Below are 68,636 nucleotides of genomic sequence, written 5' to 3' on the forward strand. Positions count from 1 at the left end.
TTTGACATGTTCTGATAGACATTTGCTGTTAGTCCATTTAATATAATATATAATAATATATGATAATTGAGTGTAATGAGTTGTCAGTGTGATCTGATCACATGTCTGTGCTCCTGCTGTCACTGACTGTTACCAAAGGAAACAGAAATTAAATGAATCACTTGACAATATTAGAGATGTACATATTTAAATGTTAGTTAATATGTGGATGTGAATGATGGATGAAGGATGCTTTGGCTTCTCTGAGCATCTGAACATTTATTGTGCACACAAACACAATTAACAAACCAATAAAGTTTCAATATGTTCAACTTGATACCATCAGATGTTCCCAGTATATCAGCATTAACACATAACTCTGTTATTGGTGGGAAATGATATAGATCTGATTTTAAACTCCAACACATTGTGATAAAAACATGTTTAATGATAAAGAAACTACTAGAAAGTAATAATAACATGTTTCTGTGATAACTGTAAGTCCTGCTGTGTGGTGTGATCACATGCTGAGAAACCTCTAAAGTCCTTCATGTGTTTGACATGTCGCCTCCATCACTCAATATGAAGAGAGAAACGCTTCAGTTTAACTATTATTATAAATAAATAGAAGAACAGTGTTGGTTTTATTTTGCTCTCCCAGTATTTAAACAGCAGAAATGTTATAGTGTTTATTTGAATAATTAAACTCCTGATCCACATTAGTTTATAAAGTTAATCACATCTGGACTTACTTGAACTTCCTGCAGTTCCTCACAGCTGGAATCAGTCTATGTCGTCCCTCATGTAATGTGTTGTACTGATCCAGGTCCAACTCATCCAAAACCTCCTCTGACATCTGCAGCATGTAGGACAGAGCAGAGCAGTGGATCACAGAGAGTTCCTTCTCTGATCTGTTCTCTGACTTCAGGAACTCTGTGACCTCCTGATGTACTGAGTGGTCCTTCATCTCTGTCAGACAGTGGAAGATGTTGATCTTCCTGTCAGGAGAGGAATAACTTCTCATCTCCTTCAGGTTGCTGATGGCTCTCTGGATGGTTTCTGGTCTGTTGTCTGTGCGACCCAGCAGGCCTCCTAACAGTCTCTGGTTAGACTCCAGAGAGAGGCCGTGGAGGAAGCGGACAAACAGGTCCAGGTGGCCATTTTCACTTCTGAGGGATTTCTCCATGGCTCCGTTCAGGAAGACAGGCAGGGATGGGTAATCCTGATCTCTGCTGTTGTTAAAGTCTCTCTGCAGGAAGTCCTTCAGTACCTCTGTGTTCCTGTTGGTGTAACAGTGCAACATGTAGACTGCAGCCAGAAACTCCTGAATGCTCAGATGAACAAAGCAGTAGACTGTTTTCCTGAAGATCACTCTCTCTCTTTTGAAGATCTGTGTACAAACTCCTGAGTGCACCAAGGCCTCGGTGACATCAAGACCACAGCGCTGCAGGTCTTCTTGGTAGAACATGATGTCTCCTTTCTCCAGATGTTCAAACGCCAGCCTCCCCAGCTTCAGAAGAACCTCCCTGTCAGCCTCCGTCAGCTGCTGTGGACTCGTCTCATGTCCCTCTTCATACTTCTGCTTCTTCCTCTTGGTCTGGACCAGCAGGAAGTGTGAGTACATGTCAGTGAGGGTCTGGGGCAGCTCTCCTCTCTGGTCTGTAGTCAACATGTGGTCCAGAACTGCAGCAGTGATCCAGCAGAAGACTGGGATCAGACACATGATGTGGAGGCTCCTGGAGCTCTTGATGTGAGAGATGATTCTGCTGGACAGGTCTTCATCACTCCATCTCCTCCTGAAGTACTCCTCCTTCTGGGCGTCAGTGAAGCCTCGTACTTCTGTTACCCTGTTCACACACTCAGGAGGGATCTGATTGGCCGCTGCAGGTCTGGAAGTTATCCAGACGAGAGCCGAGGGAAGCAGCTTCCCCCTGATGAGGTTTGTCAGCAGCACGTTGACTGAGGACTTCTGTGAGACATCAGACACAACCTCATTGTTTCTGAAGTCCAGAGAAAGTCTGCTTTCATCCAGGCCGTCAAAGATGAGCAGCACTTTGCAGACAGCCAGCTGCTCTGCTGTGACCTTCTGTAAGGTTGGATGGAAAACATGGAGCAGCCTGAGAAGACTGTACTGCTCACCTTTGATCAGGTTCAGCTCCCTGAAGGACAGCGGGATCACCAGACTGACATCTTGGTTTCCCAAACCCTCGGCCCAGTCCAGAGTGAACTTCTGCACTGAGAAGGTTTTTCCAACTCCAGCGACTCCATTGGTCAGGACCGCTCTGATGAGAGTCTGTTGGTCAGGTAAGGCTTTAAAGATGTCCTGGCACTTGATTGGAGTGTCATGGAAGGACTTCTTCTTGGAAGCTGTCTCCAGCTGCCTCACCTCATGTTGGGTATTAACCTCTTCACTCTGGCCTTGTGTGATGTAGAGCTCAGTGAAGATCCTGTTGAGGAGGGTTTCACTTTGATCAGTTCCTTCAGTCACACGTTCACATCTCCTCCTCAGACTGAGCCTATGTTCATCTAAAACCTCCTGCAGACCACTATCTGCTGGAAGAGAAGGAAACATGAGAGAATGAGGGAAATGCTCTGAGAATCTAATTATAACAATAAAACAACAAAAACAGACTGAGTTTAAATGTTTTATAAACAGCTTACTGTCTATGCTCTACAACAGTATACCTGTTCAAAAACAAATGAACCAGGAAGAGGAATAAGACGCTGCGTGTGTTCGGCCTCTTACCTCGTACAGAGCTGGTCTGACTGGCTGTCTGCAGTCCAGCTCTGGTTCTGGATCTTTTCCCACACTGGGGACAGGAGGGGTCTCCTGATGGAGGTCTCTGCTCCCAGTATGAGGTGATGCACTGTCTGCAGAACCAGTGTCCACAGCTGGTAGAGACTGGATCCTTCAGGACGTCCTGACACAGAGCACAGCTGGACAGCTGCTCCTCCACAGGAACACCACTCTTCCTCTTCCCTCTGTGGAGATGAACACATCCTTTACAGCACTTCACATTAGTGGAGCTGATTCTCACCAATGGGCAGAGCGTCACAAACGTCACTCTCAAGATGAAATGTGTCACGCTGCACGAATACGCAGGTGACATGAATTTCACCTCTTCACTTTCTTGGTGTCTCCAGGCACGGATCTGGGTCTTTGCATTGACTCTACATGTAATCACACAAAGCTCTGTTATATCTGCTGATGCTAAACACAACCAGCTCACCAGGTCATCACTATTATTAATAAACATCTTTAAAATACATATCATAAACATGCCCAAGTAGTAAATCATGTTTTGGACGATATATTTAGTTTTTAGTGAGTATTTATCAATATTGCCTTATATAGGTATGGCCCTTACTTACTGTACTGTTACTAAGTTTCTTTACTGCGATCATTAAAGAACAGGTTAGATGATCAGATAACATAAAAACTGAATCCTCTTCAGGGGCCTCATTTATAAAGGGATATACGCTCAAAAAATGGCGTACGCCAGTTTCTACGCAATGTTTGCAATTTATAAAATACTAACTTGACGGGAAAATGTGCGGTCCTCCACGCAAACTCTAACCCATGCGTACGCACTAAGCACACACACGGGAGAGACGAGAAACTGCGACACCGTTGGCAGAAGGAAGAATGGAGAGAAATATGTGGAAATAATACCATAAATAAAATGTTACCTCTCATTTATCAAATATGAAGAATTCATTTTCAAACATTGATTAAAGCCAATCTTAAAATGATTAAACAAACGCCTGTTTGAGACTCCTCAGTGCACACAAAAACATAACTTGGAGAAATAAATAAATACGGATATGTTATTTAAAACCACCTCGAATATGTTGTGTTAATGTTATGAAATGTTTTCTCATAAATGATGCGCAAAGCAGGAGGACAGAATTACGTCTAAACTGACGCCGTTTTGCATTTCTATAGGTTGTAGATACGAGCATGGTTTTATATACTATCACGTTTAATCGTGTTTTATGCCGTTTGCCAAGACTTGATAAGTCGCTCGTAAAACACAGGAGGTATGGAAACTAAGAACACCATATGTTTGGATAATTGTACAGCTGATTTAACACAACACATTTGTTTTATTTCAGTTAAGTGGTGGGTAGAGTTGTTGAGGTGGCATTGAGACACACATGGACACTGCCTCAAGTTGAAGAAACAGTACTCAAGACTGGCTATCCGCCGCAACTTTTTCAGCCTGCGTGTGGTCGACTTGTGGAATGATCTGCCAGAAAGCGTTGTCACATCCAAGACGGTTAACTGTCTCAAGTCCCACCTCGACTATTACTGGTCAAACATCACCTTCACTTTGGACTATGTGACTGTTGCCAGCATCCATAGTATATAAGAACAGTGATCTACTTATTTATGAGCGACTAAAAGGCCTTAGGCCTACTACAGCCGTATCCTATTGATTGATTGATTGATGGTTTCTTTACTGCGATCATTAAAGAACAGGTTAGATTATCAGATAACATAAAAACTGCATCCTCTTCAGGTCAGGTTACAGCAGAAACTCTTACTTTGTGTCTGAAGGTCCAGGTTGATCTCTAGACCAGTCACTCTTCAGAGACAGACAGCTGGAGACTGAAGATGTGTCCTCTTCCTCATCTTTAAAACCACTCATCTTCTCCAGTCTGAGAGATAAACCAGTAACCACACACACACACACACACACACACACACACACACACACACACACACACAATAATAACACACTTCCATCATAATAATAAACTTGCATTATGATATGAGGGTCATGCAGAGTCAGACAGCTATCCCTGTAAGAGAGAGAGAGAGGGGGGGGGGGGGGGGGGGGGGGGTTGGCGCGTGCATGTGTGTGTGCATGGTAGAGCGAGCGAGAGTGAGCGAGCGGTGGTATGTGCTTTTGAAGTGAACGAAGCAGCAGCAAAGGGCTGTCGAGTGTCTTCAAAGTTAGACCTGTAACAAAGACCTTAATAAATGCAACGGCCTCCCAAAGAAGAGCTCGCCTGTCTGCCTTATTGAAAAGTGGGTTATTGAACCCAAAGTTTGTTGCTTCGGCCAGGGGCGTTTCCTGGACCTGGAAACATTAGGGGCTTAGCCCACAGTGGTGGCGCCAGAGATTTTCTTTTGGGGGTGCTGTGGGGTAGCTTGACGTTTCATAGAGGGTGCTCAAACATGTAGGGTTTCCCCAGTGGCGGAGCCAGGACATTTTCAGTGGGGTGGCCAGGATGGAACCAGTGATCATTTTGGGGTGGCATTGAAATCACTATTATATGAACATAAAAATACATCTCACTAGAAAATAAGGGGTTATTTAAGGCACCTACAACAGACCTCTACATTATTTGGGATCAAGCTAGTGGTGGAATAGATCAAATATTATTCAGTATATCTAACTATTTTTTTCGTATTCCCGCAGGCAAAGTAACAAAGAAGCTTACATTATACAAATGTAGTGCAATATACAGACTGTTTAGCTTATGGTGATCAGCAGCACTATGAGCTCATTCTCTCAGTGTATCACCAGGAATACAGAGACACAGACATGTCATTTAAATAAGAGTTTTTTAATTAAATGATTGGTTAAGATCTACTGCAACATTCTGTTGCAGTAGAATTCACTATTTGATACAAGACTAACATTCCTGACAATAGATCTCAATAGTCATCTTTTATGCTGTAAATGCCTTTTTAATAATAACATTTTTGAATGGAACATTCTCAACATGAATGCATGAATCCAAATAAATATAACTTAAATATGTGGAAAAATACTGTGTTTGAAATGTGTAATTGAAATGAGATGTTAGCTTTTTGTTTTGATATATATATATATATATATATATATATGTTGTATTCCAGTCTCCCTTCAGAAATGTTAAGTGGCATGGCATTCAACACAATGCTGCTCACCTCCTTCAGTTGGGAGAACAGCTGGTTCAGGTTCAGCATTATGGGGGGACAGGGCTGCTGAGCCTAGAGATGGATCTGTTGGTCCTGGCACCAGGGGGAGGGACAACTGATTTACTATGAATAGCTGCTAAAAATGTACCTGCATTTATTAAATGTCAGGAACATTCCACTCCGCCACTGGATGCACCTCCCTTTCTCTTTTTAAGCCTCCGATTTGCTTTCTCCAAAACGTGTTGCCAAAACTGTGTCCTTGCATTTCCTGAGGCCAAGTTGAAGGATCAAATACTAAGAAATGATCACATGACTTGAAGTCATATCTGATTTCAGATGTGGGAAGTTACTAAGTACACTTATTCAAGTCCTACTGTACTTAAAGGTAGGGTAGGTAAGTTTGAGAAACCGGTTCGAGATACACTTTGTGTTATATTCCATGGAATGCTCTTAACATCCCGATAGCAATGAATATATTAAGTGCTTTGACAAAAAATCCATAAAAAATGTTCATCTGTGGAAGCCGTAATACTGTAAAAAGTACGACCAATCATTTTAGCCGGCCCGGCTAAAATAACTGGATGGCCTACCTGCCTGTCAGCCTTCCATCTGTGCACAAACTTATCTCGTGCCCTCATTGGTCATGTGCGCGTTCGTGTGTGTTGGAGGAGGGGCTCTATAAGGAAGTGGCAGATTTTCTCCGGTTGTGTATTTTCAAATTCTAGCGATCTCGAGCCGGTTTCTCAAACTTACGTACCCCACCTTTAAGTACAATTTTTAGATATTTGTACTTTACTTGACTTTGATGCTACTTTGTTCTTCTACTCCTCTACAGTTCAGAGGTAGATGGTGTACTTCTACTCCACTACATGTATTGAATACCTTTAGTTACTTTACAGATCTGGATGAATGATGTGAAATATAATCAAGTGTTAAATCAGACTTTAGTTCCACCTGGAGTAAATTCACAAGCTACCCTGCAGTATACAAGTCATTCAAACTAGCTGCACCTTTACCAGCTTTGAGAACACTTTAATGATCAATCATTATAAAACATATCATATCATATATATTATTCTGAAATGGACCAATCTGCACAATGACTACTTTTACTGTCGCTACTTTAACTATATTTTTGATGATAATACTTTTATACTTTTACTTGAGGAACATTTTGAATGCAGGACTTTTACCGTAACAGAGTATTCCTACACAATATCTGAGTACTTCTTCCACCTCTGTCTGATTTCAAACTCTTCCATTAACACCCTGAGTAAGTTTGCAACTGTGTGTTTTACTCCACTTTGTTGTAAATAAAACTGCAGCAGCTTGACCACAGAGCGTGAACGTTGTGATCAGCTGATTTTGCGCAGTTCTCCAGTGTGTGCGCGGGGCACAGAAAGTGCACAGGGGAGTCTCCGATTTTGCGCAGTTCTCCAGTGTGTGCGCGGGGCACAGAAAGTGCACAGGGGAGTCTCCCTATGGAAAGCCGAATGTGCCATATAACGCATACATAGTCTCGCGCGAAAAAACGGGGAGGTCCGTTTTTTCGCGCGAAAAAACGCGCGAATATACGGACCTCCCCGTTTTTTCGCGCGAAAATACGCGCGAAACTTCGCGCGTATTTTCGCGCGGTTTTTAATATGATAATGAGCCCCTCCTTCTGATTTCATTAGCCAATGAGTTCAAAGTGTCTTCAACCAATCAGTGAGGGGTAAAGCCAGACCAAAGCAATCTGTAGATGAAAAGTTCCTGACATTGTGAGGCTGTGCTGTAAATTGTACATTATTCCAGATGCAGGGGACTAAGTATTCATTTGTATATAATAAATATATCACCTTACACCTTATCACCTTGTCAAAATGTTCAGTACAGTCTCTGGTCTTGCTAGAAATGCAAAGTCACTCACCTTAGAGCACTGTTTTATGAGATACTTAGCTTAGAAATCCGATTTTTGGAAAACTTCAAAACTGTTGTGAAACACAGATTTACTCATGTCCTCCTTTTATTTTGGTGTTTCAGATTTGGTTCACCAAAGTCTTTGGTTCACAAAAGTAGTGAAATATATGAATTACACTATAGGCCTACATAAATGTGTTATTCATGTCTAAAATGAAAATGTGTAAATTAGAATTTGGAGTAAGTAAAATTGTTCTATCACTCTACTTTCACCACAGAAAAGTTACATCAGGACTGATTCATGACTTCATATTCCATACTGAGGTTCATGTGATGTGTACAAATACAAATTGAGCATTACAACTTTTTTTTTCAACCAACTATTTATGTTAACATAAGAAACTGTAAAATTTCAATATTTACAATATCAGAACTTTCTCAACCAACTATTCATTATACATGTAAAGACAGGGGGAGCAGTGTCATGGTCTTTGTCCGTCTTCCAAGACAGTGGGGCTGGCTGCTGTGTAGGTGGGGGTGATGGTGCATGGGCTGCTGGTGGCTGTGTCGGAGGGAGGTAGGTGGGATTGTCCCGGGTTGATCGTGATGGCTGTGGTGGAGGCCTTTGTACCGAGGTGTATCTTAATCTTATGGCAGGCACAGATGGAGGTGGAGGCTGCTGTAGTGATGCTGGTCCTCTGGTCCTTGGTGGTGATGGCTGTGGTGGAGGTCTTTGAGCCACGGTAGATCTTGACCTGGGGGCCGGCACAGATGAAGGTTCTGGCTGCTGGATAAACACCGCCTGTGGGCCACTGCCCAGGCAGCTGTGAAATCTGAAAAAAACATACCTTTACATTTAGCAAATCAAAATAACTGTATGACGTATTTGTCTCTAATAAAAAATGGAAATAAATTCACATGCCATATTATGACTTTTATGAAGGATTAAAGCCTTCTTAATTTACAGTATATAATATAGTGATAACACACACAACCCGATTGACTACTCCCTTTAACCTGGCTCTGTTATACACTGATAGGCACAATATTAGCATAGAATTAGCGCTATTAGCATTTCAATACTATGAACAATTATGAACTCAGACCAGCATTTCACATATTTATACAAGCAGAATACACTTGACATGTAAGCCAAACTAGTGCACGGGAGTCATACACCTAGTAACATAGTGGTTTTAGCCCTACATTATTCAGGGAGCGATAGCCTGTGCTAAAGAAGCTAGCGGACGCCATTAGCTACTGTAGTGGAGCTCACTAGCTCACAGAATGACATTAAACTACACATAAAGAACAGTTTCAAACACACTTCTTAGATCGAAATATGACATCATCTTTGTACACACTACTAACCTGTTGAACAGGAGATATGAATGAAGTAGAGGGAACGTTGCTGCCTTTCTAGCCAGAATGCCAAGTCTGCGGCAGACACATAATAACAACACTTACTTTACGGCGCACTGAGGCCTTTCCGTGTCCTATACTGCCCTCTGCTGTTTGTAATGATATACACTATTTAACATAAACATGCCTTGGAGAGTATAACTTAATTTATACAAGACAATATACATTGAAAATGTAACCACATATTTATGCGGTTATCTGAATCATATTTCTAGCCCTTATATTCGAAAATATATGATTAAATACGTAAAATATGCGCACTTCGACACTGCACTGCGTGGGTGTAGGCTACTCCAGAGTTATATCTTTCAAACTAAAATGACTACAATCTGCTTGTAGAGTAATGTTCGTGTGGGTCAGACATCCGAGTTGGCCGGGTTCGAGTCTCGGAGTGGAATTTTTTTCTCTCCAGCTTTTTTTATTATCTGTTTTCGGTCACTTATAATCTTTGTATTTAATGGGAGGCTGTGGCTCAGTGGATAGTGTGTGCTGGACTTCGAATCAGGTGATAGCCAGTTAGAATCCCACTGCAGTCAGCATGTCGTTGTGTCCCTGGGCAAGACACTTCACCCCAAATTGCTCCTGTGGGGATTGTCCACTGTACTGAATGTATGTAAGTCGCTTTGGATAAAAGCGTCCAACAAATGACATGGAATGTAATGCAAGTTATTGCAAGGTCTGCTTCACCTTAATTGTCCCCACTGCTTGGTGGCAACAGCTGTCTGTTCTCCAGTTTTTTAAGGTGGTAGCCTGTCTTCTGTGTTCATGTTTCACAGGAAAGAAATGGGAATGTATCAGCCTCAGATGTTGCTCCAGCTGAAAACTATATCCAACCATATCAAATTAATAGTACCACAAAGTGGTTCTGAGACTTATTCAGAAATGTATCCAAAGGGTCATCGCAAACACTGCAGCATTTTCTGCTTCTATTTCATTGCATGCTTCAGAATAGTATTATATATTGATATATAGTGCTTGTGAAGGAAGAGGGGACACATATATATATGAAAACAAGAGGGACATAATATCACAAAACAATTAATGATGATGATTATGTCAGCCATATGTATAATAGTGTTAATATCTATGAGATTTAAAGTAATAATAATAATAATAATTCCCTTTAAAAGCACTAATAACAATAAAATAATGGCAAAAATAGCAATTCGATATATAGTACAAATCAATCATTGTCATGTGAAGCAAGGAGTGGTTGGACCCAAATGCAGAGACTGGAGACAGCAGAAAACTTAACAAAAATGTATATTTAACAGGCAGAACAGGAACTCAAGTAACATCAATCAACACGGAAAAAACAGAACTTCATGACATAGACAAACAAGGAACCGACAAGAACAGGACAGAAAACCAGGACTTATATACAAACAGGGTGACGAGGGGATGAAGTACAAGTGGAGCTAGGAACAGGTTAAACTAATCAGGGCGGGGGAGACAATTAAAACTGGAGGGAAAACAGACAGAGCAGGAAGTGAACACAGAGAAGACAGAAGGAGAATACTTTAAAACAGGAAACAGAAAACAAAAAAAGCATAATACTCATTTTGTAGCTAAGCTACACCAAATTGCCCACCCCAGCTTATGCCATTTTCCATCCGATCTTTAAAAAGTTGGAATGTTGTGCAAATTGGCAGCCTCAGGTTCAGTCCACAGGTGTTGGCCGTGGGGAAACCTGCTGGCCCGTCCTCCGGGTGGAGGAAATTGAGTTTGGGCTGGGTTGGAAACCCTACAGCAGGGATTTTCCGGAGGCCGGTGGCAAAGGCCAACACATCTCCGACATTCAGTATGCTTTCTCCATCTGTGGAGAAAGTTTGAGATCATTTTTAAGTCTACATAATGTTAAGAGCATTAAAGGTATTTTTTGTGTTTAAGAGATGAGTATGATAATATTGCAGATTTGACTAGACAGTATATCAGTGGTTCTGAAATGGGGGTACGCTTATGTCTAGGGAAACTGGAAATCATGAAATGTGATTTTGTAAAAGTGGTATTTTTCATTGATCCCCCAAACGGATTACATTTTCATCCAGCAGCTCCTGAAAGTGCTCTAATCCCTACAAATAATTGGAATACTTCAGGAAAATAACAGAAAGGGTGTCTTTGGGCCAAAAATGTTTATGATACACTGGACAAGATAACTGAAGTGTGTTTTGGTATTGGTCCAACTCATGGGAAAATAAGATACTGAAAGCTGGTCATGTCTTGCAATATTGTATGTATTTCATTACTTTACCATATGTACAGTACATTAAAAAAAAAAAAAAAAAGTAAGTAAGTGGCCTGGATAGTAAATCACCTTGAAATAATAATGAAATATCAGAATGCTAGAACGTCCATGACACAGAGTTCTGCTCCATTTTATTGTTTATCTTTCCTGTGGTTGGCGTCCTGGTTGCTGAGCAACTATCTTTGTCTCTATCAAAGAAACTGCGCTAGCTGTTTGTATATGCTTATTTGTTTACCAATGTAGCACTTTTGGAGATAATAAGGAGCCTTTAGAATTTCTGAAATGAATGAACGGATGAAAAGAAACACAATGTGTGTCCTTGGAGATGCTTCAGAGTCCATACCGAGTAAAAAGAGGTGGTCAATTTCATCGGAGACTACGGATCCAGATGTTCAAGGTGCCCTGCTCTATAGCGTGGTCTATAAATATATGGTGTAATATAATATGTAATATAATATAATATGTAATATATGGTGGTTAAAGTCCGTAGGTTTTGGTGTGCAACACTCCATGTCATTTTCACTTTACATTCAGAAAACGTATTATTATTAGCCACATGCTAACTGGATATGAAGGATTTTCAGAATAAAAGCTTGGCATTGAGATTTCCTGAGAACTTCCGGGTTTTTTCCACAATAAAACGGCTTTTAAACTGACGATATGTTTTAGACTAAATTATGCTATTAAACATTGATTTTAATTTCTAACACAACCCTTTCAATGTCCTCATTCACACGTTTGATGATACGTGGTGTGTACTACAGATGGCCAGACTGCCCTCGATGGGGGAGGGGGAATAGCGTCTCTTCTACTGTGGCAGGATATAAAGTTGGAATTTGGAGTACAGTTTTAAGAGGACAACTCGAGACTCAGAGCGTCTCACCAGAATGTTCTAATTAATAGCTGGCAACTACAGATTAAAAAGGTTTTTATATTGGCATTACCAATATTTCAAACAAATAATTACTTTGAAATGTATTGGCCACTTAGTACTCAACAATACTATCACTGGTTTATCAACGAAAGCCTATGCTAAAGTGAACAATTATCACATCGACCGACCTTGTTGTGCGGGTGTGGTAGGCCAAGATCTCCGGACTTCAAGTATATATTCCCGAAGGTCCTGAAGTAAAATATCAGCTGTAGGGACGTTAATTAGCCTGCCCCGTGACCACTCGAGGCTCCTTTCCATGGTTTCTAACCTGCCAGTAAACGGTTTGGTGAAATAGGGGAGAAGACAGAATTTGTAAGTGTGAAAGATCTCACACAACCTCAGTTTAGGTTACATGCAAAAACAAACTACATTCCTTTGTGTTGGTACTGGTAGTAGCGATAGGTAGTGATGACGAGATGAAGCCGAGGCTTCGGAGCGTGTGTCGAGTAATCGCCGAAGCTTTCTGTGAAGCCTGTGTCGAGGCTTGTATCATTTGGGGGCCAGTGACGTCATCGATGACAAACGAAGCCTCGTTTGTCGATACCACGTGACTGCTTCAGGAAGCGATTCAGATCTTGGCGCGAGCTTCTGACAGATAAAAAGCCATGGGATTCGATTCAAGATGTGTGATCCTTGTGAGAGGAAAACACTTGTCGTTTTCCAGTTTTCGAACATATATTGCTTCTTTTGTCTTTATAGAAGGCAGCAGACATTTACATTTATTTATGTATAGATGTAACAACAAGATACTATATTGACACATTGTTTTTATTATTATATACAGTCATTTTAAAACACTTACTGGTGTAAAATTCTGTTCATACAGGATGACAAATACATTTGACATCTTTTACCTTTTTGTATCATTATTTCCAGTATTTTTAGTATGTCAAAGATTACAAATAATATGTGGCTGTTTTACACCTGTTCACCAACAGGGGGTCTTGTGAGCACATGAAGCCCATGATGAAGCTTCATGAGATGAACCTTTTAGCGAACCGATTTGCTGGAAAGCTTCAAAGCTTCATGAGGCTTCATCTCGTCATCACTAGCGATAGGCTTGGCCCCAGTGGCGGCCGGTCCATAGGGGCGCTAGGGGCGCCGCCCCACCTCTTCCCATATTGAAAAAAAAAAATAATAATAATAATTAAAATTAAAATTAAAAAAAAAAATATGTTTAAAAAAATATATGTTTTTATTTTTATTTTTAATGAACAAGGTAAATATTATATAATTGGTATCAGTAAAATGTATAATCTACAATAAAATCTCGTTTAAAATTGTGTTACGATGTCTAAAGTTACTGATAAGTCACATGTTTCCTGCCTGGCCTTGCCCATGCACCTTCTCTCGTCTGGGCGCTAAGAGAGGAGCCTTCAACCAGTGCAGCAGCAGCCACCAGCAGCTGACTGTTGCTATCTGTAACGTGTAAACTATGCCGCGAAAATATAATTTCAGCCAATCAGCGTCGTCAAAGATGACGGTCACCGGGCGCCAATGTCAGCGCCCAGTGCAGTCTGGGAGTAGTTTGGACAGTGACTCGTATCCGGTTGACGCAGTAGTTGATGAGGATGGCTTCGTGTGCAGGTGGAGTCTCCGGACCTCGGTCCTCGCCTAATTCTGTTCAAGAGCTAATCTCCAATCCTTTCGAAAGGAGAAGTTTGGCAGATAAATTGTTGCTTAAAGACCTTGGACCGGATCAACCCGATTTGAATATATCGCAGCAATCTCGTGAAAAAGACAAAATTTATACACGAGGCTTCACAAGTAGCTGGTACACAAGAAAGGCTTGGCTAGCTGGATGCAAACAGGTAAATGCTGTCTTTTGTTTCCCATGCTTGCTCTTCAAACAGCCGGGGACAGATACAATGTGCCCGTGGACTGTGATAGGAGTAAACGATATGAAGCATTTGTCCAACAAAATTAAAAAGCACGAGTGCACTAAGGCACACATGACAAACACCTTTAAGCTAGCCATGCTAGGCAAAGCTAACATAGCCGCACAGCTAGATCAAGGGTACAAGATCTCAGTGAAAAAGCACAATGAAGAAGTGGACAAGAATAGGCACGTCTTGTCTAAAATAATTGATTGTGTGAAATTTTGTGGGGGCTTTGACCTGGCTTTGCGTGGCCACGACGAGGCTGACACATCCGACAACCCCGGCGTTTTTCTGGGTTTAGTTAATCTACTGGCCTCGTTAGATAGCGTGTTGGAGGATCACCTTAAAACGGCTACGGTTTTCAAAGGCACCTCAAAGACGGTGCAAAATGAACTTTTGGACTGCATGTTATCAGTTTGTAAAGACTACATTCTGGAGGAAGTAAAAAATGCCAGTTATTTAGCTATTCAGGCGGATGAGACAACTGACATTTCCACCCACTGCCAGTTAGTGCTTGTGCTACGCTACATCGACCCGCATAACAACGTCCAGGAGCGTTTTTTTTGAGTTCATTCCTCTTCAGAATGCGAATGCTGACACAGTTGCCACCGCGCTGATGGAGAGGCTGGGCACTATCCTCCCCGATGGACAACAGGGCAAACTAATCGCCCAAGCCTATGACGGTGCAGCGGTGATGAGGGGAGCTAAAGGTGGAGTTCAGCGGAAAGTGAAGGATGTGTACAGTAGTGCGCACTACATCCACTGCTATGCGCATCAGCTGAACCTAATTATGCAGCAGGCAACATCCCACATCCCCAAGATAAGAACATTTTTTTCAGACCTTGGTGGATTTGCTGCATTTTTCTCCAGGTCATTCAAGCGAACTGCGATCCTGGATCAAGTGGTGGCACACAGACTTCCTGGCACTTCCACAACAAGATGGAACTTTCACAGTCGTGCTGTTAACACTGTATATGAGCACAAGGAGAACATCCTGAGGTGTTTCCAGACGATCAGAGACTCAGGTGACTTTGATCCCATAACAGTGAGAGAAGCCGGGGGCTTTGTGCGAATGATGGAAGATGAAGTTTTTTGCTTTTTCCTGACATTGTTCCACAAGATCATGCCACATGTAGACATGCTGTTTAGCCAACTGCAGAAGAGGAACATCGACTCTGTCTACATCACAGGACTCATCAAGAGGTTCACCAGCAGCATACAAACAATCAGGTAAATCATTATTTACAATGGCTGAGATGTGCTTATTATAGGAAATCTGTGAAACCTAAATGTGATTTAGCTGAACACAATAGACCAACTCACACATACTTGTTTAAATATCTTAAACAGGCTTACTGGAAATGTATATATTATATAACGTTTATAAGGTGTATCTCTGACTACTATTTCAAATAGTCAAGTTAATTTGTCAATTCTTGCCACAATGAGTAATTGTACATGGTTACTTGTGGTTTGGATCAGGGACTCCATTCCTTCTGGTGAAAGCAGTGGATCTCAGCAGCTGCCCACAAAGAAACGGAGGGGACTTGGACATGAAGAGCAACAGCTGTTGGCTAGAGAGGTAAGCAGTAATAGGAACGTGTTCTATGACTAAAAGCTCCTTTCATAATATAGGTCATTTCATATCACAATAATGATACATTTCACAAGAAAGCCCATTTTCTGTAAATTAAATAAATAGGTAGGCTAGTTAAAATATCTACATGGAAAGGCCTATTGCTTATTACATTCTGAATTGTATACACTTAACAAGGCCTAAACTGCAAAAAGTGTCCCACAGTCTCTACATTTCAAAGGGGATCAAGACAGATCAGAAAAGGTTTAGGCTTCCAGAAGCAACCACAGTGGACAGAAAGGGCCCAACAATAAATGAATGAAGTGTAAACATAGTCATTAAATGTATATATTGTAGTGACTTAATTTTAAACAGTAATATTGTTCTGTTGATGCTCAGATAGATGTCCTGTTATTCTGATAGGTTCCATTCACAAGAAAGCTCTTTGTTTGTTACACATCTTATAGGGGACACTAATGACATTATGACTGATAGATGTGAAAAGGTGATTCTGTTATTTATTATGTCTTGATTTTTTCATTGTGCATTATTTCATAGGTATGTGATACCATACTGAGTCACGCAAAGGAGAGATTTTCCTTCACCAAACACCTCATCAGCTCCACCCTCCTGCAAGGAGACCTGTTCCAGCAGCACAGCCGAACATTCCCTGAAGCAGCGCTGGAAACAACTGTGGAGGCCTACCCTCTACTGGACAAGGCAAAGCTCAAGACGGAACTGTCCCTCGTCTATGACAATGACCAGTTCAGGGCTTGCAGTGGTGCTGTTACTCTGCTCCAGTTCTTCCTTGACAATAATCTGCAGGAGACATTTACAGAAACTGTCAGTCTTCTGAAGGTTCTTGTAACCACACCCATGGCTACGGCTGAGGCAGAGAGGTGCTTTTCCACTCTGAAAAGGATAAAGACTTTCTTGAGGAACAGCATGACACAGGATCGCCTGAATGCTCTGGCTATGCTGTCAATTGAGAAAAAACTCATTAGGAGCATTCCTGACTTCAACACCAGAGTCATTGAGAGGTTTGCCACTCAGAAGGAGAGAAGGGCAAAATTCCTCTACAAATAGACACACACACACACACACACACACACACACACACAAGCTCTCGCAGCAAACACAGATGGCCGACCCTTAAAAAAATGCGTTTCATTAGAGAGACAATTAATGTTAATGCATAATTAATGCAGAATGTTGTGAAGTTACTTTTGGATACCTAAGATGTTTTGTTCAACCACAAAGTCCAGGAACATGAGTACTGTTTGGAAACCTGTTGCGTTCGACTCATTTTCCCCAGAGGAACAGTTGTTTCTTGTTTCCTTTTGTCTTTTTTCTGCCTGTTGCACATTTTGTTATTCAAAGCAGTAAAAAAGGTGCTATAGGCCAATAAGCTGGATATCACTTTATATGTAGAGAGTAGGTTTCCCATGGTTGTTAGAAGTTTATTAATAAGTGGGCATTTATCACAGAAGTGATTGTTCTGTCTCCACGTTTGTTGCATTGTCTGTGATGTATTTTCCAACGGTTATAGCTCCTGTCCCAGCAACACTACACGGTTTGCAGCTCCACCACATCTTTGGTTTATCTTCGGTGTCGCTTAAAATCTGCTTCCCATCGGACTAAAACCTCCACGTAATCTGAAGACAGATACTTGAAGTTATTTAAACCTTTTGCAAACTTTATGTTCTTTCTTGCTCTAGCCTTGCCAGTTACATTGTACATAACACATATATTATCATTATGCTAACTGGTTGTTCGTGTTAGACGATGTAGCTTTTTCATTTCTGAGTTATTGCTATATGTAAATAAACCTGTTTGTAAATAATCCTCAGAGAAACAAAGAAAAAACACAATTTATGACATTTTGTGCTGTGGTTATTTTTTTTAAATTGCATTTATTCACAGTTCAGTTTGAAATGCTGTAGTGACTTGTATTGAACCACTTAAATATTTATAATTAATGCTACTGAAAATATGCTATTAATTTTATATCCCACATGCAGTTCACTGTAAAGCCACTTGGTGGAGGTGTTGGTTCATAAAACATGAACAGTTTTAAGAAAGAAAAATGCGGACCAGTTCTGAGAATACAAATTCCTGGTAAAGTATTAGATGTTCAGGTTGATAAATAATATTTTCCACACTGAAGATTATGGAGGTATTGATCAGTCTTCTCATATTTTTAAGCCTCGATTTCTCCTTTCCCCACCCCTCTAACATCACCAGAAGTCATAATTTAAGGGGTCATTTCTCGAATTTTTTTTCCGGGGGGGTAAACCCCCCGGACCCCCCCGGTAGGTCACTTCCGGCAGGTCACTTCCGGTACGTCAAGAGCCCCACCAAAATAAAAGACCACCAGCCGCCACTGCTTGGCCCTTACCTCGTTACTGTGGATTGTAACACAGCATGACCGGCATCATCTGTTTGGAGAAGTCTTGTGCAGTCATTTATTGTCCTTTTGCAACGCAAGATGAAGTTTCTCGTGGACATTTTTCCGGCTTCTGAATCTGCTTCTGAATCTGCTTCTTCTTCTTCTTCTTCTTCGATGATACTGCCATCCGTATGTCTTACCTTTATATACAGTCTATGGTCTTACCTTAAACTGCCCCGCCCATTTGTTTAGCTTCCGGTTCGAACACATGTTCTTCTTGTTCTTCTTCTTTGGTGTTTATTGGCGGTTGACGTTGAATAAACAGAAGGCTGCTTTTGTGGAGGAAGTTACAGCGCTACGTACAGGCTCGGCATATGTACTGCAGCTTTTTCCAGCGGTATCCATACATCTCTTAATTTTGCCCTCAAAGTGCACCAGATTGATGCATTTAACTTCAATATAAAGAAAAACATCTTCTGTTGTAACAACAATAACATTATAAATAGTAACATAGCTGAACATGGTATTGCACATTTAGCTTTCAGTGTTACTGACCTGAGATGTTTTTATTACATGAATTAAGGTGACTGAGGCTTTTTAACATAGACTTGGGAAATGCAGATTGTCTGAGACAACTTGGCACTAAGAGTACTGATATGTCTACCATTTATTTTCTGAGTGTAATATCTGCATTTTCTCTGACCCAGACAAAACTGACCCAAGATACCTGTACATAGTGGAAAGTGAAATTGACATTGTCAAATTTAATAAAAATACAAAATAATGTATCTGTGTACATGTTTTACTGTACTGTGATCTGCATGCACTTATCAAACATTTAATTAAAGAATGGTGATATACACAGTATATGCTGTGATGCAGCGGGAGGAGGAAAACACACACTTCAAGTCAGATCATCACCCTTAGCTATTTTAATTACCTCTCAAACTACCTAAACTAGTTATAAATGTTTATTGATATGTCTACCATTTCTTTTATGAGGGTAATATCTGCCTTTTCTCTTTTGGTTTGAATTGGAGAAGGGCAATGGTTATCGATGGTGCTTTTAAAGCCTATTGTATACTAACTGTGTGATTTATATTGCTTTTCAAATGCATATAGGCCACCCATTTACACTGCTCTTCCCGTCAAGAATATGAATAGAACTTAGTTAGATCACTTTACATTTCTGCGAATGAATTTTTAATCACAGACGTCTCCCCGTCCCGAAAATAATAAATAAAATAAAAAGAGGAAACAATTTTCAAGTTCAGTTTTCATCGTTTTATTTAAAACAACTGACATAACTGACATAACTGACACCATAGGCCTATCTGCTGCGGAAACCAGGACGAGCTATAAAAAGATAAAATAAAGATAAAAATGTTCCTCTCGCTCTGAGGAAACTGCCCTGGTGGGTTCATCAGGTGTGGCCGCCGACCCTGGAGTGACCACTGGCACTGGAATGACTGGTGGCAATGATGTTTTTATTTATTTATTTAACAGGGACAGTGCACATTAATGAACGTTTCTGTAAATGTGCCAGAGTTAGCCAAGAGGCTATTTTTCATCTGTAGTCCCTGGACAGATTTTAAAAGTCAATCTAAAACACATTTCATTTTAAACAAGTAAATACAATACATTTAAAACATGCAACATACATTACTGGGATACTTAAATAAAACAATTTAAAATACAGAACATTAAAACAAAACAAATAAAACAAAACAAAAGAACATGTTAAAACATGTTAAAACACAGGCAGTGGGTTGTAAGGAGCAGAAGATTTGGTCAGTGTTGGCAGAGCTGATTCCTCACTGACCATATTTTGAGTTTCGATTTAAATAAAGTGAATGTGGACTGGTCTCTGATTGGAGATGGGATTGAGTTCCATTGCTGAGCAGCTTTAACAGAAAATGAAGACTGACTGAAATAATCTCCTCTCTCTGCACCTCTTGTTACCCTAGTTGCACTTGTGCGTATGTTAATAAACTGTCTAAGAGGAGGTGAGGTAAGGCCGTTTATTTTAAGGCCAGTATTTTGAGTGTTTGTTTGTACAATGACTCCAGTGGTTTTAATGTTGTTGTACTGGCATGTGACCAGGTCGTTAAACAGTAGGTGATGTGTGAGAGAACCACAGAGTGTGTGTACATCAGAGATGCCTCAATTGACATGTAATCTCTGGTGAACCTATAATTCGACAGACTGACTGTTGGTGTTGAGATGTTTTTATTACATGAATTAAGGTGACTGAGGCTTTTTAACATAGACAAGCAGATAGTGGATAGATTTAGTTTGAAAGATATAACTCTGGAGTCCACCCACACAGTGCAGTGTCGAAGTGCGCATATTTTACGTATTTAATCATATATTTTCGAATATAAGGGCTAGAAATATGATTCAGATAACCGCATAAATATGTGGTTACATTTTCAATGTATATTGTCTTGTATAAATTAAGTTATACTCTCCAAGGCATGTTTATGTTAAACAGTGTATATCATTACAAACAGCAGAGGGCAGTATAGGACACGGAAAGGCCTCAGTGCGCCGTAAAGTAAGTGTTGTTATTATGTGTCTGCCGCAGACTTGAGAAGGGTCTAGCTCAAGCCCCCAGGAAGTGCGCCGGACTCTGATGAAAATATTCGTGCTGGCCAAACGGCGGTACTACACTTCCTTTTGGTTGCCAGGCCCGGAAACACTTTTTCCCATTGACTTACATGGGGAAAGAGTGGTCTGTAAATCGTTGGATAATTTTTTTTAAACTAAATAAACTACCCAGTATGAACACTTGTATAGCACTTATTAAAAACATTCGTTCCTCAAGTTGTAAAATGTGCTAATAACGTTATTCTGAGAGTTATTTCCCTCTGCATTATGAACGCGCATCTAACCCACGGGACCGCGCCGCCCGGCACGTTCATGTTACGTGTTCAGCACTACATGAGTTTATCTTTACCCATGGATGCACAATAAGAACGGACCCATATCGCCTTACTGCCAGCCCACGGAGCTGTAATAATGGATATATTGCACATGTTTGCTGTAATTCATCATTTGTAAAATATTATACTACATGGGCTGTATGATTAAATCTTGTACCGTAAATGTTGTATTAAATAAAGTTAATATTACCGACGTAGATTAACGTCCCTGTAGCTTCTTATTGCACTAAGAAGCTTATTGCACTGTGTGTGTATGTGTGTATATATATATATATATATATATATATATATATATATATATATATATATATATATATATATATATATATATATATATATATATATATACAGTGCAATAATTATTTCATGCTAAATGAAGCTCTGTTGCTTGGATATCACTAGATCCTGTTACAGCGTAATATAAAAGTACATAACGATTGATGTGTAAATTAGCATAATTACTAGCTACCCGCTAGCTGCTAACTGCAGCCTCGTTAATATCAAATCTATCATAACAAACATTACCATGCTGTCATGAACGTGCGGTGCTGTTACGTGTACGCAAATTGACGTGCTTGATGTGAACGAGCATTTTGGGGGGCATGGTTAAAGTTGCGCATGCGCTATGAGCGCACATACGGGTACTTCTCAGGCATGCCGGGTAATCTGTGACGTTTCGCTCTCTCAAAAGTTGGGCCATTTTATCATCATGCGCGAATGAGCAACTCTCATAGGAATGAATGAGGCCCCGCCTCCCACGCTGTATCCAGTTCTTATTATACATCCATGGAAAATATTCGTGCTGGCCAAACGACGGTACTACACTTCCTTTTGGTTGCCAGGCCCGGAAACACTTTTTCCCATTGACTTACATGGGGAAAGAGTGGTCTGTAAATCGTTGGATAATTTTTTTGAAACTAAATAAACTACCCAGTATGAACACTTGTATAGCCCTTATTAAAAACATTCGTTCCTCAAGTTGTAAAAATGTGCTAATAACGTTATTCTGAGAGTTATTTCCCTCTGCATTATGAACGCGCATCTAACCCACGGGACCGCGCCGCCCGGCACGTTCATGTTACGTGTTCAGCACTAGTATGCGTTTATCTTTACCCATGGATGCACAATAAGAACGGACCCATATCGCCTTACTGCCAGCCCACGGAGCTGTAATAATGGATATATTGCACATGTTTGCTGTAATTCATAATTTGTAAAATATTATACTACATGGGCTGTATGATTAAATCTTGTACCGTAAATGTTGTATTAAATAAAGTTAATATTACCGACGTAGATTAACGTCCCTGTAGCTTCTTATTGCACTAACAAGCTTATTGCACTGTATATATATACATATATATATATATATATATATATATATATATATATATATATACAGTGCAATAATTATTTCATGCTAAATGAAGCCCTGTTGCTTGGATATCACTAGATCCTGTTACAGCGTAATATAAAAGTACATAACGATTGATGTGTAAATTAGCATAATTACTAGCTAACCGCTAGCTGCTAACTGCCGCCTCGTTAATATCAAATCTATCATAATAACAAACCATTACCATGCTGTCATGAACGTGCGGTGCTGTTACGTGTACGCAAATTGACGTGCTTGATGTGAACGAGCATTTTGGGGGGTATGGTTAAAGTTGCGCATGCGCTATGAGCGCACATACGGGTACTTCTCAGGCATGCCGGGTAATCTGTGACGTTTCGCTCTCTCAAAAGTTGGGCCATTTTATCATCATGCGCGAATGAGCAACTCTCATAGGAATGAATGAGGCCCCGCCTCCCACGCTGTATCCAGTTCTTATTATACATCCATGGTCTAGCTGCGGCCGCGGCCAGTACACGACACTACACGACACGCCCACTACACGACACGCCCACCTGACACGACACTACGGTGGCTGAGAGACAATTACCGTACATGGCAGATTAAAAGCGAATTGACGACACTGACGCTGACGCAAGGGTATTTAAGGAGACATGAGGTTTACAGAGAACAGACAAACAATATGGCGCACCGAGTACAGGTAATTAACGTATTGTGGTTTTAGATATAATTACATACTATTTAGGTTCTCGTTTGTTTGTCGATGTGGCTGTTTAGCGCAGTGTAATTGTGTTTATTTTGCTAATTTGTATTTAAATATTAAATGTAAAGGAATGGAATACATATAAGATTAAGATATAAGATATAAGATATATATATATATCTTAGCTCTTAGCTTGACATGCTCGACGTTCAGTTAGCATATATGCTAACTGAACATGCTCGTTCAGTTAGCATGTCAAGCTAAGAGCTAAGACATATGTATATATTTTAGCTTGACAGATGGAACAATGCATGTACTCGCATTTTTACAAGAATCTGATTTTAAATATTCATTGAAGGTGTCTTTCACATTTGAATGTTTTAAAAAAAAAACATGTATTAGCTGCTATACTGACATGCACATATGTATAATTATATTATTATTTTAAGTGTGGTTTAAAGTTAAATGATATATAGTTATTGGGTAACCCAGGTGGATGCAATCAGGTTACATACAGTTAAACCAACTGTATGTAAATTGTAAATAAGCCATCTGTATGTCAAATATGTCTTGTATGTCTTAAATGATATGATGAATTGGAAATGGGGGACCCTGATGTAAACAAGACGAAAGTCTTTCTCTGGTCTGCATCCCCTTAACAATTGTATGTTTTGAGCTGTACTGTACTGTACCCAATATACAAGCTGTTAATAAACTTTTCAATCAATCAATCAATCAGGCCTCTGTTTTTAGATGGGGTTTGTGGCCATGCTGTAGGCCTGACATTTAAACCATAGACCGTATATATAAAGATTTAAACTAGCTGAAGGGCTTTCTGTTCGAACCACAGTGACATCTAGAGGTTGTTTTGTGCATAACATGTCAACCAAAAAGGTAGAGCTGGCTGAATCAGATGGAGTTAAACTTTTTTTTTTTTTCAACAAGATATCAAGACACAAAATGTGCTCTACCAAATGGTGGCGCTGGCAGTTAAAGGGTTACCTTCTGAAAGTGAGGAAGTATGACCAGCTTTGTCCCATAGGATTATACAGGCCAGTCCATTGCTGCTTGTTTAAGGAGTTAACTATTTCCAATATTAAAGTCACTGAAATTGTATTCTATTTTATTCACCTATAGACAAACAACACAACACTCCGTGATGGAGCACGCCCAGAGCTCAACAAATTGGACTCGGACACCTTCCAGTGTCCATTTTGTGAAAGGACCGGGTCATACCCTGGTCTGATGGCTCATTTGCAGAGCCACCAGAGGGCACTTGTGAAATATGGAGGTAAGTACATCTATAATTCTATATGATCATTTTATAAAATGGACAAGTCAAATCAAGCAATCTGATTGGTTCTTAGCCGTGGTATACCACGGGTAGAATTGTAAGTTACTTTTCACAACAACTCAGTATCCCTCCGCGTCTGAGATAAACAGTATACAGTTGGGCTGAAAAGCCTGCAGTTTGCTTTTCAAACTGGAACAAGAAAGCAGCGGAGAAGTAACGGAGCAGAAACCCTCCTTTTTACGCAGCGGTCCAGACATAGACATCAAACGGCAAAAACATATTCAGTGTGCAGTTCCTTTGGTATTAGGGCAGGGATATTTAGATACTTTCCAAGGTTTGACATAATGAATTGTGCTACTTTTAAAGCAAGCAACGGTGTTTTCAAATCTGTAATCAAAAAGGTCCGCAAAAACATTTAAGATTAACTTCGACCTCCGGGGGGGGGGGGGGGGGGTCTTACTATGGAGGAGTGGATTGAGGAGTGCCTATCTCCAGAACAAAAAGCACCTAAACGACGACATGCAGAGCTACGTGAAGAGCAGGTAGACCAACTGGAAAAGTACCACCATTCAAAAGCTTTCTGATGCGGGTCTTGAAACAAAGCAGAGAAATTATGACCGTTAGTGGCCACAGGTGCGAAAGCTCTCTCCAGAGCTACTGGAAGCCAAATCTCGGGGACCGGAGAAAGTGGAGCAATATTCTCTCCACGCCAAGCAACAGCCTAGAACAACCTCAACCTATACAAGTAACCACGTAAGCCATGCTACTGATGCTGGACAGTTTTTCAGTGGGTGCACAATAAACGGCAACATACACATTAATGTAAATAAAAAGCCAAATAATGGATCAACGCTCTCTGTCTAATATGTTCGCTAGCTGTTGTTAGTGTTGTTGCATAGCAACCACCTCGCACTATGTTTCGTGCAGAAGGCAACAGAGGGACTATTTTATTTTGAACATCATTATTTACTAATAAAAACTATTTAAATTAGAGTGTGTATTTTTCTTTCATATTGCCACACTTGGTAACCGTTTTATAAAAGCAATAGCTCACTTCAGGCCGTGATATATGCTCATTATATCACAGCTAAGGGGGTTGTCGGGCCGAACCACGCCCCTTAGCTGTGATATAATGAGCATATATCACGGCCTGTCGTGAGCTATTGCTTAAGTATACTTCATCACATTACATTACATGTTACTTGTTAGATGTGTTTAATGCCTCACACATTATGGATACATGTGTTATTTCTGTGCCCCAGGACATCCTTGGTGTAAATTAATTTTGAATTATAAATTGAACATTAAAAATTAGATTTATATTCAGGTTATGAAGTGTTAATAATGCTGGAAAAATATCCTTATTTGGGGTAGGCACAATATGAGCATAATCACACATTCAATCTGCAAAAAATCAGTTTATAGGCAAAAATATTATTGTTGGTGACATGATTATTTATTGCTCTCGCACAAACACCTTGTTTCAAATTGCATATTTACAAGAAATTCATGTTGGTTTGTTTCTAGAATCCTCTAAACCACTTTCTGTCTCTTTTTTTAGGTTATAATGTTTATAAATGCCATCTCAAATGTGTGGCCAGCAGCCATTATCACTGTGGCTTTTGTCCAAGAATCATTGGGAGAAAGGAGATGTTTATTAGTCACTTTAAAAACTGCTGCACTGAACATCCAACTACGTTGGCGGCGGCCCCAGCAACCACAACGACTCCTCCAGGGATGGCCCCGACGACCGCTCCAGTGATGGCTCCGACGGCCGCTCCAGTGATGGCTCCGACGGCCGCTCCAGTGATGGCTCCGGCTGCTGCAGCAACATGGCACAATATTTCCACAGCCCCCAACATTTTGATGTCAAAGCGCAAAACCACAACATGTTGTTTTTGTAGCCTACAACTAAAAAGGAACATTTTTCACATGATGTTCTGTTCAATAAATGTTCATTGAGGAAAACGGTATCAGTGTCTTATTCTATATTCATCACAGTGAATGCTGAACTTGCCGGACCATATACTGTAGTTGAAAGTACACAATGAAACACTGGCTTGCTTGTATCAAATCAATACAATTCCCACATGCCCTACCCCGGAACCTGCGGTCTTCAGACTCTGGCCCCCCGCACCAACCTGCGATCCTTCGGGGACAGAGCCTTCAGTATGGCAGCCCCCACTCTCTGGAACGCTCTCCCTGCGGAGATCTGCAACATCCCCACGCTTGACGCCTTCAAAAGGGCCCTCAAGTCTGCCAAGGTCTTTGGCCCCAAATCTATTTGTTTTGTCTGTCTAACTGTTCGTCTGACTGCCTTTGTTATGTTTGTTTCTACTCCTGTTCTTTTTAAAGCGACCTTGGGTCTCATGAAAGGCGCTATATAAATCCAAGTTATTATTAATACATCATTGGAACGGTAAGAATCTCAGCTACAACACTGACTAAAGCCTTCCCATCTCCAGTATGCCTACATGACAAGCATTTTTATAATATACAGTAAACATATCTTTGACTTATTAGAGAAGAGACAATCATCAAGCCAGATACCAAGGTATTTACAACAGGCAACCACTTCAATTACTTTTCCTTTATGTTACTTGGTTTTTATTAGTGCTTTTGTCGTTTTGAAGGAAATTAAAATACTGTATTGAGTTGGTTTCTTCTGTTTTGGAAGCCTTGTACATCTCTTTGGTCTTGTTAGAAATACCCCATGGTAAAACAGTGTTCTAGCAGCAGTTAAAGAAGCTTAGTTTGCTGTCTTAGACTGCCAGATGTATTAAGATGGTTTGTTCACAATTTACACATAAAACCTAAATGTTCATCTGTTTATTGTTCTTCTTCCTTTATATTCAAAGCATGTTGATTGTCTATTGGCTATATCTTGACATTATGTTAATTTGATCATACTTTCCATACATTTATTTTAATTTATGCGATTCCTTCAAAGGTTTTGTAATAGACCCCTAGTACTTTTAATTTATAAAGTAATAATCCATGTGAATGATTGAGCTCATTAGTGGCCTGACTGGCCCTCCTAATTTGTTCCTTAATGACCCCATGATGTGATTATGTATATCTTAAAACCTTTAACAACTATATTTAGATGTTCACAAATATCTACATTTATGTATAAAATACATGTGTAGCAGTTAGACAAACATAATCAATAGATCATCTCATTAATACCTATTTTATATATTAAAAAAAAGTTGACTAAACCACCGTTTGTTGACAAAATGATTTGGGTTGAAAGTTATACTGTTGTGTCTCAAACGGATAGACTAGGTTATTAATTTATTTGCCTAATAGTTGCTTAAAATGCTACAATAACATTTGCAATTCGTTTTTAATCTGCCATGTACGATCTCAATAATAATAAGTGTCGTCAATTCGCTTTTAATCTGCCATGTACGGTAATGTCTCTCAGCCACCGTAGTGTCGTGTCAGGTGGGCGTGTCGTGTAGTGGGCGTGTCGTGTAGTGTCGTGTACTGTCCGCGGCCGCAGCTAGACCATATTGGCAGACTTGGCATTCTGGCTAGAAAGGCAGCAACGTTCCCTCTGCTTCATTCATATCTCCTGTTCAACAGGTTAGTAGTGTGTACAAAGATGATGTCATATTTCGATCTAAGAAGTGTGTTTGAAACTGTTCTTTATGTGTAGTTTAATGTCATTCTGTGAGCTAGTGAGCTCCACTACAGTAGCTAATGGCGTCCGCTAGCTTCTTTAGCACAGGCTATCGCTCCCTGAATAATGTAGGGCTAAAACCACTATGTTACTAGGTGTATGACTCCCGTGCACTAGTTTGGCTTACATTTCAAGTGTATTCTGCTTGTATAAATATGTGAAATGCTGGTCTGAGTTCATAATTGTTCATAGTATTGCAATGCTAATAGCGCTAATGCTATGCTAATATTGTGCCTATCAGTGTATAACAGAGCCAGATTAAAGGGAGTACAGTCAATCAGTGTGTGTTATCACTTTATTATATACTGTAAATTAAGAAGGCTTTAATCCTTCATAAAAGTCATAATATGGCATGTGAATTTATTTCCATTTTTTATTAGAGACAAATACGTCATACAGTTATTTTGATTTGCTAAATGTAAAGGTATGTTTTTTTTCAGATTTCACAGCTGCCTGGGCAGTGGCCCACAGGCGGTGTTTATCCAGCAGCCAGAACCTTCATCTGTGCCGGCCCCCAGGTCAAGATCTACCGTGGCTCAAAGACCTCCACCACAGCCATCACCACCAAGGACCAGAGGACCAGCATCACTACAGCAGCCTCCACCTCCATCTGTGCCTGCCATAAGATTAAGATACACCTCGGTACAAAGGCCTCCACCACAGCCATCACGATCAACCCGGGACAATCCCACCTACCTCCCTCCGACACAGCCACCAGCAGCCCATGCACCATCACCCCCACCTACACAGCAGCCAGCCCCACTGTCTTGGAAGACGGACAAAGACCATGACACTGCTCCCCTGTCTTTACATGTATAATGAATAGTTGGTTGAGAAAGTTCTGATATTGTAAATATTGAAATTTTACAGTTTCTTATGTTAACATAAATAGTTGGTTGAAAAAAAAGTTTGTAATGCTCAATTTGTATTTGTACACATCACATGAACCTCAGTATGGAATATGAAGTCATGAATCAGTCCTGATGTAACTTTTCTGTGGTGAAAGTAGAGTGATAGAACAATTTTACTTACTCCAAATTCTAATTTACACATTTTCATTTTAGACATGAATAACACATTTATGTAGGCCTATAGTGTAATTCATATATTTCACTACTTTTGTGAACCAAAGACTTTGGTGAACCAAATCTGAAACACCAAAATAAAAGGAGGACATGAGTAAATCTGTGTTTCACAACAGTTTTGAAGTTTTCCAAAAATCGGATTTCTAAGCTAAGTATCTCATAAAACAGTGCTCTAAGGTGAGTGACTTTGCATTTCTAGCAAGACCAGAGACTGTACTGAACATTTTGACAAGGTGATAAGGTGTAAGGTGATATATTTATTATATACAAATGAATACTTAGTCCCCTGCATCTGGAATAATGTACAATTTACAGCACAGCCTCACAATGTCAGGAACTTTTCATCTACAGATTGCTTTGGTCTGGCTTTACCCCTCACTGATTGGTTGAAGACACTTTGAACTCATTGGCTAATGAAATCAGAAGGAGGGGCTCATTATCATATTAAAAACCGCGCGAAAAAACGGGGAGGTCCGTATATTCGCGCGTTTTTTCGCGCGAGACTATGTATGCGTTATATGGCACATTCGGCTTTCCATATCTCACCCTGTCTGTGCACACGGTGAACAACTCTGTCGTACAGTGATCTAAGCCTCTGCCTCCTGTAAAGCTTCACAGGTCCGTCGCTTATGTCCTGCGCGGCTCGGCCAGCACCCGGTTCAATCAGTCATAGAAAGTCCGAAGATTTTTTTGCAGGGAGCGAAACGGCAACGTAGCTGCTTAATGTCTGTTTTTTTTTACATGTCTAGTAGTTTACTCCATTGAGTGTTGACAAGAAACACGTGTTGACGAAATATGTGTGATGTTTTGAAGTTTTGAGGTACGCAGGCGCGTAGTGACCCAAGTGACGTTACGCAATTCAGAGTTGTGCCGCGCATGAATTATTGAGGGAGAATGATCCGGGGCTACAGAAAAAACATTCGGGGCTCAGGCGACGCCACTGGCTTCGGCCCTGGGAGACTGCAGAGAGTCACCCCTGTTTCCTCCACTACGGTCTGGGAGCCGACAGGAAAGTTTAACACTTGGTTAAAATACATCAAATCAGTCAGACTTCAGACAGGCCGCTCCCCATTTTGACTGCGCTGCGTTGTCGCATGTTATGTTGCTTTGATGAATCAGAAAACAGGAAATACAAAAAGTTTACACCACTTGTAGAAGTCTCATTGGACTCTAGGACGCTGATGTTCTGACATCCAGTAAAACAGAGTAAATAATGTGTTAGAAAGCAGATCCTGGTGTTAACACTCACCCTGTTGTCCTCCTGCTCCGTCGAGCTGTAAAATGGCTTCTGGCAGTCTGACTAAATATTTGGACTTTTACGCCCTCACCTGTCTGCAGCTCCTCTTCTTTGTTTCATAACCAGCCTTACCAGCTGAACCAGTTCACATACAGGGACTTTGTTCAGTGAGATAGAAATAGAGCTAAACACAAGCTCAACAAAGTTATTGAAATAAACATATTAATACCACAGTGTGAAAATCACCCAGTAAACATCCTGCATTGAAAACCTCACTTAAAGGTCCCCTATTATACTGTTTTTCATCAATATATCACAGGTCTCAGATATATACAGAACCTGTCTCTGATTGGCTGAAACACCAAACAGATCATTGCAGCATTACCCATAATCCCCTCTGGTTCAGCCCTGTTTCCAAAGTGCTGATTCTCTGTCTGTTACTTTAGATGAAAATAAGGAGCCCCTCCCCACGCCCCTCTGATGCCCCTTTCACACCAACGCAACTCCGGTTCAAGCTCCGTGCTAGAGCTTTTCTGGTTCAGAACCGGTTCTTCGGTTTAGCGCCGGCTCTTTTCACACCGCTCAGAGCCCGACTGGTGCTGCCGCTGCTGCGTCATGACGTCACAGTTTACGTCGCTGAGTTTCTCCCCAACGCCGGAGCTCACCTCACAACAACGGGCCGGGGACTGCGTTGCTTTTAATCATACGAAGCCAGATTAAATTAAATAACGACTTCTCCAACCTTATACTTTTCTCCAGAGTGCCGTGGTTCATTGTTTATTAATGTGTTTCAGCGGCATTTACCGACCGCTGCAGTGCTGGCCGGCTGCTCTTCAACGGGAGTGTATTCTCCCGTTAGCTCCGGGTTAGCTCACACGGCTCTAAAGTATTCACTGTCTGACTGTCACACAAGCAGCTGATACATATCCCCAGTTCCCCTTAAGTGAATGTGTGTCAGTCTGAATTGACGCTGTTTGGTGTCAGTCTGAATTGACGCTGTTTGGCATCACAACGCTGTTATGAAAGTTTCTCTGGTATAACATGGGTGATGTTAGCATAGCAACCGAAGCTAAACTGACTACTTGCTAAGCAGTTTTCTACAGGCACTTTTTACCGACGTATTTTTCATTATGATTCTACTTGTGATAGTCGGACATGACAACCTGTGCAGCCCATGTATTGATTCCATCCGATAGCTGCTATAATAACAAACAAAACGTCTGCCCTGCTCTCCACAATGATCAATAACAGCGAACGGATGGTCAAAGTAAACAGAATCACACGAAGCCTGGTTAGTGTTGCCTGACTTTATAAAGTGTGTTTTTTTTAACAAGTGTGTGGTTGCGTTCTAGTCACTTTGCTCAGCACTACTGCTTGTTACAACTGTATTTTGCCGTACTCGCCTTAAGTGTTAGCTCAGGTTAATCTCGCCCCCCTCCGACGTAAGCGTGACGTATGCGGTTCTTGCTTCTAGACGGACAACTTTTTGGTGCTCGAAACGAACCGGATTCCGGAGCTATGACGCTGCTCCGCTGCGGTGTGAACAGGAAAACCCAGTGCTTTTCAAGCACCAGCACCGAACCGGCCCTGAAACACCGTTGGTGTGAAAGGGGTATGAGAGACATTTGGTTACAAAGAACTCAACGGTGCTCTAGGAGGAGATTCAGGTGATAAGGTGGGGGGGGGGGGGGTACCTTGGTTGCTGATTGGCTAATGGTTACACAAGACAAAACATCGTTTATGACATCATAAAGTGGCCAAAATCTGATCAACTCATTTTCAGACAGGTTTTTATAGAAATGGATCACGACAAAAAGAGAGCGAACTGCAGCTCTGAGCCGCCTGCAGGGACAGAGAGGACATTCGTCAGTCACAGGGTATTCAAATGGCATCTTATCAGGAATTAAATATAATTTTTAAAGCTTTAATAATGTTTATAGTAATGATATTAATGTATGTATTTGGTAGTTAATTATCCAATTTATATAACCCAATATCACAAACAACACTTGCTCAGGGGCTTCACAAAGCAGAACAACTCACCTACATGACAGAATTAAAGGGGGAAATGTCCATCATTAATAATAATAATAATAAAACAAGTGAACAAAGCAAAGTGAATCGTGGATGTAGTGCTCAAACGGCAGAAATAAGCAGACATCATGCACGACTTCAAATAACAAATACATTTGAAATAAAGAAGATTAGAAATAAACAATCCTCCGTGTAATTGGATAAATGACAAACCACCTCACAGCGAGAAGAGATTTGAGTTAGTAAGTGGAAGAAATGGATGATTTATGACGGAGGAAAAGTGATGTATGATTTTCAAGAGACTACACTTGAATTGTTGGTCATTTAAATATTTTTTTATCCTGTAGATACAATAACAAAGAGTGCTCTGTTATAAAAACTCTTCATCAGCACGTGTGAGGAACACCATTGAAGCTCTTTCAGATCAAATGTCCCCCCCCCCCCTCACCTGCAGGCGGTCACAGAGAGTCTGAGCGGGTGCTCCAGGTGTTTGGAGATCAGCGCGGCCACGATGACGGCGAAGGCCACCTGCTGGATCTGGATCCCCAGGTAGACCAGCAGCAGAGAAGGGTCTAGCTGCGGCCGCGGCCAGTACACGACACTACACGACACGCCCCCTACACGACACGCCCACCTGACACGACACTACGGTGGCTGAGAGATATTACCGTACATGGCAGATTAAAAGCGAATTGACGACGCTGACGCAAGGATATTTAAGGAGACATGAGGTTTACAGAGAACAGACAAACAATATGGCGCACCGAGTACAGGTAATTAACGTATTGTTTGTCGATGTGGCTGTTTAGCGCAGTGTAATTGTGTTTATTTTGCTAATTTGTATTTTAAATATTAAATGTAAAGGAATGGAATACATATATATATATATATATCTTAGCTCTTAGCTTGACATGCTCGACGTTCAGTTAGCATATATGCTAACTGAACATGCTCGTTCAGTTAGCATGTCAAACTAAGAGCTAAGATATATGTATATATTTTAGCTTGACAGATGGAACAATGCATGTACTTGCATTTTTACAAGAATCTGATTTTGTGTAAGTTTTAAATATTCATTGAAGGTGTCTTTCACATTTGAATGTTTTAAAAAAAAAAAACATGTATTAGCTGCTATACTGACATGCACATATGTATAATTATATTATTATTTTAAGTGTGGTTTAAAGTTAAATGATATATAGTTATTGGGTAGAGCCAAGTAACCCAGGTGGATGCAATCAGGCCTCTGTTTTTAGATGGGGTTTGTGGCCATGCTGTAGGCCTGACATTTAATCCATAGACTGTATATATAAAGATTTAAACTAGTTGAAGGGCTTTCTGTTCGAACCACAGTGACATCTAGAGGTTGTTTTGTGCATAACATGTCAACCAGAAGGGTAGAGCTGGCTGAATCAGATCGAGTTAAACTTTTTTTTTTTTCAACAAGATATCAAGACACAAAATGTGTTCTACCAAATGGTGGCGCTGGCAGTTAAAGGGTTACCTTCTGAAAGTGAGGAAGTATGACCAGCTTTGTCCCATAGGATTATACAGGCCAGTCCATTGCTGCTTGTTTAAGGAGTTAACTATTTCCAATATTAAAGTCACTGAAATTGTATTCTATTTTATTCACCTATAGACAAACAACACAACACTCCGTGATGGAGCACGCCCAGAGCTCAACAAATTGGACTCGGACACCTTCCGTCCGGACACAGACGGAGAGAAGGTTCACAGATGAGGTGGCATTCGTCATGGATGTGCTTCTGCCAGAGGTTAGATTTCACTGACTTTTTATTTGTCAACTACACATTATATAAAATTACATATGTTGCACTTAAACTCATGGTCAATGTCCAGTAGAATGTTGATGCCAATTGGTCTGGCATAATTGTCACCTGCAGAATGGCACAACCTTTATTGGATGTCTACATTTTACTCTAACTGTTAAACGTGTGGCTTTAATCCCTTCATGACACAGGCGACAGTCTACGCCCTTGCAGCTGTACTCTCGGTTTCCCTTGAAAGAGCCAAGGAAACTTATAAATGTGGACCCGAGTATGACTGGAGGTAAGCTGGAAACATGAGGAGAATGCTAATACAATTTCCATTTAAAGTGTACAACCCCTGATGCATGTGAATTTATAATATTACATATATGACTTCTTTATACCATCTTGTCTTATCAGTGAGATGGAACTTTGTTCTCATTACCTCACGAAGAACATGAGTGAGGAAGCGCACCAAAGGCTGAAGGACTCCAGTGAAAGATTTCGAAGAGCTTTGGATTCCGAGGAGTTTTTAAATAGGCTTTAACCTCCTGCAGGTCAATCCTGGCTGCTTACATTTTTATTTAAAATCATGTTGATTTTACTGTTGGGATCAATTTAAAAGGTTATTTTTTTTTTTTTAAGCAGACCAGCTTGAATAGTGCCCCTCTGATTTTCCACATGATGTTCTGTTCAATAAATGTTCATTGAGGAAAACGGTATCAGTGTCTTATTGTATATTCATCACAGTGAATGCAGTGAATGCTGAACTTGCCGGACCATATACTGTAGTTGAAAGTACACAATGAAACACTGGCTTGCTTGTATCAAATCAATACAATTCCCACATGCCCTACCCCGGAACCTGCGGTCTTCAGACTCTGGCCATCTCTCCCTGCGGAGATCTGCAACATCCCCACGCTTGACTCCTTCAAAAGGGCCCTCAAGTCTGCCAAGGTCTTTGGCCCCAAATCTATTTGTTTTGTCTGTCTAACTGTTCGTCTGACTGCCTTTTGTTATGTTTGTTTCTACTCCTGTTCTTTTTAAAGCGACCTTGGGGCTCATGAAAGGCGCTATATAAATCCAAGTTATTATTAATACATCATTGGAACGGTAAGAATCTCAGCTACAACACTGACTAAAGCCTTCCCATCTCCAGTATGCCTACATGACAAGCATTTTTATAATATACAGTAAACATATCTTTGACTTATTGCAAAATTATAAAATGAAATTCACCCCTGCTGTCATTCTGGCTTTGACTGTTCAAATGAGATGTCAACCATCAAAATGGGATAAGGGGTTCCAGAAATATCACTGTGCAAAACACACCGGCCAATTTTGACCGATAATAGTATGGGAAGGGGGGTATGACCGAACGCAAGAGAAGAGACAATCATCAAGCCAGATACCAAGGTATTTACAACAGGCAACCACTTCAATTACTTTTCCTTTATGTTATTGTTATTTGGTTTTTATTAGTGCTTTTGTCGTTTTGAAGGAAATTAAAATACTGTATTGAGTTGGTTTCTTCTGTTTTGGAAGCCTTGTATATCTTTTTGGTCTTGTTAGAAATACCCCATGGTAAAACTGTGTTCTAGCAGCAGTTAAAGAAGCTTAGTTTGCTGTCTTAGACTGCCAGATGTATTAAGATGGTTTGTTCACAATTTACACATAAAACCTAAATGTTCATCTGTTTATTGTTCTTCTTCCTTTATATTCAAAGCATGTTGATTGTCTATTGGCTATATCTTGACATTATGTTAATTTGATCATACTTGCCATACATTTATTTTAATTGATGCGATTCCTTCAAAGGTTTTGTAATAGACCCCTAGTACTTTTAATTTATAAAGTAATAATACATGTGTAGCAGTTAGACAAACATAATCAATAGATTATCTCATTAATACCTATTTTATATATTAAAAAAAAGTTTACTAAACCACCGTTTGTTGACAAAATGATTTGGGTTGAAAGTTTATACTGCTGTGTCTCAAACGGATAGACTAGGTTATTAATTTATTTGCCTAATAGTTGCTTAAAATGCTACAATAACATTTGCAATTCGTTTTTAATCTGCCATGTACGATCTCAATAATAATAAATGTCGTCAATTCGCTTTTAATCTGCCATGTACGGTAATGTCTCTCAGCCACCGTAGTGTCGTGTCAGGTGGGCGTGTCGTGTAGTGGGCGTGTCGTGTAGTGTCGTGTACTGGCCGCGGCCGCTGCTAGACCATATTGGGCCGAACAGCTGCAGCGTCCACGACAGGATGTTCATGCTCTTCTCGTCCACCAGGGGGCCGTACCAGTAACACACCGCGAAGGTGACGAAGCCCACCACCGTCACGTAGTCTGAGGAAACACAGGAACATATATAATTTACAGGGTTTTATTATTCTTTTTAATAACAACTTTAGGGCACACATGATCAGAAGCTTTTAAATTTGAAGGACCTGTAGTAATTTACTGACCACTAAATAACGTGGGATAATCTGGGACTATGAGTGAATGAGGCATATTCAAATAATCCTTTACTGCCATCTAGTGTCTAGAAATAAACCATTCTAAAATATAAACATCTCAAAATAGAAATAGAAATAAACCAGCACTAGAGAGTTAAAAGAAAAATGTACAGATGATTAAAAAAATCTATAAAATGTCTCAGAAATAAAAATAAAGAAACTCTATTGAAGGGCCAATTTATTTACATAAAGTGTGCAAGGAATGGAATATTCAATGAGATGTAAATATAAAAAGTACAGTGTGAATGTTATAAGTCCAGTTAACCAAGGAGAAGCTATGGAGAGGTGAGTTCTCTTCCAACATGGTGTTAGTAGTGAATACATGATGGCTGTAAACATTGTGTTATCAAGTTCTTTAACCAATATGAATAAGGTACATGATGACAGATAATAAAACCTGTTTCTGGTGAACATGATTTCACTAAATAGTTGTGATGAGTCCCTGTATCTGCAGCCATTTGAGATGAGATGAGTTTCTAGATAACTGGATCCATTCCCCAGCTGTGTTAACTCTGCCCTTTATTTACCAAATCCAATCTGTAAATGAATACGCTCTGATGAAGGCTGCGTGCCAACACACCTGAGCGTCTTTCTGTTGCGATGTGAGGCAAATAAACAAAAGTGTTTTATTATCTATAAAATGTTTGTGTTATGAAGGCTCTTTTTATTATTATTTTATTTAGCCTTTATTTATACAGGTGTAAAATCTCATTGAGGCCCCGCTCACACGGGAACGTTTGCGTTTATGCACAGTATGCGTATTCAAAAAAGTCTTCCGTTCACATGCATTTGTTTCATTTAACGTGTCTGTTCAAACGAGGCCGCTGGAAACGCTGTAGTACATATGCCGGGACCGTAAGTGGCGCTGTAACTTCCGCCAAAATACACCAAAAGCCGCGAAGAAGAGCAGCCCGGAGCAGCCTGCAGCAAAGTTGCCATGGCTACCCTTCTGTTTAAGCCCCGCGGTGTATTTAGCAACATGTAGTTCATGTAATTCTCCATGTCCACTTGTTGCTGATGGTTGTGGTAGAGGAGCTGTAGATTTTGCACTAATATCTGTAGCATGGTCAGTAGCAGTAGCACTAGCAGTAGCTACTGACAGGAGAAAGTGTGTGTGGCGATTGCTGGTATTCAGCGGGATATAGTCATTTCCTCAGCATATGGATAAATGCAACGGGGAAGTTAACTGAAAGAAACCGAATCTGTGGATATTGCATCGACCGACCTGTGGAGAGGACGGCTCAGAAAGAGAGATATTCTCTACAAACACCGGGTGAGATCGCACCTTTGTCAATATAATGGATCAATGCATGAAATCTGACTCTGTTTATTTTGTTTAAGGAGTATATTGGGCGTTAACAATTCTGGTTTGCCTTTTATAATATTATTTCATTCAAGAACCCCTTGTGCGTTTAATTAACACAGCTATTTTTGATAGTTGCTACAGCAGTGAGCAGGAGAGGGGGGGAGAGGCGGGGCTATCGCTATTTTTTCAGGAAATATTCGTATAGAGGTGATTACACGGACTCGGTTGACCCCCCAGAGAGTTTCGTTTGCAAATCTATCCACCTTGGGACCCGTTATCGTTTGTGGGGTCAGTTTCTATCGGCCTCGTGTAAATAATAGGGCTATACGCACGCGAAACTATGCAGATACAAGCAGTTTTCTCCTCGTGTAAACGGCACCTGAGACACAAGGTCTCATTTGCAAGAGAGACCTGTCAGTGGTAACACTACCACACAAAGTTACAGACAGACAGGACACTAAACACAGAGGCAACAATAAAATACAACATCGTAAAAAAAATAGTAATTGAAATCCATATAAAGTATTCAGATAAAGCAGGTGCAAACACCCACAGATGATTTCTCCAGCATTTTTAAAATTAGTTTAAAATCCGTGATGGGTATCAAACTGGTCAGCTTAAGTTCCTGCTGAAGTGTGTTCCAGGTCGAGGGGGCAGAGTATGATATGGCTTTTTTCCCAAGCACCGTGCAAACTGAGGGGACGGACAGAGTGATGTAATGTTGAGATCGTAGGCTATAGCTGTACTGTTTGTGTGATATGTAAGTGGATATGTAGAGGGGCAGCAGTCCAAGCATAGGTATAGATTAATTTGTACCAGTGCAGTGATCTGCGCATTGATAATGATGTCCAGTTGACTAAAGAGTACAGCGTGCAATGGTGTGTGAGGGGTTTACAGGTGGTTATGAACCTCAGAGCCCCATGGTAGACAGCGTCCAGCAGATGAAGGGAGTGAGCTGAGGCGTTCATGTACACAACATCCCCGTAGTCCAAGAGCGGCAAAAATGTGGCAGCTACAAGCCGTTTCCTCGCACTTGTGGAGAAGCAGGCCTTATTTCTAAAAAAGAAATCTTCAAAGGTCTTCTTCACCTAACGCCACGTTCCAGTGTTCCCGCAGAATGGTCTGAAGGTTCCTTCCCACCAGCTGGATGGCGTACAGAGAAAACGACCAGCCGCCGACAATGAGGACATAAAACGGCTTTTCTGCAGAGAAGAGAAGAAGAAAGTAGGTGAGGCCATCAGAGGTGGGAAGTAGTGGAGTACAAATACTTCCTTACTGTAGTTAAGTACATGTTTCTGGTATCAGTACTTTACTCCACTACTTATTTTTCTGACCACTTTTTACTTTGACTTCTTACATTTTGAACCCAAATACCTGTACTTTCTACTTCTTACATTTTGAACACAAATACCTGTACTTTCTACTTCTTGAACCCAAATACATGTACTTTCTACTTCTTACATGTTGAACACAAATACCTGTACTTTCTACTTCTTACATTTTGAACACAAATACCTGTACTTTCTACTTCTTACATTTTGAACACAAATACCTGTACTTTCTACTTCTTACATGTTGAACACAAATACCTGTACTTTCTACTTCTTACATGTTGAACACAAATACCTGTACTTTCTACTTCTTACATGTTGAACACAAATACCTGTACTTTCTACTTCTTACATTTTGAACACAAATACCTGTACTTTCTACTTCTTACATTTTGAACACAAATACCTGTACTTTCTACTTTTTACATGTTGAACACAAATACCTGTACTTTCTACTTCTTACATTCCCAAACCGGCTGGTTCCTTTAGTTTGAATGTGTGTTTGGTGGCGTGACCATTATTATTTAGAGTCATTGCGTGCCTATTGATTTGAACACGATCCGTGTATCCATCATTTCCTGGTCTTCTCTAAAGAAGAGGGACCAATGAAAACGTTGTCATGTTGCCGTTGTTCAGCATGGAAACATTCATTAGCTAACAATGACATTATTGTTCTATTAATATAAAGGGAGGTCAGGTACTCTTTAAAACAGCTGCTAGTTATGGGTACTTTTTACTGAAGTACATTTCAAAGCCCATACTTCTTTACTTTTACTTGAGTAAAGAAGTTTAGTCAGTACTTCTACTTTCACCAGAGAATTTTTAAACATGAGTATCTGTACTTCTACTTGAGTACAGGATGTGTGTACTTTTGCCCTCTCTGGAGGCCAAAGAGAATTTACCCGTTAAACCATCCATCGATCTTTTAACGCTTATCCCAATGCTAAATAAATGGAACAGTGTAAATAATGAACTTGTGTTTAATGTTGAATTCATGTTGAACTTGGGCCTGCGACCATAGTTTGTATTTTATTATGAAAATCCACAGAGGAGGTTTGAGTCGTACTACAGGCATTTTGCATTTCTCTCAGTAGAAAACAATCTTTCTGAGAGTCTGTTGGCTCGGACATAAACTCTGTAATAAATGTTGTCTACTTTTCATAAGAGGTGTAAAACCTGTGAGCATTTCAAATCTCATATGAAGGAAATGCTTGTAGAATCTGTAGTTGTATTTGTGTTGTTGATTGAATGTGTGAACGAGGCGATACAGAGAAGTGAAGCTGTCACTATCAGGCTGTAGTTTGTTATAAACTGTTGGAGTGGTAAGCAGGCCTTTTGGTTCTGGATATCTGGGGAGTCAGGTGGTCCGTGAGTGTTTGCTTATTGGTTGAGTGGTCCTTGGTATGAAAAGCCCCTCCCCATGACTCACCTCACCTTATCCCTAAAGGAGATGCCAGCCACCCTCAGGAGGAAAACCCAATATCTGTTCAACATGGCAGTAAAATGAGTCCTTACCTTCGGAGGACGACGATGATGAGAGAGGCGATCATGCCGGTGCTCATACCAGCAGAGGAGAAGAACACTTGACTCCTTTATTGAGGGGAGGAAGACGAGGGATTCAATATGTTATTATCCTTTTTAATTTAAATGCATCTTAGTGTTGTTAAATAGTCTTCATACAAAGTGACCTGCTGAGTGAGTCTGCAAAGACGAACAACAACGCTCCGGAGAGGAAACCAGAAACAGATAAATATCAAACTCTGCAACGAAAAAAGAAGAAGAAGAATCAATCAATGAGAGTTTCTTTATAAAACCCAATATCACACATTCTACATTTCTCTCTTTACAGTTTGTAACTTAGAGAGGAGCAAACGTTCATCAGAACATGAGCTCAGCCTCTGTGTCGTATTCATTACTGGCAAACAACAGGTGGACTAAAAACAAACCAACAAGACCCACGTGACAAACACCTGAAGGGATGATTAAATTAAAAAAAAGTAAAATAAAAATAAAAAGTCAAATTCTGAGAAAAAAATCAAATTCTGAGAAAAAAGTGAAATTCTGAGAAAAAAGTCAAGTTTTAAGAAAAAAGTCAAGTTTTAAGAAAAAAGTCAAATTCTAAGAAAAAAGTCAAATTCTAAGAAAAAAGTCAGATTCTAAGAAAAAAGTCAGATTCTAGGAGACAGAGGCAATAATGTATTATATCACATTATTGCCTCTGCATTGGATTATTATCGGATAGGGTAATAACTTCATAATTAACTACGTCTGAAAGCAGAAGTCTAGGGCAGATAACTGCAAGTCTCTTCAGTGCTCATGTCACAAAATGAGATGCATTGTGGGACATGTAGTTTATGGGCAACGTGCTTCTGTAAAGCGCGCATGTAACCAACTGTATAATAAACGTATTTTATTCAGAGCTCTTGAGGCTCGCATTAAATGAAGTTGCAGGCCGGATTTGTTATTATCCGTACGCATGTGGCCCTGATCCTCTTCTGTACCTTATTTTGTACCAGAGATGTGAAAAAGGATCACTGTAATGAGTCTTTAACTAGCAGATCTCTAACGAGTGTCTATGTGTGTTTCCCACTCACTCCTGATAGCCTTGACCGTGAACCTGGTTTTGTCGGCCGGGTCGATCTTGAAGCAGGTCTTCTTGCTGAACAGACCGATGTTGATGGTGGTCTTTTTTATGTGTAAAAATTGGGACCAACATTGACTTTAAAGCATTTTTTACATTTATTATTTATTCTTCACAGTGTGTAATTCGTCAATGATTAGCAAGAATACTTTTTTGAGTTTTGCATTTGTATTTGTTGTGAAAAACACCAAGAAACTCAAGTCTCAATCTGGTGGAAAACAGCCAGAAAACCGTCTGTGGAGGAAGAAGCTTTCTGTTCCAGCATGACTGAGCCCTACAAAGCAGCTCCATCAAGGCCTGGGTGGATGAGTTTGGTGTGGAAGAACTTGACCTCATCCCCACTGAACACCTTTGGGATGAACTAGAACGGAGAGCCAGCCTCTCGTCCAACATCAGTGTCTGACCTCACTAATGCTCTTCTGGATGAAAGGGCTTCCCACAGACACACTCCAAGATCTATAGAAAGCCTTCCCAGAAGAGTGGAAGCTGTTATAGCTGCAAAGGGGGACCAACTTCAAATGAATGCCTAAGAGTTTGGAATGGGATGTCCTGAAAGCTCCTGTTGGTGTAATCAGAATCAGAATCAGAATCAGAATCAGAATCCCTTTATTAGTCCCACAGAGGATACATGTACATTGTTACAGCAGAAAAGAGACAAAGACAGCTTCATGTTACCTAAAGCATGCATACAACAAAGTATTCAAGATTAAAAAAAAAAAAATTATAATAAAAAAAGTTAAACGTTTTACAAAATACACAGTTTTTAACGGCATATATATATATATATATATGTATATTGTATATTGCACATAGTTGGTATTTAACAGCAAGGGGTGTTATAGTCTGTGTTGTGGTGTGGGGGGTCTACTAGGGGTCGTGGTGGTTATATAGTCTGACCGCTGCAGGAAGGAAGGACCTGCGGTATCTCTCTCATGTGTAGGTGGTCCAATACTTTTGTCTATATTGTGTATAATTGAGTATCATCCGCATAACAATGAAAATGTACTGAGTGATTCCTTATTGCCTAAAGGAAGCGTATATAATGTGAACACAATAGGTCCAAGCTCTGAGCCCTTATGCTTTGCTGTGGCAGAACTGGCTGGATCAAATCAAACAGAACTCTAAACACATTTTCAGCTCTGCACACAATCTGCAATTCAACTCTGCACTTTCTAAAACACTGCACACGGTTCTCTGAGTAACACACAGAGATCTGACATATTCACCTGTCAGCCATTTTGACAGGTGTGATTTTGTATTTTAATTGGTCTGTTGTATTTGAATCTGTCATGAACTGTCCAATGTAATCTGTCATAAACTGTTGTATTTATATCTGTCATAAACTGTTGTATTTATATCTGTTATGAACTGTTGTATTTATATCTGTCATGAACTGTTGTATTTATATCAGTTATGAACTGTTATATTTATATCTGTTATGAACTGTCCTATTTTACCATGTTTTTCATTGTTACTGTACAATGTACAGTAACATTACAGTATTGCAGCACTATGTACATAGTGCTGCTGCATTGTGGGAATATTGTCCTTAGGCGGGAAATGTATACAGCAATTAAAAAAACGATACTGTAATATTACAGCAATACTGTAAATAGTGCTGTAATGTTACAGTATCATTTTGTTGTTACTGTACAATATTTCGTTGTGAAAATATCAGGAGCAAGAGGAGAGAACCACTGTGACCTTTAACGGATTATTTAGGTTTAAAAGTTGTTATTGCTGTTTTTTTTCCCCTAAAAGTTCGTATTTTATTTTCGAGATTGAGTTGCAGTATTATATGGCTAAACAGCTTCAACAGTCAGCGGACCAAATGGAGGACAGAGATTCAGAATGTCCTCACCCGAATCGAGGAGGAATCCTCCAACCAAGATCTCTCTGCTGGTCATGATGGCACATTTCAAGGACAAAGAAGAGGCTCTTTTCCTTTTGGCTGATGTAAGTGGAGTTATACATTATGATCTTGTGCAATGAACATGTAATAATTTATGCCTTTCAAATATTACATTGTATTGTACTTTAATTTGAACATATTATTGTGTGTGTGTGTGTGTGTGTGTGTGTGTGTGTGTGTGTGTGTGTGTGTGTGTGTGTGTGTGTGTGTGTGTGTGTGTGTGTGTGTGTGTGTGTGTGTGTGTGTGTGTCTGCAACCAAGGATGACATTGAGGCTCAACTGACCCTACCAGGCACACCAAGGCTCATCATGTTAGGTAAGGATTTGGTTTGACACTTTACTTTTGACATGTAAAGCTGAACATGTATTTTAATTCCACATGTTTTGTATGTGTACTTCATACATGTATGATCTCTATAGTATTTAATTTTTCAGTTTTGAAGTAGAAAACATTTTCAATGATATGCTGCCTTTTCCATTTTGCCCACTTCTCTTGCAGGGGACCCTTTTACTTTCACATAATTACAGAAGATTTACTGTTGTGATCTGATGTTGTGACCTCACTACTTGTGATTTTGTATTTGAATTGGTCTGTTGTATTTCAATCTGTCATGAACTGTTGTATTTATATCTGTCATGAACTGTTGTATTTCAATCTGTCATGAACTGTTGTATTTATATCTGTCATGAACTGTTGTATTTCAATCTGTCATGAACTGTTGTATTTATATCTGTCATGAACTGTTGTATTTCAATCTGTCATGAACTGTTGTATTTATATCTGTCATGAACTGTTGTATTTCAATCTGTCATGAACTGTTGTATTTATATCTGTCATGAACTGTTGTATTTATATCTGTCATGAACTGTTGTATTTATATCTGTTATGAACTGTTGTATTTATATCTGTCATGAACTGTTGTATTTCAATCTGTCATGAACTGTTGTATTTATATCTGTCATGAACTGTTGTATTTCAATCTGTCATGAACTGTTGTATTTATATCTGTCATGAACTGTTGTATTTCAATCTGTCATGAACTGTTGTATTTATATCTGTCATGAACTGTTGTATTTCAATCTGTCATGAACTGTTGTATTTATATCTGTCATGAACTGTTGTATTTATATCTGTCATGAACTGTTGTATTTATATCTGTCATGAACTGTTGTATTTATATCTGTCATGAACTGTTGTATTTATATCTGTCAGGAACTGTTGTATTTATATCTGTCATAAACTGTTGTATTTATATCAGTTATGAACTGTTATATTTATATCTGTTATGAACTGTCCTATTTTACCATGTTTTTCATATTGAACTTAATATTGAAATGAAATCAATAAACATATTTTATTTAAATTGTATCCCAGTTTTAGTTTATTGTTTCAGGTAGCACCTATTGCAAATGAGACATGGATCTAAAATTGGTTAAAGAGAAAACTGCAGTAATATACTGTTTTAATGCATACTGTTAAAAGGTTACGGTTTTTACTCAGACCGGGCATAAAAGGTGTGACCCACACACCACCACGAGGTACCGACAAACTCCCTTCTTTCTATACTACCTCCATTCATCAGTTTTACAATTTACACATATATCAACTTTTACCCTGTTAGTTTTTCCCTTTAGACTTTAAACACAGACCTTAATGAACACACCTCTGAAACCTTGGGATTCAATACCCGTAAAGCACTGCTGCCATATTTAAGATCCACCGATCGTGGCGACCTCCAATATGACATAGAATCCAGCAACAGAGTTATCTTAGGGGGGACTTACCTATTGTTCTCTCTGGTGTCTCTGCAAGACTACGTCAGGGATTGATCCTCAGCCAAGGAACAGGACACTGGAATCAAACTGGACTCAGGACTCAAGCTACGTGGGAACAGGTTACATTGCCGTCTGACTTGTCACCTATTCAACAATAATCAGAAGGGCTACATGGACTTTAGTTTCCTCTCACAAATGTGAACAGGTAGTTTTATTAAAGTTTAACAAGTTATAACACCACACATCAATAAAAAATTAAATGCGTTTTGCACAGATACATATTACATCCGAGATCTTTGCCTAAATACGAGTAAGTATACGATCGTCTTCCGTAGCTTGCTGAAGCAGGAAAGTTCAAGTTCGAACTGGGTTCAAAGAGGAACTGCTCTCCTATGTTCTTCAGTCTTCTTTTATCCTCTTCTTTCCCGCGGCTTGTCACATGGTCTGACACGTGGTTTGTCACATGCTTTGCGTGCAAGCTGGTGCGTTTAGAGGTGTCCTTCTTCGTTGCTGTGGTTAACTGTTCACTTCCAGCGAGGAAATACATAACAGATGTTCTCCTCCAAAGGGGAAGTGCGAACTTTGCAACATGGGTCTTTATGAGCACCCATGTCAGGATTTCTGTTATACATCCTGTTTATATTGCTAAAGCATTAAACTATACGATACATGACTATGAGAACTATCAGAGTTTTAACACAGTTTTTAGCATATTTAAGCTTTATTGTTTTTTTATTACAGAGCTGAGAAAATAATATTTAGTCTTAAAGTTACATGAAAGAAAAATCAAATATCCTATAGGATTATGAAATAAACAAGAAAACAAAACAAGATTTAAGTCGTTAATTCATGAGAAAAGCACTCAGATAGAGAGTCAGAAACATTTCAAATATTTGTAGTAAGTAAGTAGTAAGTAATTCTTATTATAGTTTTTTTTTATTTTTATATATATATATTCACAAATGATCTGCTTTGACTGCAGCTTGAGAAACTTCTGGATTCAGTCTGAAAGCATCCTTTTTTAACTTTAAACATGATCTTTAATAATGTTGTAGTTTAGTTTAACTCTGAGAGGTCGACTGGCTGGACTCCTCACTGGGACTCTGGTTCTGGACCAGCTTGCAGGGTCCAGGAGTTCTTGGAGAGAAGGAGCGCTTCCTGCCGCAGGACTCGGGGGATGGGAGTTCCTGAACATGGAGAAACAGCTTCAGTTATTATGCTCCAAATATCTGGAACAAAGTCACAGAAAGAATGTGTCTGCAGCTCAGAGAGTCCTGCTGGGAACCCACACATGTTGAGGAGCCCAAAGTGTGATGAGAGAAATGTACAGTACGGGTCCCCAGCACATAGAAGCTGCCGGATGCTAACCTGCATATGTTGAGAGAGCTTTACAGATCAGGAGAGGAACTAAGTACATTTACTCAAGCACTGTACTTAAGTACAATGTTGAGATACTTTACCTGAGTATTTCCATGTTATTCTACTTTGTACTTCTACTCCACTACAGTTCAGGGGTACATGGTGTACTTTTCCTCCACTACATGTATTTAATACCTTACAGATGTGGATGAATGATGTGAAATATAATCAAGTGTTAAATCAGACTTTAGTTCCACCTGGAGTAAATTCACAAGCTACCCTGCAGTATACAAAGTCATTCAAACTAGCTGCACCTTTACCAGCTTTGAGAACACTTTCATGATCAATCATTATAAAACATATCATATATATTATTCTGAAATGGACCAATCTGCACAACGACTACTTTTACTGTCGCTACTTTCACTATATTTTGATGCTAATACTTTTCTACTTTTACTTGAGTAACATTTTTGAATGCAGGACTTGTACTGTAACAGAGTATTCCTACACTCTGGTACTTCTACTTTTACTCAAGTACAATATTTGAGTACTTCTACTTTTACTCAAGTACAAGATCTGAGTACTTCTACTTTTACTTAAGTACAAGATCTGAGTACTTCTACTTTTACTTAAGTACAAGATCTGAGTACTTCTACCTTTACTCAAGTACAATATCTGAGTACTTCTACTTTTACTCAAGTATATTGAGAAAGAGTTTAATATCTTGATGAATGGAGGATATTCAGAAGATGAAGAGAGAAAAACAAGAGTGTTGTTTTCCTCTGAGGACATGCTCCATTAAAGAGTTTCATATCTTGATGAATGGAGGATATTCAGTACTCACAGTTCTTCTGGATCGTGGCTCTGATCGTCTCATCATCTCTGATCCTGTAGGGATGAACACAATCCAACAGTTATGGATCCAGTTTAAAATAAGTGTTTGTTCTTTGAGTCAGCTTCAGAGTCCTGACTGATCTCATGCTTTACATCCCATCATATCTTCTCTGCAAACACTACGACTGACTGCCACAGCTCTCAGCTGCATTACAGGAAGTAACAGTCATTAGTCAAGGAGCTAAAAACATCCCATCAAAAACAGACTACCTTTTCCACTCTTCTGTCAAATCCCATATGTCTGGTGGAAAGTTGATTACTTACTAAATGTGGCTTTGCATTTTCAGCTGGCCTTCTATAGTTGATGGAAGAATGAAAGAGCCTGCAGTCAGTGGGTAACATCACTGATCTGTTGTGATTCCCCAGTGAGAGAAACACCTCCCTGTGTTTCATACAATACTGCTGAACCAGCAGAGACCCCTTACTGACCTGAGGGTCTCCAGTCTGCAGTCTGGCCTCTCCAGAAGATCTCTCAGCAGCTCCACTCCTGAATCCTGCAGATCGTTGTGAATCAGGTCCAGCTCTCTCAGATGGATGTTGGACTTCAGAGCTGAGGCCAGAGCAGAACAGCTGATCTCTGACAAACAGCAGCGCTCCAGTCTGAATAAAGAAAACATGATGAGGATAAAAATCTGTTTAATCCAATCAGATGTTACTCAACAACAACAACAATTATACTCACTTACTTACTTTAATAATATCATTGTGTGATTCTTATTTGCTAATGTTTATCTATATTTACTACTTCTCACTCTTCTTAGCTAAGCTTGGGGAAAGTCCTTATGAAGAAGATGTGTTGCAGTGTTGTTAGTGACTCTCTATGTGCACCAACAGTATGACCTTCACCTCAGGTGAACTGAGAACTTCCTGATACGGCCTCCCTAACTCCCAGAATGCTCCTTCATCATCACCAAGCTTCCCCCCTCCCTTTCTCCTCTCTCTGTGTTTAAATATGCAACCCAAACTCTACTCTTCCTCTTCCTCTCTGCAGACTGTATGCTCTCTGTGTGACTGACTGAACTTTCTTCAAGAAATAAAATACCACAAAGACAGCTGAATGCTTTGATTCTCTCTCCACATTTGATGAATAAATTCCCACCACAATATAAAACTAAAATGACTTCAGATGACCTTTATTCAGACGTCATTGTTTACTAAATATTAAATACATAGATTTACTTTTTACAACCAACATCTATTACAGTTACTTTAAGAAACACTCAACATGTATGTCTGCAGTTCTTTCTTCTTACTCTTAAAAATGAAATATGAATAAAAGGACATTTACAACTTTATGGATGTAAGTTATTAATGAATATAAATGAGGTTAAATTCCAAAGTGAACATGTGAGATCTCGAGCAGTAACAGAGAGTCAGTGAACTGACCTGAGAGTCTGCAGTCTGCAGTCTGGACTCTCCAGAAGATCTCTCAGCAGCCCCACTCCTGAATCCTGCAGAAAGTTGTCACTCAGGTCCAGATATATCAGATGGATGTTGGACTTCAGAGCTGAGATCAGAGCAGAACAGTCGATGTCTGACAAACTGCAGCTCCACAGACTGAATAAAGAAAACATGATGTAACTTTAGAAAACAATGTTCCCGTTTGAAATAACTCCAGGTTTAATAATCTGTTCAGAGTGAAACAGGGTTTTAATGTCAGAGATGATGCAGAAACAATCCACTGATAATCTGGAACTTTAACTTTGATCAGATGTTTAACAACTCCTTCATCTTCCTCACAGCTCATCAGTACTGACAGCATCTCCACTGACTCATGGAGCACAGAGTGAGTCTGTGGAAGCTCAAACACTCTCCCTCACACATTCACCTTCTCTCTGTTACTCTGATCAATATTCAGTCATTAGCAAAAATGGAAAGAATAACAATAACATTGTATTTGTTAAAATTCAGAAAATCATAAACACAAACAGATCAATATGAACTGCAGTCAGTGAACTGACCGGAGAGCCTCCAGTCTGCAGTTTGGACTCTTTAGTCCAGAAATCAGCAGCTCCACTCCTAAATAATCCAGAGGGTTCCTACTCAGGTCCAGATCTCTCAGATGGGAGGGGTCAGACTTCAGAGCTGAGGCCACGACTTCATAGTGACTCTCTGAGAGTCCACAGAAAGCAAGTCTATAATAAAACATATATTACAACATGTGTTAAAAAAAGAGGAAACATTATATTAACATCAAGCATTTGATGAAAAAATATTTGACATGTTCTGATAGACATTTGCAGTTACAGATGGAGCGTCTTATTTTGGACAGTTTGAAACGTGAGGGTCGTGATTGGTCCGTGATTGGTCCGTGATCGGCCCGTGATGAAGAGCCGGCCCCCAGTCTGACTTGATACCGCCCCCGTGATAAATAAATGTAATTATTGTGAAGCCAGCTGCAATGGATCATTGATCCACCAGGGGGTGCAGTGGGGTTCCACACTGGAGCTCATGTGAAATCAACTTCGATACAGTAAACTGGATGTTGTGGTGCCGAGAGACGGGAGTCGGAGGCGGGGTATCAAAAGTACAAGCTAAACTTTTATTTAGCATCTGAACACACATGTAAACAACTTCATGCCCGGGAAGCGAAGACCGGCGGAAACAGCTGGTCTGGTTCACTAAAATGTCCGTGCGGAACAATACCCCAACCCATAGATCCGTGGGTGAATAATGTCAATCACCACAATGTACAGTATGTCTGGTACTAATGTATAGCGGATCTTTGTTAAGATCCATATGTCACGGATAGGATCATAGTCTGTGCTAAATAAGACATGTAATCATTTACAAAACATCACCATGTTGTTATTTAACAAAATAATGTTGTTTAGTCGAAAAAAACGAACGAGAGGAAATGCAGCCGGCTCTCGATTTTTAATCCTAATTTAATCATCATCTTCACCACGATCATTTATGTTTATGTTCGCCGAATTGACATGAAATCACTGACAAATATGAATATACTGTATTCAACTTCATTAAAATGTTATTAACGTGCCTAAACTCAGTAATTCACTAAAAATATTTATATTTTAATGGAGCCTTGTCAGGCAGATCAAGATCCGCATAGCGGAGGGATCTTGATCCCTGGGTGTTATTTTTCCCCATAATGACCAAGTCGCTGCAAATTATCCCGCTTATTACATGGCCACATTCTCAACAAAGTAACGACATGACTCCCAATATTAATTGAAATGCTTTTATGGATTTAGAAAATGTTTTTATTGATTTAAAAAATAGTTGTATGTATTGATTTAAATTGACATGCATCCGCCAAGAAAAATAGTCCGTTGTTCCCGTTTTTTAAACAGTCAGAATGAAACGGCAGCTCTCAGCTGTGTGTTCACACACCTAATGGCCCATCACCCACAGCTCTCTCCCCCCCCTGATCTTTATTTTCCAACAGTTAAGTTAACTGTAGGTTACTCTGAGTGACAAGCTTACAGTTAGTGAAGTAACACTTTTTAGGTGCGCGTTCACATGAAAGGGGTGGTATTTGGAGCATTCGACCAATCTCAAACATGGACAAGCATACTGACAGCGCAGCGTCATACTTCCTGAATGAAAAGTGAACTTTAATATTAGTCAAATATGAAGAAGTTAAACTTTAAACATCCATGACTTAAACACTTTATCCAGGATAAAAGCCACATAGCTGCACCTGCAAGGTGAATACAGTTGGTAAAAGAAAAAGCGTTTGAATGCATACATTAACAGGTTTATGAAATCACTGCCCCGTATAAGACACGAGTGGATCTGACTTTAATTACATTTGCCTCGAGTGTTTCGTCAACTTAATGTGTTGCTTAAAATAATACTTCTGCATACAGTATGTGACACTGTGAGTGTTGCACGGCCAGATACGGCTCAGCTGACTCAGATAAGGAAATATTATGATACATTATGATGTGATATGATATGAATGATAATGGGACACATCGACGTCTGCACTCACAGTGCCGCAGACTGTACTTAATGTTACTCTGATCCGGTTACTTATGTTGTGGCAGATATTTAAGTAAGCTTTCTTAACGCTAATGTTATAATAGTCAGATTGCTCTGAAGATGGGAGGGGATATTCTATTAATGTTCACGTTCACACAGTCGGTGATTTTTGCCGGCCGTCTTTCCTGCAACGGCAGTTTTTCTGTATTTCCTCTATCCTGTAATCAGTGGCGGCGCCAGGGTATGGCTGGGGTAGGCTACAGCCATACCAAGAAATGACTTAGCCCCACCTTAGCCCCACCATGAAAAATGATGTTAAAGTAAGCAAAATAAAGTCCGCCAACTCGCGCGGAGTAAATTGCACAGACAGCAGTTAGTAAGATTGATTTCAGTAGCCACTTGTCTGGAAATACCGAAGACTAGAAACGGTTTTGAAAACTTTTGTCCCGTAGTGATCGTCTTCTCAATAAAACATCTTTGATAATGTCTTCTGGCCACTCAGAATCACGATAACGGCGTGGTGTTGTTGCAGGAAGTCCCGACGGAGAATACTTTTGCTGTAGTACATCTGGCTACATCGATACAACATTACGTGTTGATAGAAATCAACACGTAATGAAATAAGACCCCACGGTTTGATGATTGATAGGTGTGTGGGCTGTCTTTCATTTTGACACACAGAACAATGGGGGCTATCAACCCTTATCCACAATGTAAAGTAATTCACACAGCCTCTTCCCTCTTCTCTCTGTGAGGAGCAGCAGGTTCAGCTTTCAGAACAAAGTAACACAAAACAAAAATGGCATTCATTTTTTTAAATGTGTAGTAATAGATTTATTTATTTTTCTTCTCAAGAGAGTACCAGAATGTGTATTTTATGTTAGTATTTCAAAAAATCTCCTGTGGGAGAATCCCCCCAGACCCCCCTGCAGGGGTTGGGTTTTCAGCAGGTCAACTCTTTCACCTGTGGGGAAATTGCAGGAATGGCTCCAGGTCGCCCTGTTTATTTACTACAAGACAAATATGTCTTTTTATAATTTCATACAGTTCAATTTGGATTGAGACAGGGAAATAATCTAAACCTCACGCGTGGCGTTTCACTGTCAAGGGGGGCGATATAGCGTGTATGTAATTACATTGCAAATACTGACTTGAGCCCCACCACTGTATGGGTTAGCCGTACCATAGATTACCCAACAAAAATACTCTGGAGCCGCCACTGCCTGTAATATGACTTGATAGCTTTAAACTCCGCACACGGAGCTCTGATTGGTCAGCAGGCGGTGCTTTCACTGAGTTGATCTCTTAGCCTGCAACCTAACCTCCTCCCGAGGAGGTTAGCCGCTCAGCATAAGTTACCATGGAGATCTAGCCCGCTAAAAAGAGAACCAGCGTCGTAGGACCGGAAAGCCCGAGTTTTCCCTGAAGTCAGCCGGCTAAGCGAAAATCCGGCTTCGTAGTACAGGCCTCTGGCTGTTTCATTCTAACATAACGCTCCAAATATGACTGTTTCCACTCGGACTTCAATACAGCAACACCATTGTTTGGTTTCCATGGTAGCGTGTCTCTTTAGTAGCGTGCACTCCTTTCCTGTAAATTACTAAATTAGTTTTTAACTGAAATGATCAAATAAAGTCAAAATGTCACAGGGTTTACAAACATTGACCATACCGTTCACTAGCCCCCACCCCCCTATGTTGAGTAGGCTATACTCTTTGTTTAAAACTAATTGGCCATCGGAATGTGTGTGTCCCAACCCCACCCCTGTGATATCTCTTCTCCAGCAGTCTGTAGGTTTGTGTTCGCATATTTATGCTGTCGCAGTTCCTGTTGTTTCTATCGCGCATTGCCGGTATGAAAGGGTCTGTGCCGGAAATATCAAGATAACACGGCAGGGTCCGTTACAGTTTGTTTTCATCTGATTTCAAATAAACAAAGTCTTGGCTTTCAGAATATTAAACTTGTTTCGGCAAATTTAGATGATAAATACAACTATGAAGCTTGTAACGGCATAATTACTTAAGCGGAGAACGGAGTAATTTAACGTTACAGCAGGCATAACAACAGCCGGTGTTTATTTTATTATTATATATAGTCGTTATTCATTTGTTTTAAAGCTCAATAAGGAAGATTTAAACTTTCACACACAGCTTTTTCCAGCGGTATCCATAAATCTCTTAATTTTGACCTCAAAGTGCACCAGATTGATGCATTTAACTTCAATATAAAGAAAAACATCTTCTGTTGTAACAACAATAACATTATAAATAGTAACATAGCTGAACATGACTGAGGCTTTTCAACATAGACTTTTCCAATGTCTGAGTGTAATATCTGCATTTTCTATTTTGGTTTGATAAGGACACATCCTGGGGATTGTGTTTACAAACATTGACCATACCGTTCACCATCCCCCACTCCCCTACTGTATGTTGATTTTGTTTGCCTACATTTAAATGGGTGGCATTTAGTACCCCCTCTGAGTGAATACCTGTTGTACCTGTCCGGGGCTAAGCCCATAGGACGATGCTCTGATGTCAACGTTGACAATTCACGAGCGTCTAACTCTCTCCCCCCTCCCCCGTCGCACCTTCTAACAGAGCCCCCCCACATATCAAATCCCAATTTAACCCCTGGCCTCTGGAGCAGAAATGAAAGAGTTTTAAAAATGTTTACGTTTTGGTAAGTTTTTAGGGAAATGTTGTAATATTGCAACGTTGGCCTTAGGTGGGAGCAGAATTTCTGTATTTCTACTCACATTGTCTGAATAAATATATTGAACAACTAAGGGTTCATTTGCAGGATTGATTGCTTTCTTAGCCCTATATCAGTATATAGCATGAATAATAATCACACATCACTCATATTTGTTATGAATAATCATTTATCATTTCTTAAATAGTAAGTCGCTTTGGATAAAAGCGTCAGCTAAATGCAATTTATGAAAGCCTCACTCAGGATTTTTTTAACAAGTGTTTTTATTGCTCTTGGGGCATTAAAAACAAGATTTTAACTTTAGTTTTTTATATAATATCTGCATTTTCTCTTGTGAAAAACTAAGTCTTAGTTTGGCCATAGTTATTTAATATATAGCGCCATCTCCTGGTTAAATCCTGAAATTGAAAATCTGGCAATGCCCTCTTGGAAAATAGTGGGAGGGCTTAACATTCCCAGATACTGGTCTTTGGCAGGTCTTAGGCAGGTAACTGGCTGGTAGTAGGCAGGAAGCTGTATGCTGGAGTCTGAAATAAGATGCTCCATCTGTAGTGCATTTAATATAATATATAATAATATATGATAATAGAGTGTAATGAGTTGTCAGTGTGATCTGATCACATGTCTGTGCTCCTGCTGTCACTGACTGTTACCAAAAGAAACAGAAATTAAATGAATCACTTGACAATATTAGAGATGTACATATTTAAATGTTAGTTAATATGTGGATGTGAATGATGGATGAAGGATGTTTTGGCTTCTCTGAGCATCTGAACATTTATTGCGCACACAAACACAATTAACAAACCAATAAAGTTTCAATATGTTCAACTTGATACCATCAGATGTTCCCAGTATATCAGCATTAAGACATAACTCTGTTATTGGTGGGAAATGATATAGATCTGATTTTAAACTCTAACACATTGTGATAAAAACATGTTTAATAATAAAGAAACTACTAGAAAGTAATAATAACATGTTTCTCTGATAACTGTAAGTCCTGCTGTGTGGTGTGATGACATGCTGAGAAACCTCTAAAGTCCTTCATGTGTTTGACATGTCGCCTCCATCACTCAATATGAAGAGAGAAACGGTTCAGTTTAACAAATTATTATAAATAAATAGAAGAACGGTGTTGGTGTTATTTTCTCAGTATTTAAACAGTAGAAATGTTATAGTGTTTATTTGAATAATTAAACTCCTGATCCACATTAGTTTATAAAGTTAATCATATCTGGACTTACCTGAACTTCCTGCAGTTCCTCACAGCTGGAAGCAGTCTCCGTCGTCCCTCCAATGATGTGTTGTACTGATCCAGGTCCAACTCATCCAGAACCTCCTCTGACATCTGCAGCATGTAGGCCAGAGCAGAGAAGTGGATCTCAGAGAGTTCCTGCTCTGATCTGTTCTCTGACTTCAGGAACTCTGTGATCTCCTGATGTACTGAGTGGTCCTTCATCTCTGTCAGACAGTGGAAGATGTTGATCATCCTGTCAGGAGAGATTTCCTCACTTCTCATCTCCTTCAGGTTGCTGATGGCTCTCTGGATGGTTTCTGGTCTGTTGTCTGTGCGACCCAGCAGGCCTCCTAAGAGTCTCTGGTTGGACTCCAGAGAGAGGCCGTGGAGAAAGCGGACAAACAGGTCCAGGTGGCCATTTTCACTTCTGAGGGATATCTTCATGGCTCTCTTCAGGAAGACAGGCAGGGATGGGTAATCCTGATCTCTGCTGTTGTTAAAGTCTCTCTGCAGGAAGTCCTTCAGTACCTCTGTGTCTCTGTTGGTGTAACAGTGCAACATGTAGACTGCAGCCAGAAACTCCTGAATGCTCAGATGAACAAAGCAGTAGACTGTTTTCTTGAAGATCACACTCTCTCTTTTAAAGATCTCTGTACAAACTCCTGAGTGCACCAAGGCCTCGGTGACATCAAGACCACAGCGCTGCAGGTCTTCTTGGTAGAACATGATGTCTCCTTTCTCCAGATGTTCAAACGCCAGCCTCCCCAGCTTCAGAAGAACCTTCCTGTCAGCCTCCGTCAGCTGCTGTGGACTCGTCTCATGTCCCTCTTCATACTTCTGCTTCTTCCTCTTGGTCTGGACCAGCAGGAAGTGTGAGTACATGTCAGTGAGGGTCTGGGGCAGCTCTCCTCTCTGGTCTGTAGTCAACATGTGGTCCAGAACTGCAGCAGTGATCCAGCAGAAGACTGGGATCAGACACATGATGTGGAGGCTCCTGGAGCTCTTGATGTGAGAGATGATTCTGCTGGACAGGTCTTCATCACTCCATCTCCTCCTGAAGTACTCCTCCTTCTGGGCGTCAGTGAAGCCTCGTACTTCTGTTACCCTGTCCACACACTCAGGAGGGATCTGATTGGCTGCTGCAGGTCTGGAAGTTATCCAGACGAGAGCCGAGGGAAGCAGCTTCCCCCTGATGAGGTTTGTCAGCAGCACGTTGACTGAGGACTGCTGTGAGACATCAGACACAACCTCATTGTTTCTGAAGTCCAGAGAAAGTCTGCTTTCATCCAGGCCGTCAAAGATGAGCAGCACTTTGCAGACAGCCAGCTGCTCTGCTGTGACCTTCTGTAAGGTTGGATGGAAAACATGGAGCAGCCTGAGAAGACTGTACTGCTCACCTTTGATCAGGTTCAGCTCCCTGAAGGAGAGCGGGATCACCAGACTGATATCTTGGTTTCCCAAACCCTCGGCCCAGTCCAGAGTGAACTTCTGCACTGAGAAGGTTTTTCCAACTCCAGCGACTCCGTTGGTCAGGACCGCTCTGATGAGAGTCTGTTGGTCAGGTAAGGCTTTAAAGATGTCCTGGCACTTGATTGGAGTGTCATGGAGGGGCTTCTTCTTGGAAGCTGCCTCCAGCTGCCTCACCTCATGTTGGGTATTAACCTCTTCACTCTGGCCTTGTGTGATGTAGAGCTCAGTGAAGATCCTGTTGAGGAGGGTTTCACTTTGATCAGTTCCTTCAGTCACACGTTCACATCTCCTCCTCACACTGAGCCTATGTTCATCTAAAACCTCCTGCAGACCACTATCTGCTGGAAGAGAAGGAAACATGAGAGAATGAGGGAAATGCTCTGAGAATCTAATTATAACAATAAAACAACAACAAACAGACTGAGTTTAAATGTTTTATAAACAGCTTACTGTCTATGCTCTACAACAGTATACCTGTTCAAAAACAAATGAACCAGGAAGAGGAATAAGACGCTGCATGAGTTCGGCCTCTTACCTCGTACAGAGCTGGTCTGACTGGCTGTCTGCAGTCCAGCTCTGGTTCTGGATCTTTTTCCACACTGGGGACAGGAGGGGTCTCCTGATGGAGGTCTCTGCTCCCAGTATGAGGTGATGCACTGTCTGCAGAACCAGTGTCCACAGCTGGTAGAGACTGGATCCTTCAGGACGTCCTGACACAGAGCACAGCTGGACAGCTGCTCCTCCACAGGAACACCACTCTTCCTCTTCCCTCTGTGGAGATGAACACATCCTTTACAGCACTTCACATTAGTGGAGCTGATTCTCACCAATGGGCAGAGCGTCACAAACGTCACTCTCAAGATGAAATGTGTCACGCTGCACGAATACGCAGGTGACATGAATTTCACCTCTTCACTTTCTTGGTGTCTCCAGGTACGGATCTGGGTCTTTGCATTGACTCTACATGTAATCACACAAAGCTCTGTTATATCTGCTAATGCTAAACACAACCAGCTCACCAGGTTATCACTATCATTAATAACATCTTTAAAATACATATCATAAACATGCCCAAGTAGTCAATAATGTATTGGAAGATATATTTAGTTTTTAGTGAATATTTATCAATATCTTTGCCATTTAAAACCTTTTGATGCCACTGATACAATGATGCTATAAATGCATATTGAAATATCCTCAAATAATGTTAGCTTGCTGTACTCTGCTGCCTTTGTTCTGTGCTATACTGCACACATGATATTATTAAAGAACAGTTTAATATATTAGATTATATAAGAACTGGATCCTCTTCAGGTCAGGTTACAGCAGAAACTCTTACTTTGTGTCTGAGGGTCCAGGTTCATTACTGAAGCAGAGAGGATGATCTTTAGACCAGTCACTCTTCATTGATTAAAGCCAATCTTAAAATGATTAAACAAACGCCTGTTTGAGACTCCTCAGTGCTCACAAAAACATAACTTGGAGAAATAAATAAATATGGATATGTTATTTGAAACCACCTCGAATATGTTGTGTTAATGTTATGAAATGTTTTCTCATAAATGATGCGCAAAGCAGGAGGACAGAATTACGTCTAAACTGACGCCGTTTTTCATTTCTATAGGTTGTAGATACGAGCATGGTTTTATATACTATCACGTTTAATCGTGTTTTATGCCGTTTGCCAAGACTTGATAAGTCGCTCGTAAAACACAGGAGGTATGGAAACTAAGAACACCATATATTTGGATAATTGTACAGCTGATTTAACACAACACATTTGTTTTATTTCATTTAAGTGGTGGGTAGAGTTGTTGAGGTGGCATTGAGACACACATGGACACTGCCTCAAGTTGAAGAAACAGTACTCAAGACTGGCTATCCGCCGCAACTTTTTCAGCCTGCGTGTGGACTTGTGGAATGATCTGCCAGAAAGCGTTGTCACATCCAAGACGGTTAACTGTCTCAAGTCCCGCCTCGACCATTACTGGTCAAACATCACCTTCACTTTGGACTATGTGACTGTTGCCAGCATCCATAGTATATAAGAACAGTGATCTACTTATTTATGAGCGACTAAAAGGCCTTAGGCCTACTACAGCCGTATCCTATTGATTGATTGATTGATGGTGCAGTGGAGCCGCTGCGCACAGCTGATCGGCAGCTGGAACACAAACCACGTTTGTAAACAAAGCCCCAACTGTTTTACATGCATGTGCTAACCCAGCTTAATTGCACTCGGTTCAGTTTTTCTAAAAAGGGAAGAACATTACGTTACATCTGAGGTAGGCTATCCTGTGCGTCTGGTGACGGGCACACCTCGGTGTGCAACTAGCCTATATACGTTTCTGTGATTAAAAAAGCTTGCATGGTCTAAAATCAATTATCGATAATAACTTTTAACAGTAGTAGGCTACAACAATGTAAATTAAATAGCAATATTAATTATCATTTAATACTATGGCCACCAAACAAAATGTTTTGCCTTGTCTCTACTTCTCCGACAAGGATTTCAACTTCAGTTATTGAAGTTTCTTTTCTTGCCTCTTTTTTCTGTCTTTGCCATGTTCGTTTTTGCCTGAAATCGGTTTGATGAATATTCATTATGGGCGTATCAATGACTATTTATGGGCAAATATGGGTGTGACGGGAAGCCCGCAAAAGCTGCGCCGCATTTCGAGTTGATTGTGATTTATAAAGGGAAACAGGCGTAGGAAGTGCCGTACGCACTTCCCTCGCCGGTACGCAATGTTTTGTGAATCGGAAAATGTCGGAACATTTCTGTACCTATTTTTTTGCTTTGTACTACGTAAGCAACCTTCCCACGTGAATCCTATGCAAGGCGTTATAAATGAGGCCCCAGGTCAGTTTACAGCAGAAACTCTTACTTTGTGTCTGAGGGTCCAGGTTCATTACTGAAGTTTAGAGGAAAGTCTTTAGACCGGTCACTCTTCAGAGACAGACAGCTGGGGACTGGAGACTCTGCTCTCTGTCTGTGGAAACAACACATGTTTTAAACATCATTAGTTCATTCAGAGAGCACATTTTGACTTCTGTCTGTAAGTAGATAATTTACTATCGCTGATGATGCCAGGGATCAAGAGTTTAAACTTTGTTACTGTACTGTTACTAAGTTTCTTTACTGCGATCATTAAAGAACAGGTTAGATTATCAGATAACATAAAAACTGAATCCTCTTCAGGTCAGGTTACAGCAGAAACTCTTACTTTGTGTCTGAGGGTCCAGGTTCATTACTGAAGTTTATAGGGTGATCTATAGACCGGTCACTCTTCAGAGACAGACAGCTGGAGACTGAAGATGTGTCCTCTTCCTCATCTTTTAAACCACTCATCTTCTCCAGTCTGAGAGATAAACTAGTAACACTGGACACACACACACACACACACACACACACACACACACACACACACACACACACACACACACACACACACACACACACACACACACACACACACACACACACACACACACACACACACACACACACACACACACACACACACACACACACACACACACACACACACACACACACACACACACACGTTTAAATCGTAACCATCATAATAATAAACTTGTGTTATGATATTAGGGTCATGCAGAGTCAGGCAGCTGTCCCTTTAAGAGAGAGAGAAGAGAAGAGAAGAGAAGAGAAGAGAAGAGAGAGAGAGAGAGAGAGAGAGAGAGGGGGGGGGGTGGGTTGGCTCGTGCATGTGTGTGCGCATGGTAGAGCGAGCGAGAGTGAGCGAGCGGTGGTGTGTGTTTTTGAAGTGAACGAAGCAGCAGCAAAGGTCTGTCGTGTGTCTTCAAAGTTAGACCTGTAACAAAGACCTTAATAAATGCAACGGCCTCCCAAAGAAGAGCTCGCCTGTCTGCCTTATTGAAAAGTGGGTTATTGAACCCAAAGTTTCTTGCTTCGGCCCTGGGAGACTGCAGAGAGTCACCCCTGTTTCCTCCACGACGGTCTGGGAGCCGACAGGAAAGTTTAACACTTGGTTCAAATACATCAAATCAGTCAGACTTCAGACAGGCCGCTCCCCATTTTGACTGCGCTGAGCTGTCGCATGTTATGTTGCTTTGATGAGTCAGAACAGGAAATAAAAAGAGTTTACACCACTTGTAGAAGTCTCTTTGGACTCTAGGACGCTGATGTTCTGACATCCAGTAAAACAGAGTAAATAATGTGTTAGAAAGCAGATCCTGGTGTTAACACTCACCCTGTTGTCCTCCTGCTCCGTCGAGCTGTAAAATGGCTTCTGGCACTCTGACAAGTCTGACTTCCTACTTTCACTTTCAACTTCCCTCCCTGTCTGCAGCTTCTCCTCTTGATTCATAACCAGCCTTATCAGCTGAACCAGTTCACACACAGAGACTATGTTCAGTGAGATAGAAATAGAGCTAAACACAAGCTCAACAAAGTTATTGAAATAAACATATTAAAACCACAGTGTGATAACAAAAAATGACCCAGTGAACATCTTGCATTCAAAACCTCACTTAAAGGGGACCTATCATGCAAAATGCACTTTTGTACGTCTTTTATACATGAATATGTGTCCCCGGTGTTCCAGGGAACTCACCAAGTGTCAGAAAACACAACCCTCTCTATTTTCCTCCATACCCAAATCTCTAAAAAAGGGGCTGCAACGGATCTGATAAAAACTGATCCAGATTTGAACACTGTCCTGACGTCAGAACAACAGGCCTGTAAGTGGCGCTGTAGTCTGCCACAAAAGCAGCGAAGAAGACTTCCCGCCCATTGTTACCATGGTTACCCTTCTGTTTATTCTCCGCTGTGGCTTTTTTTCTCCCTCCCCGAGGCAAGCGTTTGCTCCCGCTGCTTTAATTCAATGCAATCCCTCCCCGTCGAGGCAAGCACTGTAATTCTCTCCGGTAGTCCACCAGCAGATGACAAACACCCACCTCTCCGCCTCTTCCAAGTTTTCAGTGTCAGTTTGTTTCGCCGGTCAAGATGTCCGTTAAAGTTTACATCTTCCGGACAAAATTAGAAAACTGCCGGTCAAAGGTCTTCTTTGTTATTTATTGAGCTTTAAAACAAATGAATAACAACTCTATATAATAAAACACGGAGGACGGAGATCTCTTTTTCTCCCCCTCTTCTGACAGCCCAGCAGCTGATCAGAGCACGTCTCCCCTCTCCTGCAGGGGGGCGTGGTCAGCAGAATCAGACCCGTAGACAGCAAACAGCACCAGGGGCGTCGCCTGGACCTGAAAACATTCGGGGCTTAGCCCACAGTGGCGGCGGCACTACAGTGGCATTTTTTACTGCAACACTCCCCCACACGCACACACACAGTACACCCGCGACTGTTACAATGAAGGCTCGATAATCAGCTCACGGCATATAGGCAGGGGTAAAGTGGTATTTTTTATGAGTGGGGGGCTCACCTCCTCTAGGGGGGTCCGGGGGGATGCTCCCCCGGGAAGATTTTTTTTTAAATATTGAAGTTAAATGCATCAATCTGGTGCACTTTGAGAGCAAAATGAAGAGATCTATGGATACCTCTCTCAACACCCATATGAAGCAGAACTGTAAACAGATGTACTTTTTCTTTATGGATATTTTACTAATCACTCCCCTTTTGAACTCTATTCTTGTTTTACTGCCATATAGTATTTCATAACTGTTTTTCCTTTATTCTCTTTTTTTTAATAACTATAATGATCATATGAAGGTGTGCCGCGGAAATAATCTTTTGAATAATTTGTGACCAAACCGTTTGAGACCCACTGAGATAACTTAGACTAAAGTTAACTATCTAAACACTCAGAGAGTCCTTTAGCTCACCTGAGTCTCTCAGTCTGAGAGGAGAGGACTCTCCTCCAGCTTCTTGTGGAACAAACAGCTCCTTATGTCCGTTAGTGCAGCTAGCTAACCAGATGCTAACAACACGGTCCATGCTGGCACCTCCCTCCCTCCCCCTCTCTCCCTCTCTCCCCCTCTCTCTCTCTCTATCACACTAAATGCGCTATTGCCACACACACACAGAGCCGAGCTTGATTGACACAAGCACACGTTTTTTCCATGCAACTCTCTGATTGGTCTGGTGTCATGCCTCTGTTGCATTCACTGAACACGGGAAATTACAGTGCTGCCGTCCTCTCGTGTCATGATGAGGTTCACGTAAAGCACGGTTAATGTATTATATTATTGAGGGAGAATTGTCCGGGGCTACAGAAAAAACATTCGGGGCTAAAGCCCCGGATGCCCAGGCCAGGCGACGCCACTGAACAGCACATAGAGCGAAATGAGGCATGGCTAAAATGCATGATCTGTTTGGTATTTTGAAAACAGAAACGTATAAATATACCTTATATAGGTATGGCCCTACAATATATCATTTAAATATAGCATGATAGGTCCACTTTAAGTTAAAGTGTGTAGGTATTTAAGTACTCTATTGTTAACGGTGCATAAGATTGTTCCCTATTATATATATATATATATGTTTCTGGATTAATAACCCTGCTGCATTGATTGCATATATTACTGTATGTTCCCAGAATACAGAATGTGTGCCTCTGCATGTTGAGGTTACAACCACATTAACATTTACTCTTCACAATTAACTTAAAGGTGGGGTAGGTAATTTTGGAGAAACCGGCTCGAGTGCGCTAGAATTTGAAAATACACAGCCGGAAAAAATCTGCCACTTCTTTACAGAGCCCCTCCTCCAACACACACGAACGCGCACATGACCAATGAGGGCACGAGATAAGTTTGTGCACAGATGGAAGGCTGACAGGCAGGTAGGCCATCCAGTTATTTTAGCCAGGCCGGCTAAAATGATTGGTCGTGCTTTTTACAGTACTACTGCTTCCACAGATGACATTTTTTTATGGAATCTTTGTCAAAGCACTTAAGATATTGATTGCTATCGGGATGTTAAGAGCATTCCATGGAATATAACAAAAAGTGTATCTCGAGCCGGTTTCTCAAACTTACCTACCCTACCTTTAAGACGAACACAACTGTGTTTAAATTATAATAAGATCAAGAGGTTAATAGACCTTTTTTAAATGGATTTCTAATGATTTCAACCCACCATTGAGCGCTGTTAAAAAGCAACAAATTAAACATCAGATACAAAGAGAACCATTGATGTCTGAGCTGGACTGATCCATTTTTTGAAGGCTTCATATTTCTCAAATATACTGAATACAAAGAAAACAAAAAAAGGCTTAATTTAATCAAATGTTTTGATGTCTAAATGTCCTCAAATTCTGGAATGATCCAAATAAAAAGTGAGTCAAGCTCCAGCAAGAGGACAATATTGAAATGTTATCAGATTCACCAGCTAGCTAGCAGTTAGCATTAATTAGCATTGCTAGTGTAACCCTTTATGTAGCCTTTCCCTGCTGGTAGGCGATCTGTAATGCTAACGATGGCACAGTACTTGAGTAAATGTACTTTACTTCCCACCTCTGCTATAATATATATTGATATATATATACTACTATATTATAACACAACCAAGCCTCAACTATGTCTTATACCCCACAATATATCATAATTTACAATATTTACGTAAACTTGTTTAACCTCTAAATACTCTTCCATAATTTTGATTTTTATTCTATATTTATCTTATTTTATTTGACTTCACCTGCGTTTTTCTCCGTCCGGTTGCAATAACTGGATTTCCTCCTCGTGGATCTAATGAAGGTGCATCTTGATGTAATCCAACGTAAAGGTTACAAATAAATAAATACACAACAATAAGAAATGATTAATAAAAACAGGGTTTATTTAATTCACCTGACAGATAATTACAAAACAAAACCATCAAACTTCTGTTTTCCCTTCTGTCTGAACTTTAAATGTGCTTTGCAGAATGAAATGACTGCTAACAGATATCTATTATAACTTATTTTCTCTTAGCTTACAATATAACATGTTGTATTTTCTTATTGGACAAAACAGAAACACACTTTTTAAAAGGTCCCCTATTATGCAAAATCCACTTCTTCATGTCTCTTCTACATCAACATGTGTCCCCTCTTCTTCATGTCTCTTCTACATCAACATGTGTCCCCTCTTCTTCATGTCTCTTCTACATCACCATGTGTCCCCTCTTCTTCATGTCTCTTCTACATCACCATGTGTCCCCTCTGTGTAAAGAGATTCTAACGATGTTTTGTCTTGTGACAAGCCGGCGGATGTTGAAGTTTTTGGCAAACTCTCGGATCTCGTCCAGATTTATCCCCTCCTCGCCGCTGACGACCTGTTGCGGCTCTACATTCAAAAGATTCAAAGGTTTTATTGTCATCTGCACAAAGCTACAGTGTAGAATCAGTGTGTGGATCAGTGTGTGGATCAGTGTGTGGACCAGTGTGTGGATCAGTGAGTGGATCAGTGTGTGGATCAGTGAGTGGATCAGTGAGTGGATCAGTGTGTGGATCAGTGAGTGGATCAGTGAGTGGATCAGTGTGTGGATCAGTGTGTGGATCAGTGAGTGGATCAGTGAGTGGATCAGTGTGTGGATCAGTGTGTGGATCAGTGAGTGGATCAGTGTGTGGATCAGTGAGTGGATCAGTGTGTGGATCAGTGAGTGGATCAGTGAGTGGATCAGTGAGTGGATCAGTGAGTGGACCAGTGAGTGGATCAGTGAGTGGATCAGTGAGTGGATCAGTGAGTGGATCAGTGTGTGGATCAGTGAGTGGATCAGTGAGTGGATCAGTGTGTGGATCAGTGAGTGGATCAGTGTGTGGATCAGTGAGTGGATCAGTGTGTGGATCAGTGAGTGGATCAGTGAGTGGATCAGTGTGTGGATCAGTGTGTGGATCAGTGAGTGGATCAGTGTGTGGATCAGTGAGTGGATCAGTGTGTGGATCAGTGAGTGGATCAGTGAGTGGATCAGTGAGTGGATCAGTGAGTGGATCAGTGAGTGGACCAGTGTGTGGATCAGTGTGTGGATCAGTGAGTGGATCAGTGTGTGGATCAGTGAGTGGATCAGTGAGTGGATCAGTGTGTGGATGAGAGGGGGGGAACGTACTGCCGATGAGCTGGCCCACTTTAGCCATGTCTCCACAGCTGATGTTCACCGCGGGGGGCAGCGGGGGCTTCATGAGGGACGGCTGCGGGGCGATGACGATCGGGGACTGACTGACGGTCGTTACTGAAGCCTCGGGGAACAGAAACAGTTAGAAGAGACTCCCACTACACTCACATTAGACGCGGTATAGAGTGGTGCAGGAACGAGTCCTAAAACCCGGAAGTGCGTCAACATTTCCCCACTTCCTGTTCCCTCGAGTCAATGGGTTTTTAACTTAACTAGTTTTTGGAAAATATCTGGAAATAAGGTCTGTGGTTGAGACACATTGAAGAGACGGATCACGTTTTGTTCTACGACATTAAATCCATCAGCAGTGACCCCACTGGTGATTTGTGAAGAGTTGACGTGTCTGAAAAACGATGGTTGTTACCAAGTGGCTGAATGGGACTATAGAAGTTGTGGAGGCCGTTGTACGTCATTACGCCAAACACGTAAACACTCCCCTAAGTTTGTTTGCCCTGTTCTGCTTGAAAGCAAGTCCCTGCCTCCTGCAAACTGTTCAAACAAACGCTTCAACTCGTACCATTTAGAATCTGTATGTTTGAATATGGATCTTAAGTTGGCGTGACGTTGAAGTCGTGCTGCTGTACTCGGCTGTAGTTCGTTTATAGCATAACGTTAGCATTTTGCTTCTGGCGATTAGATTTATGATTAGAAAATCATAAAAGTAGGGTAGACATGTGGAGATTATCCGGCTGAACAAAACGTGCATTTATCAAACAGGTTCGTTTTCCACAGATCTTAATTTTTACAATATTCCAAAATCCTATGGAGAAATCCCGTTGCTTTTTTTGTCGAGGGAACCCATGCGGCCTACAAAAATACGTCATCACTGCACCACTTTATAAGCTTTCAGTAGCTTTCGGTCTGTTTCAAAGCAGAAACCACTTTGTATTCCACCCAATCACAGACAGGCTGTACCTGTGAGATGGGTTTGGTGAATGTTGGAGGAGCAGCGACTTTGGGCAGAACTGCAGCCGACGTCACAGCACATCCGTTTCCCAGCGTGGCGATGATCTGACCCTGAGAGTTCAGAACCAGCTGGGGAGTCACGGTCTGGACCTGGAGACCCTGGAGACCCTGTTCTGAATCGACCAATCAGAACTTTATTTAGACTCCGTATTGTTTATTGTTGGATGTGGGCCACGAAACATTTTTATATATATTTTTTTGTATTCTTAAGTGGGCCCTGAGTTGAAAAAGGTTGGGAACCGCTGATATAGAATATTCAACCCCCTTCCCGTTAGTAAAGGGTTTCTGATTCAGATGTCTGCAGTACCTCATGCTGTACGCCCCCGCCCCGAGCTCCTGCCCGATGCCCGACAGACTGGCATCGAAATCCTGCACCAAACTAGACTCGATCACCTCGTCCGTGAGAGGAAGCTTCAGAGCCCACGCCATGATGACCAGATGAAAGGAGAGCACTTTGGGTTAAAACCTGCGCCAAGGTTCCCACAACCTGACAATCTGTGGAGGAGAGAGGAGAAGAAGATAATAATAAAGCTTTATTTATACAGCACTTTTCATACAACACATGCAGCTCAAAGTGCTTTACAAAATGACACATCACAAACAAACACCAAGAAATTCCCCTCAGATTATTTGTTAAGAACTTTAAAAAGGTACATGCAGCAAAATATAACATTTGATCAGATAGACACAAGGAGGTCAAAGGTATGATAATAGAAATAAAATAAATAATGGTTTCTCTCTGACAGATAAGACACAAGACCACTGAGTCGATGCAACAATATAAAGACCACAGGATTTATTTCTAAAATAGAGCCCCAAATGTAAGTTTAAATATCACATTTACCCCTTAAATACCCCATCACTCATTCATCACATCACGACTCGACTACTGCAATAGCATCCTCTACGGCAGGGGTATCAAACTCAATTTCATCGCGGGCCACATCAGCATTATGGTTGCACTCAAAGGGCCGGTTGTAACTATATAACTATACATATATAAATATATAATATACATAAAATAATGTATTATATTACATTATTGCCTCTGCATTGGATTATTATCGGATAGGGTAATAACTTCATAATTAACT

At 40.6% G+C, this 68,636-nt stretch overlaps 3 protein-coding genes, 1 long non-coding RNA gene and 1 pseudogene across 4 annotated transcripts; 2 read left to right on the forward strand and 3 right to left on the reverse strand.

Moving 5' to 3' along the window:
- The first annotated feature begins 14,432 nt into the window (after positions 1-14,432).
- On the forward strand, positions 14,433-16,935 carry LOC117483832 (zinc finger MYM-type protein 1-like). The gene is made up of 3 exons (XM_034132163.1): positions 14,433-15,503; positions 15,756-15,855; positions 16,408-16,935. The coding sequence occupies exons 1-3, from the start codon at positions 14,890-14,892 to the stop codon at positions 16,933-16,935; spliced, it is 1,242 nt and encodes a 413-aa protein (XP_033988054.1). The 5' UTR covers positions 14,433-14,889.
- Positions 16,936-29,335: 12,400 nt separating this feature from the next.
- On the reverse strand, positions 29,336-43,389 carry LOC117483852 (annotated as a pseudogene).
- Positions 33,289-34,782, forward strand: LOC117483878 (PWWP domain-containing DNA repair factor 3A-like). Its single transcript, XM_034132204.1, has 3 exons — positions 33,289-33,351; positions 34,218-34,353; positions 34,560-34,782. Exons 1-3 carry the CDS (start codon positions 33,305-33,307, stop codon positions 34,650-34,652), a joined length of 276 nt encoding a protein of 91 aa, XP_033988095.1. The 5' UTR covers positions 33,289-33,304; the 3' UTR covers positions 34,653-34,782.
- Positions 43,390-46,017: 2,628 nt separating the features above from the next.
- On the reverse strand, positions 46,018-48,106 carry LOC117483846. The gene is made up of 2 exons (XR_004556045.1): positions 48,047-48,106; positions 46,018-47,027 (listed from the first exon to the last, which is right to left on the reverse strand). It is a non-coding gene; the product is annotated as an uncharacterized LOC117483846 (long non-coding RNA).
- A 131-nt stretch (positions 48,107-48,237) lies between these two features.
- LOC117483853 (protein NLRC3-like) lies at positions 48,238-57,760 on the reverse strand (the record flags this gene model as incomplete). The annotated part of the gene is made up of 4 exons (XM_034132184.1): positions 48,238-48,241; positions 49,594-49,653; positions 50,058-50,231; positions 56,007-57,760. Coding segments are annotated over 4 exons (1,992 nt in total), but the record flags the coding sequence as incomplete, so codon positions are not given.
- Positions 57,761-68,636: the final 10,876 nt, after the last annotated feature.

The sequence above is a fragment of the Trematomus bernacchii genome, unplaced genomic scaffold (genome assembly GCF_902827165.1).
Source record: "Trematomus bernacchii unplaced genomic scaffold, fTreBer1.1, whole genome shotgun sequence".
NCBI lineage: Eukaryota > Metazoa > Chordata > Actinopteri > Perciformes > Nototheniidae > Trematomus > Trematomus bernacchii.

Coding starts and splice junctions, on each gene's coding strand:
- LOC117483832 (XM_034132163.1), top strand. CDS start 14,890: ATGGAGAGGCTGGGCACTATCCTCCCCGATGGACAACAGGGCAAACTA. Junction 15,504..15,755: donor AGCAGCATACAAACAATCAG/GTAAATCATTAT, acceptor GGTTTGGATCAG/GGACTCCATTCCTTCTGGTG. Junction 15,856..16,407: donor AACAGCTGTTGGCTAGAGAG/GTAAGCAGTAAT, acceptor ATTATTTCATAG/GTATGTGATACCATACTGAG.
- LOC117483878 (XM_034132204.1), top strand. CDS start 33,305: ATGAGGTTTACAGAGAACAGACAAACAATATGGCGCACCGAGTACAG. Junction 33,352..34,217: donor ATATGGCGCACCGAGTACAG/GTAATTAACGTA, acceptor ATTCACCTATAG/ACAAACAACACAACACTCCG. Junction 34,354..34,559: donor TGGATGTGCTTCTGCCAGAG/GTTAGATTTCAC, acceptor TTCATGACACAG/GCGACAGTCTACGCCCTTGC.